We start from the raw sequence: 71,518 nt of genomic DNA on the forward strand, positions 1-71,518 counted from the left end.
TGGGTTGATTTCAACACTTAGAAATTTCTAAGTGTAAACTTCAGTTTTCAGTTTCTTGAACCCGACTTTGGCATGATTTTACTCTCTGTCCTTTGCGAATTAGGTCTTGATCATTTTAGATAAATTACAGATGGTACTTAGAGCTACAACTCTTGTGTAGATGGTATGAGCTAATACTTCACGGTTTAGTAGAAAGAACGTTGTCAAATGGCGTCGTCAGGCTCTGATCGCGGGTCTGATGATCGTCTTCGTCAGGCCGAGTGGCCGACCGCCGTCAGGCCAAGTGCGCCAAGTGGAGTCCGTACGCCGTCGCAGCCCCCGCAGGTCAGACCGTCGCTGCCACGACATCGCCACGCGCCCCGCAGCTGGCCTATTTGGTTCGCCCGCGTTCCTTCGCATCGTCAGTCCCCTCCGAGCCGAGCGCGCGCCTCCGCCTTTACCGTCGTGAGCACCGACGAGCTCCCGCGTAAGCACCACCGTACCTCGCCTCGCTCCGTCACTTTAGCAACTCTGCTGAGACCTCCACTAGCTGCTCGCCACCCCTGCGCAGTCCAACGACCTCAGGTGAGGCCGTTTTCGGTGTTTCCGCGCCGTCGTAACCTCGCCGGAGTTGGAGCTCACCGTGGCTAGCACGGCACAGCTCCTCTCTTCCTTCCCTACCTCTCGTTTTGTCTTCTCCGTCGCGCACTGTTACTCGGGTGATGGTGTAACCGTCCTCGCCGGCTCCGTCTGGCCGGAACGCGGCCGCGCACCGCCGTGCGCCATGGCCGAGCCGCCGAGCTCCGTGGCTGGGGTGCTTAGGGGTCAGTAGGAAGCAAGGTTAGGGTACCAATCGACGCGGTTCTTCACGTAGGTCACGTTGGTGCCGTCGGTTTCTCCGGGGAGATCACCGTCGGCGAGCTCGATCGTCGCCGCGCCGACGTGTGCCGTCTCCCCTGTTTTGTGTCATTGACACGGGGGTCCCGCGTGTCAGTCGCCGAGCCGAAGAGAGCCAGGCGTGGGCTGCGCCGTGTCGTGGGCCGTCGGGTCCCTTCGGGCCGGCCCAGCATTTCTTAAGTGAATTGTTTTCCATTTATTATTTGTTATTTGAAATCAAAAATGGTTTGAAAAATGTTTGGATGATCAAACTTGCTCCAAATTTGTTGAAACAAAATTTGCTAGGTTCTTTATCACCAGATCTACTAGGGAAAATTATTGCATGTCATTTTTGGGATACTTTTCTGTAGAACTTTATTTAATCATGAATATTGCTGATAACTTGAAAAATATGTAGAAAAATCTATAGGCTTCAGAAAAATATGATTTCAAGTTTGTTAATCTTCTTGTGTCATGTACTTCTTAGGAAAAATATGTTTCATACATGTGCTGTGGGAAAATTTAGAGGTGTAGTTCAAGCTCCTTTTATAACTGATTTTTGTTATTTTTGCTAGAGAGCAAACTTTGTATAAAACATGCATGTGATAATTTTTGTACAGTCATTATATGCTATGAAGAATCTAGGAAAAATACTCAATCTGTTGTTTGACACTTTTCATAGTACAAAGTATTTTCATGCTCATTTTTATGCCATAGCTTGTCATTTTTGTGTAGGATAGTTTACTTATCCAAATGCCATGAAATTTTTATGGTAGTCTGATTAGGGTAGTAGTATGCTGCTGTAATTTTCTCAGATTTTTAGGAGCATCAGAAATATAGGTTGCTGTTCAAACCTATTATTAATTAGGGTTTAAGCAAGTGTTGCTTTAAGTGTGATTAAGAAGTTAGTAAAGCTTTGGTGTATCTTTGAAGCATTTCATAAGATAGGTTAACTTAACATATTAGTAGTAGAAGAGAATGCAGTAGATGACATGTGCTTATGGTATAGTTCTTGGATGATGTTGACTACCTTGTATTTCAACATATCCATTGCATTCATCTCCTTCGATGCACCGTTTGCATAATCACTTGCGCGCATTGCATCATACAGGATCGCAAACCGAGAACCCAGTCGTCATACCCGAGGAGCCCGAGGAGCAGTTCGAGGTGCAGCCGCAGGAAGTGCCAGAAGCCGACGAGGAGGGCGTTGAGGAACTTCCGGAGTGCCCCGATCACCGCCCGAGCTCCTTCGAGAGAGGCAAGCCCCGGAGCATTTTTCTCCCGGTTTGCAATGATTTAATTAAAATGCTTTACTTTAATTGATGCATTACGTTCAGGAGTTGTTTGCAACCGTTGCTGCATTACACCTTGCTTACCTTTGTTATACTATATCCTTGTTACCCTGGTATCCGCAGTCGAGTCAATGCTTAGCTGGCTTAGACCGGTAGAAGTCGGGTGATTTCCTGTCACCTGCGAGCTATAGGTGGTTACCTGGATCTGCTTGGATGACTATGAAGTCATGGTATAACTAAGTGTTAAATGAAGTTGAGACCAGACGGAGACTTGCAGTGTTTTGGACTGTAGTGTTTTCCGTCTATGTTGATTAAGGACCGGCCGTTGTTGGGCCTCGAGTCATGTTGAACGCATGCCTTACATTTAGCTGGCCGGATAAAGTACCTTCCGACCGTGAAGCTGGGAGATTTTTCGGGCCGAGTAAATTGCCCGCAGCGCACTATGCCGAAGCAGGTGTGGTAGGAAACGGGGGCGGGATGATAAGGCCAAAGTGCAGTCGGTCGGCCCCCGGGTACATGTGGTTCCTGGCAAACTCGAGGTTCCTGGAAAGTTGACTCGGTGATCAATATCTCACTTTAGCGGGTGAGTGAGATTTGTGTAAGGAACAAATCACCAGCTGGTTAGGAATCGATTCGAATCGCCATCGCTCCTGGATAGTGAGCACTTGACTTGAGTTACTTCATCGTAGTAAATGTTATGGAACACTTGGACAGTTATAATGAATATGACAGTATGGAAGTTGCTTAATGATCATTGGTTATCATTATCTGCTTAATCACATGTTTACTCTAGTATAGGTGTAAATCTAGTTGACAGGTTAATAATAATTAACTTGGCAATAATGCTTTTAGAAAGGTTCCTGGAAATGCTAAAAATGTTTCTTTTTGCAAATGAGTCAGCTACCCTACTATAAAGCCTTCATAATCCTTGGTGTCATTTATTTTCGGTTATGTCGGGTAAGTCTGGCTGAGTACCTTCTCGTACTCAGGGTTTTATTCCCACTTGTTGCAGATGGGCAGATGTACTATGGCTACTGTATCAACTGCCTGTATCCTGCGATGGGTGATGCTTAGGACCATGGGCATGGTCATTCCTTATGTCTCGTCTAATGCTTTTGTTGGAGATGATCATCAGCTGGCACTATATTTGAACTCCGTGTGAGTGTGCGTGGTTTTAAACAAATGACTTCCGCTACTTTTATTCGAACTTGTTTTGTAATAACTATGTTTAAACTCTGATGTATCTGTTATGCAAACTTTTATGTAATATGTGATTGGTGACCGCTAAACTTATTACGATCATGGCTGGGACACGAATTGGTTTGAAATCCTTCGTGATTTCACGGACTACCGGGTTATACGGGCTTAAGTTGGCTAAATCGTCCGCTCTAGTGGATGATTTTCTTACTTAATTTCGTATAATTGGTCGGTTCTGTTACACAAACCCGATCCACCAACCACATCACCATCCAACCATCACATCACATAACAAGGCATATATGTAATTATGATGGAAGTAAATGCAAGCAAGCATGTAGGCAATATATAAGTGCGAGTGCGAAGCTGGGTAGTCAGGGTGAAGAGGTTTCAATCAAGGCAATCAAGGCTCAGGCAATGACATGCGTCACATATACTACCAAATGAATAAATATAAAGCGCTAGCATTTCTACATGCAATGCCTAATAGGATTCTCTAAGATAAGGTGCTGCCATGACACCTGCGATGTCGAGGAAGAAGTGGTACGCATCTCCAGAAGTCAAGGTCGTCCACCTTCGGGTTCCATCACCTCCAAGTGCGTCATCGGATCCATCCTAGTTGGAGTCGTCGCTACGCAACAAAAATGTCAAGAACGGCCACCAATAAGAAGCAATAAAGCCGCAACAAAAACTAACTCAAAGGACTCAAGAACCGTACTAGGAGGTAGAGCAGGGTTTAGAAAATTAAGAAACTGGTTTCATAATTTTTGGAGCTAGGGTGAATTTTATATGAATTTTTGAAGCTGGAAGATTTTCTGAGGACAGAAAAAGGTAGAAAGGGCAAGGATCTGTTGAGGTTCCTTCAGCTGGGCTCGGGGCTAGCTTTGTGGGCTTCAGGTGACCGGACCTGGATGGAGGCCGAGGCTAGGCCTACTTTCCCTAGCGGGCCTTCTCGGTCTGTTAAGTGGGAGAGGGAAAAGGCGACTGGGCCCGCTGTACGTGGGCTGGAACCGGCCTTTGGGATCCAAGCCCCACACAACAGAGAAAGGCAGAGGATGGACGGGGACTTGGCGATGGAATTCGCCGCGCTGAGCGTGACCGCCGAGCGTCACGCCGCGCGCGTGCCCGCCGCGTGCCGTACGCGGGTGGAGGCGGAGAGGTCAAGGTGCTCGTCGAAAAGCAGAGGCTTGAGGGCGTGGTTGTGCGTGGAAGGAGGCCGCTATGCTTTGTGTCTGTGCGGTTCAAGATCCTGAGTCCAGCTGCTTAGGCTGTAGACGACAGCCGTGTGGGCTGTGACTGCGAGGCCATGTCGAGGCAGTGTCACGTCGACGCTAGAGGCAGGGTCGTCGACTTGGGTAGCTGTGTTTAGGCGGTGGCATGGCAGGGGCAAGTACACTGCCATGCGTGTGCGCCGCGACAACGAAGAGCCAGGGCACAGGGTCCGTGCAAGGCCACACGCCTGTGCGGGCTTTGGCAAGGCAGAGACCGGCTGCTACCGTGCTGTGCGTGTGTGGTGGGCTGGCGGCGGCGAGCACGGCCGGCTGGTGCTCACGACCGTGCCCTTGCGGGCAGTGTTCGTGCGATGGCAAGGCAGAGCGAAGGCCGTGGCGTGTGCGGTGGCGCCAGGTCGCGGGGTGCGCGCAAGGCGGAGCTCAAGCATGGTGTGGTGGCAGTGGCACTCAGCTGCTCCTGTGTGTGCTGAGGTCGCACTCCAAGCTCTAGGATGGGGAAAGAAGACGAGGAGGGGCACACATCGGGTGTTCGACGAAACGCCCGAAAGGGCTCAGCGGACGATGCAGGGTCACGACAGGGTCCGCCGACAGCGCAGCGCCGAGGCAAGGCGGGGCCTTGACCGGTGATTGCAGTGGTTGGTGTGTGCAGCCAGCATGGTGTTCAAGCGCGAGGCCATGACTGTGGACGGCCTGCGGTGGCAGTGATGCGGTAGCGGCTCGAAGGCCAGGCAGACAGGCATCAAGGCAACGAACTAAGCCTGGGCTTTGGGAGTTGTCGTGCTCACCGACGGGCTTGAGGGAGGCAGATCGCCTGGTGCAGGAAGGGCCCGAGGCCGGCAGAACGTGTGCACTGGCATGGTGAATGTCGTGGCTCCGTTCTTGACGCCGCTCGACGTGGTGTCCTCACGTGGCGATGTTCGAAGGTGGCTGCGGCTTGAGCGAGTCAGCGGCGCGAAGGCCTGTCAGGCATGGTGGTCACCAAAATGGCTTGTCCAGGGGGAGGGCTCACCGGCGGCTTGATGTGGCGTCGGCGCAGGTTAGGCTCGGGGCCGGGGTGCGCAGCGTGCTCCAGATGTGACGAGGGGGGGTCCCAAGAGGTCGTTCGTGCGCACGAGGTGGTGGCTTGAGCCGGTGTGGGACGCGGTCCAGAGAGCTAAGGCGAAAGGTGGGAGTTTTAGGGGCGACGGGGGCTTACCGGCAGTAGCTGGGACGGCGGGTAGGCAGCTGCGTTGTCGCGGTCGGCGCGACGGTGGGGTGCTGGCGTCGAGGCAAGGCGTCTGCTGCGACGAGGCTTGGCGCAGTGCAGATGCCTGACGTCGTGGTTGTGGGCCGGCTCGGCATTGCGGTCGTGGCGAGGCCGCGGCGCGTGGGCCCTGTCCGGCGTCGACGAGGCGGAGCTCGGTGGCGAGGGGCTCGCCGTGGCCGCTCTGGTGACGACGCGAGGCGCTGCGGCGGTGCCTCACAGTGGCGACGCCGGCGCCCTCGCGGCGGCGCCTGCAGGGCGGCGCACTGTGATGGTACCGTACTGGCTCTACTGCGCTGGCAAGGGCGGGGAACGGAGGCGTGGCGGCGGACCGTGATGCTGCCGTTCTAGCTTTACTGTGCTGGCAAGGGAGGGGAACGGAGGCGTTGCGGCGGACTGAGGGGGATGGGTAGGCGAGGCCAGCCGAGAGGGTTCTTTATAGGGTGCTCTAGGGTTCCGCAAGGGGCGGAGCGTCCTACGGGCGGCGGCGATCTTCGGCGTCCGCGCCACCGGACGTGTGGCGATCATCCGCTGCACGGTCAGGTGAGGAGGCCGGGAAGGTTCCAGAAGGGGAGCCAGGCTGGGCACAGGGCGGTAGGGTTTGGGCGCTTGTCCACGATTTGCGGCGCAGGGCGCGGCTCGAGCGGGCCCGTGCTTTCGTCATGGGGCTCGGCGCTGGCGGACGGAAATCAGGGGACGGGGAACGGAAAGGAGGGTAGCGCGATTCTTCGTGAGGAAGGAGACGGTGCGGTCGGACGGGAGGGAAAGGCGTCCTCGGCTTCTCCCTATCGGGGCTGATGCGCGGGTCCCAGGGACAGGGTCATGCAGGGGCATCCGAGGGGGCGGCAGCTGCGCGTGTAGCGCACGTGAGCGGGGCGGTTGCGTCCTGCTGCTAGCGGATTAAGCCCGCGGTGGGTTGGGCCGCTCGGCTGGGAAATCCAGGGACAGGCCTGGGCTTGCGGGGAGATGGGAAGGTGAGGGGGGCTGGGCCTGGCGGAAGGAGAAAGGCCGAGGCAGGTCCAGGAGGGAGAGATGAGGGAGTGCGGGCTGAGCCTTATTGGGAGCAGAGGGAAAGGGGGCCTGCTTCAGATGGTTAGGCCAAAGGCCGGGAATTAAAGGAGATAGGGTTCTTCCTATTTTGCTCAAGTGTTTTTTTTTTAGGAAAAAGAGCTAGGGGCTACCTCCAAGCACAACAAGAGGAGAAAACCCAAACACACATGCATCTTACACTAAATGTGATGCATCACTTATTTGTAAGCCATCTTTGAAGAAGATGAGAGAGAGGGTTTTTGTTTCAGGAATAATAAATCATGTGTGAGGGTTGCATGTTGAATTCAACCAAGGTTTTTAATTTATCTCCAAAATATTTTATTTGAAAACTCTTCTTGCCATGTTCTTGACTTGGTCTGGCCAACTTCACGGCAAGTGGTTCATTGTAAAAAGTTTTGATGTCTTGATTTTGAATTTGGATTTGGAAAGGAGAACATTTGACTTTGATTTGACCTGTCAACTACATGCGACACACATCAGGCAAAAATTTTAAAAAGTTGGGATTTTTCTATTATACAGAATCACGAAATGTCACAATGACTAGATGAGCAACTTAAAATCTGTAAATAGTTTCCAGAAAGTTCAAAAAACAAACACTCTTGGTGGATTTGAGCCCGTGACTACTACTCAGCCACTACATCTCTCTACCTCTACACAACACACTTATTTGTAATTATATATAGGATGCTATCGTTTTATTTTAACATTTCATAGTCATGTATTAATATTTTTGCTAGTAAATAAGCTCAAATGAAAAAAAATCAACTAGTTTTAAATCTTATAAAGCACTACAACTTTGGTAGGATGTGTCTCCATAGAAGATTTTTTGAAAAATTCAAATAAATAAATAAATCCCAAACTATGTGAGTTTAAAACAAATATTTGAGATAATAAAAAACTTATCGATAGCAAATATATAGATCTGATCGGCCAACACAACATTGGTATAAACTATGTGACCATTCAAGGTCATTTAAAAATTCTAAATTTTGAATTTCAAAATCTATGAACTTAGAACATATATTTGGGACTCTAAATTTAAATAAAAAACTTTTCAACTACAAAGTTGTAGATTATATTTGAGAAATACAAGTTTGGTATAGACCTTGTCAACATTTGAGGTTGTTTGAAAAAATTAAATTTCAAAATTAGTAAACTTAAAATAATATTTTCAAAAACAGTTTCAAATAAAAAACTTATTAGCTACGAAGTTGTAGATCGCGTCGTGACCTGCAAATTTGGTTTCAAGTTTGTCTTCACCCAAGTTCATATGGAAAAGTTATAAATTATTTTTGGGTGTAACTATTATACAGACAGGCATTTTAAGATGCCCACCTCTGAAAATAGATTTTTAGAGAAGGACGCTTAGAATGCCCGTCTCTGTTAATAACGATTTCTAGAGATGGACATCTTAAGGTGTCCACCTCTAAAAATCAATTTACATAGGTGGGCGTCTGTAAATGATTTCAGACTGTGAGCTGCATTTGGGAAGGTAACAATATTAAAACATGCCTATTGGATGTTGAGGAAGGAAGTATAGCATGACACTCATAATTTTTTTGGCTTCTACATGCAAGAAAAAATATGTAGTACTTCGGAAGAGTAGATGGCCATATATACATATATATTTATGTGTGTGTGAGGGCATTCATGCCGAGAAGAACTAGCAGAGGAGACCCACATTTTAGCACATCCTGTTCGTGAATATGTGTTCGTCAGTAGCAAACAAGTGAGATGGTGGTGCAAACTGAAATGATAGAGACATGATACACTAGAGTGGTCATTGTTCCATGGACTAGAGCCTATCACACTTCACTAGCATCTAAGGCATGCATGGAAGGCTTGCCCGCATCTAAGTGAATCAGATCGATCAGTCCTCCAAATTGCATTAGCTATGTATGGCAACCACCAAATTCATGTCCTCATCATGTTGTTGTAGTTGTACATAGGGTTAGACAGTTAGTGTAATTGACGAGTGAGGTGTAAACGAGAAGTGGTTCAGTATCATCAGTGCAATAAAAGTTTGGACTTGATGAATTGGGGAAAACGACGATCTTGGTGTCACCCTGTTAGGTTCGGTGTTCAGTTTGTATCTGAATACATGTCTCGATCCTTGTTCCTTCAAATCTCCAATCATCAGCACGGAAGTGAGATTGAAATTATCACAGTAATATGTGTTTCTTGCCAGTAGCATGACATAAGGAGTGAGATGTTAATGAAGGTAAAATAATAGAGACATTATATGTGTAGTAAGAGTGCCCATTATTGTTAGATGGATTGTGGCCCACATCTAGTTGAATTAGACCACAAACCTCCAGATGTGTTAGCTATCCATTGCAACAACCAGCTATTAGGATGTCCTGTAATTTTGTTAATTTACTGCCTAGCTTGTATACACGCTCATGGCATCATCATATACATGTGCCACACCGTGATGAATCATATCATATTGTGTTTTATACCAAAACTATCTCAGAATGGTATCATGAGTGGTTCTCCATCCAGAATCCTCACTTCTGCTTGGTAGCTACTGTCGTATCAGAGGGACTAAACCCTAAAAGATATTGTGAAAAACAATGACCAAGAAATACCATAAAGTAAAACCATTTCTAAAGAAAACATACACACCCCCTTGCCCTCAAACCGTGCCTCGAGTGTCTAGTCCAACCTTTATCCGCTCGACCCTCCCTGTCCACCCTGCTCCGATCCACGCTTGCAACACAGCCACCACACGGGGCACCTGCCCCATGCTTGCAACGCACGGGCACCTGCTGGTGTTGAAGAAAGGGACGAGGGGATTTGTGTGGCTAAAGACATTGATGCTTCATGGAGTGGGCAACACTGGGAAGTCGCAAGTCACAGGCCATACCCTTCTTCCGTTATGATAGAGCTTACCAAAAACTTGTACTTTAATGATCTCCGGTAGGAGTGAGAGGACAAAGGCAAGGACAATATCGTTAGTTATCACACTTTCCCTCTCATAAAATCAGATAATTGGTTATTATACTCAGTGTTGTGTGATACAGCAAATAACCACAATTTTATTATGGTATCTGAAAAAAATTATAGTGTTTGCTGTGTGGAATGATCAATACCATGCGTGTTTATTCAATATCATACTACTCCATACAATTTTTTTCCAACAATGAATAGTCTTCATGTTTATAATTGTGTGAGAGAGATAGAAAACCTATTTAAACTATAGCCAATTAAAAATTGTTCCAGCATTGATGCATTTGGAAGCATGTGCATGCCCTAACTGATGATGTGGAAGGAAGTATATAGCAAGCTACTCATGATTTTTGCAGCTGCTGCAGGAACGCAAAACACATGTTTGTACTTGGGTACAACACAAAACTCAAGATTTCAGACCAATGAACATGCAAATAGGAGTCACGTTTCAGTTCGTAAACAACTCCCACTGAGGTTAACTGATTCATTTGAGAAGATGAATGTTTTTTTCTGGGTAGGTAGCTCAATAATTTTTTGTTTTGTTTTGGTTTTTTCATTTTGCAAGAAGTGTATAACTAAATAGTTAGATTGAAATCATTCTAAACATACTGATGTCCCTTACCTACTTCACAAAGATAACTTAGATGTTGGTGAAAGCTGAAATTACACATACGTCTTGTTGGTTGGAGTACCAAAGTTTAGTGACCTCCTGCTGCTGTAAACAAAGAGTAATCTAATCATATATATGTTCAATTCTGAAGCCTTTCTCGCTCACATACTGATGACCAAGGCATCGAAATGCACAATGCCTCATTAGCCATGATTAAGTTGTATGAATAGTGTACTGTTTTGAGGAAATCTTCATTTAATCAGTGGGACCATCTCAGAAAGACACAATTGTTCAATCAACAATGTTATGGTATTGCAAACTACTTTATCTATTATCTTATTTTAGTATTTGGCCAACAAATGAAGTCTTCCTACTAATTCTCAACACCAAGAAATTACCACAATAATTGGAGAAAATATCCCTCTACATGCATGTTGATAAATTATCCACCACTGCCATTATGAAAAAAATAACATAGAAATACCTTTAGATCTGTTTCTCTCTTACCAACAAGCACCATTGTTAAATATAGCTTCATTGTGTCGCTAAGGATTGAATCTTCGCGTTCGAAAGAAAAAAATGATTGAAGCTTTGTCATGTAGTAAAAGGAGATTCAAAGAGTTCAAAAAAATCAACACAGAAAAGTTTCAATAGATAATACCCTATTATAATTTCAACTAAACAGCTAAAGAAAGTCTAATCAATAGAACTAATGGTAAAACTTTGACATCAGGCACACAAAAAGAATGTCAACAATGTTATTAAGGTGCTTTTTGACCGAGCTCTGGTCAGCTCCAACTCCTTACTGTAGCAATGAGTCATTTTAAAAAAATAATAAACTAGGAGCCAGTAAAGCCATTAACTTTTTTTTTGCTAAACTGGCTCCATCTCATACAAACATTATAGCGTGCCATCTTGGGCCTAATATGCAAAGCTTGATGTATAATTGAATTGTACAAGTGGTTAAGAGCGATCCTACTAAGCTTTAGGCCTACATATAGCTTGAGATTAAGGCATTAACCAACTAATAAATAAAAATATAGTGTGCAAGTTACTAATGGTGGAATGGCTATTTCTAGTAACAATGAACACTAATGATGCCACTGACATTAGAAACATGTATAAGAGCAACCTTAGTTACATAATAATCAAATTATATACTAACCGTTCAATTACGCATGTCACCTTGCTAGTATGTATCCATAAAAACTGAGGTTTTGGACATTTATTCTACTTGGTGTCGCACCTGTGGACGGAATAGTTATGAATATTTTAGTTGTAGAGATAAAATTTTGGGAATTGGGACAGTCCCAGTTGAATCTTCATATATCATCCAATTTTCAAAACCCAAAAAGATTTTTTTTGTTTGTTTGTTCCAAGCTTCTCCTGTTTCTCAGGCCTTCTTCCTTCTCGCGCCGAGCTTCCAAGATCCGATTCTCTCTCCTTCCCGTTACTGTCTCTCCCCTTTATTCTCCTCTGCCTCCACATCTCCTTCATGGGTGGTTTTGCACATCGGAACCCAGCACCCTGCATGTGTATTATAGTGGCAAGGGCCATAGTGTTGGTTTGTGACCTATGCACGCTGAGATTCGGGGCCACAAATGTTGGCCGTTGGCGCTTCGAGGAGTGGGTAACCCTGGGAAGTCGCTAGCGATAAGCCGTAGCCACCTGTGATGAGAGCGATAAATCCATACCCATCTTTTGTTATGACAGAGCTTACCAACAACCTACACTTTAATGATTTCCTACAGGAGTGAGAGGACTAAAACAAGAAAAAAAAATTGTTAGGGCCTGTTTGGCAGAGCTGCTCCTCCAGAAACAGCTCTGGCTCTGACTTCTCTAAAAAAATGGCTTCTCTAGAGGAGCCGAAATGCTTTTAGAAAATGTTTGGCAAAACACCTCTGCTTATTGTTTGATTTGGTTGTACACATGAGAAATTAAAATGTAGGTAATTGACAATATTACATCAATTACTCATAATTTAATATTTATCATGATTAAAGTAAACCGTATTTGAATTATTTTTAAGACAAAAAATAAGGCTAAACCAGTTCGGTTTTGGGCAGGCCCATACGGCCTGCAGCTGCAAACCTCCTACTCCCTTCCCTGAACACCACACGCCGCCGCCGCGCTGCTCGTTAGCAAGTAGCTTATAATTTCGTTGTGCAATGTCTACGCGTAACTTGACGTGTCTGAAAACTATCTTATAATTTCTGAGTTGAAACTGCCCTAACAATACATCATCTTACCATTCTCCTTGTATAGCGAAACAGCACGCACACAATATAGTGTGCTCTATTGATCTAATTTAAGCACCAGCTTTTCACTTAATTAATGACCTTCATTCACCAGGCTTTCCTCTCTTCACACACGTTTTGGAACTACTCAGCATCCAAGTTGGGCAACAGTACACGTACTTATATTACTCAATCTGCCCAAGGCAGGACACAAAAGCTGCTAGCATCCATTTGTTGTGTCATTTGTGTGACCTCTCTAGCTTTTTGTAGTTGCAGCCGCAGGGGAGCCCGGGCAGGCGTCCAGGGTCGCCGGGCTCTCGGTCCACTCCTGTTTGCTCGATATATATCCCACATCAAATATTTTCGAAAGATAAATATTCTTCATGTCTATTATGTGTGAGAAATATAGAAAACCTACTTTAACTATAGGCAATTAAAAATTGTTCCAGGCTGCATTTGGAAGCATGCACGCTGCTACATGATTTTTGCATGCTACTCATGATTTTTGCAGCTGAGCTACATGAACGCAATGCAAAACACATGTTTGTACTTGGGTAGAACCCAAAACTCATGATTTCAGACCAACGAACTTGCAAATAAGAGTCATATTTCAGTTGGTAAATAACTCCCGCTGAGGTTAACTGATTCATTTGAGAAGATGCATGTACGCATGTTTTTGTAAGTAGGTAAATATTGTTTTTTTCCTTTTACGAGAAGTGTATAGCTGAATAGTTAGATTAAGATCATCCTTAGCTACTTCACAAAGATGGACTCAGATGTTGGTGGAAGCTGAAATTATGTATACATTTCCGGGTTGGAGTTCCAGAGTTTAGTGGCCATCTGCTCCTATAAACAAATAGTAGGCAAATCAGGTGTTCAATTGTGCGTAATCATCATATTGTTTTGAGCAATATATATAACTTGAGTTCAATTCTAGAGCACATATGCATGAGCAAGCCACGAAAATGCACAAGGGCTCATTAGTTATGAATACACATTATTATATATTACTGGTCCATCTCAGAAAGACAGTTGTTCAATGAACAGTTTATTATGGTATTGGAAACTACTTTATTTATACTAGTCTTTGTATTATGCTAACAAATGGAGTCTCTATTAGAGGATCTCAAATAATCTTTATTAAACTCACTCTCTAAATCCTCATTTGGAGAGCCTCTTGAATAAAATTCGTCTCCATATTTTTGCACTATTCGTCTCTATATCTTGTGCATACTTTAGAGAGCTAGCCTTGCTCTCCTTATTTAGCTAGCGAGAAACTTAGAATAGAGGATGTCAATATTTAGATATCTAATTGAAGAAGCTGCTAGAGGATTTTTTTCATTAAAACCTCTATTTCTATCAGTACAAAAGGATATAAAGAGACTCTTGGAGTTGATTTTAATTTTCGACAACTAAAAATTACCACATTAATTGTAGAGGATGTTTGACAACTTTTTGTTTTTATAGGAAACTATTTTACCAAAGAGGGCACTTTTCCTATTTCTAAAAAAGTAGGGAGTTGTTTTAAAAAAATAGGGAATACTATTTTTAGTGATAATAAATGCTAATGAAGCCACTGACTTTAGAATAGGACATGTGAGTAAAAACATGTAGAAGAGTGCAACCTTAGTTGCATAAAAATCGAATGTGGGCATGTCGCCTTGCTAGTTATGTATCCATGAAAATTGAAGTTTTGGACAGTTTATTCTACTATACAAAATTTTGAAATTGGGACAGTTCCAGTTGAATGTTCATATATCACCTAATTTTGAAAACAAAAAAAAAGTGTTTTTTGTTTGTTTGTTCCAAGATACTCCTGTTTCTCAGGCCCTCTTCCCTCTCGCCGTCTCGCGGGCTGCTTCCAAGATCCGGTTCTCTCTCGTTCTCGTTACTCTCTGTCTCTGCCCTTCTCTGCCTCCACATCTCCTCCTATCAGATCTCAGCTGATGCATGGACAGCATAGATTTACCACTTCGTTGATTAATTGAACGAAACCAAGCTTCAACGACGCAACCAAGGTTCCACTACGTTCAACTCCGATTGATCTATTCGTACATTTGTACATTAATCAGAATTTGTCGGTAAAAGTCGAGTTTTTTATCCGTGTTCCAATTATTGTTCTTGATGATGGCAGATCGGTTGATCGCATCGTCAAGGGGGGGCGAGGTTGGCAATGGCGAACAAGGTCAGCTCGGGGGCGCGGAGCCCGCTGAGCCTGGTGGTGGCCATGGCGGTGTGCTGCTTCTTCTACGTGTTGGGCGCGTGGCAGCGCAGCGGCTACGGCAAGGGCGACCGCATCGCCGCCGCGGTGAGCCGGCAGACGGCCTGCGGTGACGGGTCCGACGGTGCCGCCGCCGCCGCGGTGCTCAGCTTCGAGACGCACCACGGCGGCGCGGCGGCAATCAACGCGTCGCCGCCGTCGTTCGCGCCGTGTGGGGCGGCGCTGGCAGACCACACGCCGTGCCACAACCAGGACCGCGCCATGAAGTTCCCGCGCAAGAACATGGTGTACCGGGAGCGGCACTGCCCCGCCGACGGCGAGCGGCTGCGGTGCCTGGTGCCGGCCCCGCCCGGGTACGTGACGCCGTTCCCGTGGCCCCAGAGCCGCGACTACGTGCCCTTCGCCAACGCGCCGTACAAGAGCCTCACCGTCGAGAAGGCCGTCCAGAACTGGGTCCAGTACGAGGGCGCCGTGTTCCGCTTCCCCGGCGGCGGCACGCAGTTCCCGCAGGGCGCCGACAAGTACATCGACCAGATCGGATCCGTCGTCCCCTTCGCCGGCGGCCACGTCCGCACCGTCCTCGACACCGGATGCGGCGTAAGCACCTGCCATGGCCATGACCTTATCGACGCCCACGTATTGTTCCCCTGATCGGTCACCTCGACGTCTGTTCATCCGTGCATGCAGGTGGCGAGCCTGGGCGCGTACCTGGACGCCCGCGGCGTGATCGCCATGTCCTTCGCGCCGCGCGACTCGCACGAGGCGCAGGTTCAGTTCGCCCTGGAGCGCGGCGTGCCGGCCTTCATCGGCGTTCTGGGCTCCGTCAAGCTCCCGTTCCCGCCGCGCTCCTTCGACATGGCGCACTGCTCCCGGTGCCTCATCCCCTGGGGCGGCAACGGTGAGTGACGTCGCCTCCTCCTCGCACGGCCGGGATGGCCATGGCCCTCGGATGCACAAGAACTCTGACGCGTTGCGTTCGTGCAGACGGGATGTACATGATGGAGATCGACCGCGTGCTCCGGCCGGGCGGCTACTGGGTGCTCTCCGGCCCGCCGATCAACTGGAAGACGAACCACAAGGCCTGGGAGCGCACGGAGGCGGATCTCTCCGCCGAGCAGCAGCGGATCGAGGAGTACGCCGCCATGCTCTGCTGGGAGAAGGTCACCGAGATCCGCGAGATCGGCATCTGGCGGAAGCAGCTCGACCCCTCGGCGGCTTGCCCCGCCAGGCCGCCGGTCCGTACATGCGACGACGCCAACCCCGACGACGTCTGGTAAAATTTCCACTTTTACCAGAAATCAAACGGAGATGGCTTCTGAGTTCTGACAGTTAGATTTGACTTCTCGATTCGATTCTTGTTCAGGTACAAGAACATGGAGACCTGCATCACGCCACCGGCCACTGCGGGCGCCGGCGAGCTGCAGCCGTTCCCGGCGCGGCTAACTGCCGTGCCACCGCGGATATCAGCTGGTGCCGTGCCGGGCTTCATGACGGAGTCGTACGAGGAGGAGAACCGGCGGTGGGAGCGGCACGTGGCGGCGTACAAGAAGGTGAACTACAAGCTGAACAGCGAGCGGTACCGGAACATCATGGACATGAACGCCGGCGTGGGTGGGTTCGCGGCGGCGATCTTCTCGCCCAAGTCGTGGGTCATGAACGTCGTGCCGACGGCGGCCGAGCTCTCCACCCTCGGCGTGGTGTACGAGAGAGGGCTCATCGGCATGTACCACGACTGGTAGGTTCAGATCACAGTGCAGCAAGAATGTATGATGCAAAAGTTATTTTTTCTATTAAATTCTTGCTCTACTTCCTCTTCAGGTGTGAGGCATTCTCAACTTACCCAAGAACATACGACCTCATACATGCCAATGGCATCTTCACTCTCTACAAGGACAGGTGAATCAAAACCTGTTCATCTTTCTTTGTAATAATAAGAAAATGTTGTGAAAATAAAATTTTGTTCATCATTTCACCTATATTGCTTATATGTAATACCATTCCGAATGGTGAAAATTCTGGTGTGTGTGACTGATAATATGGTCTCTGAAACTTGGTGCAGGTGCAAAATGGAGGACATCCTGCTGGAAATGGACCGGATTCTGCGCCCAGAGGGTACCGTGATCATCCGAGACGATGTCGAGATCCTGCTGAAGGTGCAGAGGACAGTGAAGGGGATGCGGTGGAAGACGCTGCTGGCGAACCATGAGGACAGCCCAAATATACCTGAGAAGGTGCTCTTTGCTGTCAAGCGGTACTGGACCGCCGGTGGCGAGGGCTCAGAGGAGGAGAAGAAGACAGACAGCTCTTCAGTAGCTGGCAAGGATTCAGAGGAATAAATGGTGGGTAAGACGAGGGTGCACAATTTGGCGGTGGAGGTGGACGGGTGACTACTTTCAGTTTCTGTCGACTTTTCAGAATGTTTGGTAGAAGAATTGAGAATTTTTGTTTAGAGCGTAGAAGATGTAGAGTTTCAGATGCTTTGGATTTTGCAATTTTGCAGTAATGTTGTATCAATGCGATTGGATCAGATGTGGCTATTGTAGTCTATTTCTTTTTTATCAATCCAATGAGATTTTCATGTTGATCTCATAGATGTGATTGATGGAATTCTGATAGGTTTTAGGGTGCTGCCTTGAGACCTGCAGGATTACATCTTTCACGCCACATGGTAGTATCCGGTTCTCTTCTTAACTTGTTTCATTGACGTCACATAGTAGGAAAAGTTTGAATGCCTAATATAGTTGATAGCAACCTTATGCTATCAACTATATTGTTGATGCGGCACAGTTTATTAACTTCGGTGTGAAATCCAGTTCCTCCCATTCAGATGTACTATCTATGGAACCATAGATATTTTAGAAAATGCAAAAAAGGAAAGTAGAAAATTCAAAGGAAGTTCAAGTTCAAGTCATCTGTTTGAACACACTTCACATGTAAACTCTTCCTACTATTGTAACTTATCTTTCTCACACTGAGAATTTTTCCCTGTCCATGTTAGATCTAAGCATCATATTCTTTTAAAGGTCATATCTTTTCCATGTTTTGTTGCTTACAATATAGCTTTTTTCTTCAGATAATGAAGGATTGAAGGCACCATCATCAAAAGTGTAACCAAGGGACAATCAATTTTTTCAATAGGAGATTATGTGATAACTCATTTTGCACCAAGGGGTACAGCATAATAGTGGACCGACATGATGGCACAATATAATGTAAAGATCGACAGATAGCTTGAGATGACAATAGTTACTTGCAAATTAATAGATAACTAAGGTAGCTGTTGGCATGAGGTGATTCATGATAAATCTCTACATCTCTTTGTAGTGCAGCTGCTGCAGTCCTACATCAGCAGGATGATACACATTATCATCTTTATGAAATTTGAGTACAGCTCCGACGATCGGATACTGCGTAGTTCTCTTCTTCCTGGGCTTAGCTTTCCCCAGAATCTGCAAATATGGCAGATCAAGTGGCATAACTTGTTACATGACATATCATTAATGACAATAATACTATGTGGAAGTAGGGTCAAAAGTTTGAATGCCTAATATGATGAAGAGAATAGACCATTGAATGCTGACCATCTTAAATTTTGCTGTGACGCCTTGCTGGCCAGTGTGGTCCTATTTTGTGACATGTACTCCCTCGGTTCTTGAGAAGCCAAAGTTTCCATCTTGTCCGCCTGTCAATGAACAATCATAGCAATCAAGTAAACTGCCTCTAGATTTTCTCTAACCCATGATGGAAAGAATACAGATGAGGTTCGTTATCTCATCTGTTTCGACTTAGCACGTCAACGCTACATGCAAAAATGGAATGCAAATTATGTAAATGTAATGCATCAAGGACCGTTTCAGCGATGCCACTTATCGTTGAGTTGGTTTCCTCTGCTTCTTTCCTTGTTGCATTTAGGTCTTCATTGGCAGCATCTTTCTTCTCAAGCAGTGATGAGACCTTCTTGGACGTACCATCCTGTGCCATATCCATGTACTAAGTGACCAAAAACTAGTATTGTTTTGAATGTAGGGCTTGTTGCTTTGCAAAAACTGTAGGATTGGTTTGGCCTATTTATAGGCCAAATGGCTCTTGAAAGCGTTACCTTGCTTGAAGTATATATTTTGCGTGAAAAAAAAAACCATGGTACCTTTCATTACTTGTGGCTGCCCCTAATAACGTCATCAGTTTCTTCAGTTCCTATTTTGTCTTCCGGAGCCTTGTTGCTTCTTAAGCACACTGAAATAACTGACACCGAGCTGGTTTCCAGTTTGCTTTCTTGTCTGTTGGTTAATCTTGTTTTTGTGAATAAGAGTTGCTTTATATGATGTGGGTGTCTCTAATAACATCATTCTCTACTTCTAATCAGCCAAGAGTTTCAACATAGTTTTTATTAGAAAATTGCCTGCACCATTGTTTGTGGAGAAGTGTATGACTTGTTTCCGGCCAACTTTTGTTCTTTTTTTTTGGGAGGGGGGGGGGGGGGGGGGGGGGGCACTACCGGAAGCGGCTTCTTTGCCGAGTGCCTGAGGCACTCGGCAAAGGCCGATATACACTCAGCAAAGCCTTTGCCGAGTGTTACACTCGGCAAAGGGCGCTCTCGGTAAACAATTTATCGGCAAAGACCTCTTTGCCGAGTGCACTTTATCGGACACTAGGCAAAGGCTTTGCCGAGTGCCAATCCGACACTCGGCAAAGAAAAGTGGCCGTGATGGCGGCTTTGCCGAGTGTCAAGGTCAAGCACTCGGCAAAGGTACCCGATTTGCCGAGCGCCGTTGACTTAGACACTCGGCAAAGGTGGTCACTTTGCCGAGTGTCGCCGATAAGACACTCGGCAAAGTGGCGACCTTTGCCGAGTGCCTGGACCGTGGCACTCGGCAAACCTGTGATGTTTGCCGAGTGCAATGGCCATTGCACTCGGCAAAGCATGTTCCCAGATAGTTCCCAGATGGTCACTTTGCCGAGTGTCATTGCCATTGCACTCGGCAAAGTGACTGAAAATAGCCTTTTTATTTGTTTTTTACATCTCATCCAAACAAACAGAAGATATATATAACAAACATCACCAACATTACATATATATCATCAACTTCACATATATATCACCAACACCACATATATATCACAAACGTCACATATATATCACAAACGTCACATGTCTCACAATATATCACAAATAAGTTCACAAGCAATCCAAGTGCTCCATCATCGTCAACCACAATTGCAAATAGAAGTATCATTAACAACCATAAGTATCATCACTGATTTGGTGAAGGATTCGCTAAAGCATGAGGATCGTTCGATGCCGCCGATTGATTCTGCACAAAGGAGAAGAGATTGCATGTGTGAGACAAGATAAATATATACCATACATGAATAAAACTTTCATACTCCACTAGGTTTGACCGTAAGCATGAACATACAAACTAAAACATTTATACTCACAGGAGTAGAATAGGGAGGAGGTGGAGGTGGAGGTGGAGCGAATAGCGAAGGTGGCGGAGCTACACCCGTAGCGGCGCTAAGAGTTTGCATGTACTGAAGAATCTCCGCCATCCTCCGCTGCTCGGCCTCCCGCTCGGCCTCCACCCTCTCCATCTTCGCCTGCATCTGCTCCCGTGTCCTCCTCTCTTGTTCCAGCTGGGCCTACAATATATTCACCCCAATGTTACAATAATGCAAAGGAAATGTATGAAAAAAACCAATGAACGATGAATAAACCAGGAATAACCTCGAGTGCCTCCACCCGGTGGTGTGAAGTGTCCTGCCGAAGTCGTATGGCCGGGCTCCTGCTCGTGTTGCTTGCTTGAATCTGGGAGAGACTGGGAGTAGCGGCCGAGTCGATTGTGTCATCGCCAATCCAGTACTGCCCATGCTTCTTGCCTCCTCCCACCCTCATGACGACTTCTCCATCAAGGTCCTCGGTGCTCGGATCGTACTCTGACCCATAGACCTCCCTCACCATCGATGTGTCTCACTGAGGTGGTTGTGGACGGTCGCATTGCTGTACGCCTCGGGCCCGTCCTCCGGGTTGTAGTCGACGTCGGACATCGCCTTGCCCTTGTGGGCCATAGCAAATGCCTTGAAGATGGAGCAAGGCTGGCCACCATGTGACGCCGACTGCGAGAAAAATGCAAGATGATTAGAAATCATGCAGAATTGAGTGTTAGAATAAATAAATGAATTTGCGTACCCATGTTTCTGCGTATCCGCTAAGGCTACGGCTGCCTTGATGGTGTGCTACACCTAGCATCATCAAACGCCGCTCCTGGCACAAGTTGTGCGTCTCCTCCCACTCGCGTGAGCACCACCTGTCCACCATCTGTTCCCAGCACTAGGGATGCGCGGCGCACCAATAAGGAATCATCTATAGGCCATCAAGTACATGACATATCAGAAGATGAAATTAAGCCTACTTAATCTCAAAAGGAATCAGTGTTAATGTTCTATATTTACCTGCAGGTGCTGGTCCCGGGTCAGCGTCATGGATCTTGCATCCCTTTTGGTGACCTTCGTTCCAAGGATGGTCCCGTGGTAAGTTACGACGGTCTGGATACGCGCCTCGTAATGCATGTCCACGACGAGTTTTTTGCAGCATTTGGTAGCCACCACATCCGCCCTAGCCTCATGTCCATCCTGGCATCTAAAGAAATCCTGCATACAAACACGATGTATCCATTCATTATTTCATGAATGTATTGAGCAATGTAGTGCGAGGAAGACTTACCCATAGCTCTTGCTTCACCCGCTCCGCCTTGTTGTTGAATACCCTACGGGCCCGATCTGCAGCATCGGGGGCGGCGGTGTAGTGGTCAAACGAGTAGGCCGGCCCCGTCACTTCGGCGTACTCAACCAGGCCAGGGAAGTGCTCCTTGCACAGAAGACCGAGGATGCCATTGACTTGGCGTATGTGACTACCTCCACTCACCACAATCGTACAGTTCCTGCCCAAGTGATTAAGAAAAAATATTAATTTCTATTTTAATTTTCAACATATCATATAAAGTAGTGATAACATCTAAAGTTACTTACTTTTCCCCCTCGGGTCGAATTAGCGGGCGTCTCTCACGAGGTATCGGTCACCGAGGGAGGCTCGTGGGACCTCACAAGTAGACGCTCGACGAACTAGAGGAAGCGAAACCCCCCGCTGTCGCCTTGTCCTCGTTGTCCTCCTGCGCCTCCTCGTCGTCCTCCTGTGCCTCCTCGGCGTCCTCCTAGGGCACCTGCTCCTCCTCCTCCTCCTCACGCGATGGGGCAGCAGGCGATGACTCCCTCCTGCGGCTGCTCCTCCTCCTACTCTCCCCCGGTGCAGCGGTCCTTGTCCTTCGGTACAAGGACGTTAGCTTCCTCATCCCACCACCCACCATCTTTGTTCAATCACCTGCAATTAAAAAGAGTAAACCAATAAGCACAGATAAACAAGAAGTACTTAGAAATAGATGCAAAATAAACAAAACATAATTACAAAATAACATAATATTACATGTATTAGAAATAATCTTCATGATCGGGATTAGCTGGATCATAAGTCTCATCATCACTATCAATCATGTCGAAATAATCAACTCTATCTGAATGAGCAATGTTGTCATTGTCATTGTCTAAATGTAATCGCTCAAGCATTTGTAAGTCCTTCACATTTTGCACCTCATCTCCAGCATCCTCTTCAATAACTGTTTCATTGTCTACTTCCATTCCGATCGTTTCGGTTAAGTCTATCTCAAACCTCCCTTCTAGTCCCTCTTCTTGAAAGAACTCTCCGTCATATGTCTTTAGGTCTAAGTTATAATCTTCATCATTTGGGACAGGCATTTTACCGTGTGGCGATACCCCATGCACAATATCCTAGCCCTTAAGATGCCTTATGGTTTGACACGCATATGGGAGATAATAAACCTGCGTGACCTGTTGGGCCACAATATAGACATCGTCTCCTAGTAAGACAGAATCATGTCGAATTTTGACTAGCCCAAGATTAGAATATGTCCGTCTCGTTACTTCAGGATCAAACCAATGGCATTTGAATATGACGGGATTAAAAGGTTTGGAACCATGAAACTTGAGTTCGTATATTTCTTCAATTCTTCCATAATACTCGACCTCATCAACGCCGGGCGTAAAAACTCCGGAACTTGTGGTTCTTCGATTGGGCCGACTCTGCTCGTAGCTTGTTGTGCGAAAGCGATATCCATTCACGTCATAACCAGAAAATGACCTGACCCTATAGACAAAGCCATCGGCAACCTATCTCAACTCGGCACATATAGACGCATGCCTCTAGCCCTGCAAGCTCAAGCAGGATACATCATTGTATTATTTGCACGTACGTTAACTTGGAATGTCAAACTAAGTATGAGCTAAATTGGACGGTACCTTCCGTTTGAACCAAGAAATGAAATCAGGCATTCCATTTCCCGCACCCTGTCTAAGAAGGGTATCTACCTACTGTGGGGTTGGATGCAGAATAGTGATGGCGTATTTAACAAGTTCATTGAGAACTTACTGCATGTACGGCGCCACTTCATCAAGGTTGGTCAACACGTATAGCTTGATATGGCGCCACTCTTCATGATTCAAGGTCTTGGGGGTCGATGCACTTGCGCTTCCGAGTTGCCCTCGGAAAAGGCTGAGGTTCGATTCATTTTTGCCAGCATTGTAACGAGGGGGTAGATTATGCACGCTAGGGAGGTTGTCACCATAGTATGTTGTTGTGAAGTTCGCCACCTCCTCCAGAATGTATGCCTCTACAATGGAAGCCTGATTTTGCATTTATTTCTACATTTCTTTCAAAGAACCTTTAGACACCTCTCGATTGGATAGCACCAACGGCCCTGCACGGGCCCCCCATTCGTGCCTCATACGGGAGGTGCAAAATCAAATGCTGCATCGGATTGAAGAAGCCGGGTGGAAAGATCTTCTCCAACTTACAGAGCAACACATGTGCCATTCTTTCCAAGTCAGCAATCACGGTCTGAGATAACTCCTTGGCACAAAGCTGGCAAAAGAAATAGCTTAACTCTGCCAGCACTAGCCAGACATGCTCAGGGACGTAGCCTCGAACCATCGCCGGAAGAAGCCACTCAATCCATATGTGGTAGTCATGACTCTTCATCCCTAAGACTCGCATAGTAGATAAGTTCACTCCCCTCCTCAGATTAGCTACATACCCATCAGGGAACATTAATGTCTGCATTCATTCTAGTACTTCCCTCCTTTGGGGCTTGCTCAAGACAAAATCGGCCTTAGGCCTTCTCCATGTCTTGCCGCGACTAGGAGGCTTCATATGTTGGTTTGGTCTATCGCATAATGTTGCCAGATCCAATCTAGCCTTAACGTTGTCCTTTGACTTGTCAGGAATATCCATGATTGTTGCCCAAAGTGCCTCGGTGACATTTTTTTAGTGTGCATTACATCAATATTGTGTGGAAGGAGAAGGTCATCAAAATAGGAGAGCCAAGTCAAGCCCGACTTATGAGTCCACATATGTTGCTCTCCATATCCCACAAAACCACCTTCTGGATTGACCACAAGACCATCTATCTGTTCATGAACCACGGCACCAGTCATTATTGGTGGTGCAGGGTCTGTCACTACGACACCTTTCGTAAAGTTCTTGATGTCTCGTCTGAATGCATGGTCAAGAGGGAGGAATTGCCGATGTTTGTCGAATGATGAATACTTACCACCCTTCTGCAACCAAATGAACCTCAGACCTTCCTTGCATAATGGACATGGAAACTTCCCGTGAACACACCAGGCGTAGAATATCCCATACGCCAGGAAGTCATGCAGGGAGTAGTGGTACCAAACATGCATTTTGAAGTTTTTCTTTGTAGCTCGGTCGCATGTCCATACCCCTTCCTCCCAAGCACAGACCAATTCATCAATCACAGGCTCCATGAACACACCCATATTATTCCCGGGTGTCCATGAATTATCAACGACAAGAATACATTCTGTAGTTGAAAGCATACGCCGGGGGGGTAGATTGAGGGGGATAATGAACACGGGCCAACATGTGTATGGGGCAGCCATCATTCCATAAGGATTGAACCTATCTGTTGCCAGTGCAACATGTACATTATGAGCCTCTTTAGCTTTCTCATGATGAATGCCATCAAAGTGGGTCCATGCTTCACCATCAGATGCATGTACCATCCTGTCAGGATTGTATCGTTTGCCATTTTTGTGCCATGTCATCTGTTTCGTGGATTCCTCGGTCATGTATAGCCGTTGGATCCTCGGTATGAATGGAAGGTACCATAGGATTGTCACAGGAATGTCAAGCTGCCTCTTCTAGCCATCACCAGAATCTACCTCCAGGAACCTAGAGGATTTACACTTTGGACAGTACTTTGCTTCCACGTATTCTTTCTTAAATAGGACGCACCCCTTCGGGCAAGCATGTATCTGCTCATACAGCATCTTAAGTGCACGAAGGAGTTTCTGTGACTCGTGCATGCTCTTTGGTAGAAGGTGACCCTCCGGAAGCAGGCTGCCAATAACTGTCAACATACCATCGAAGGCGTCTCAACTCAGGCTATACTGGTACTTTAATGCCATTATGCGTCCAATGGCATCTAGTTGAGAAACCTTTGTCTAGCCATGAAGGGGTTTCTGTGCCACGGCAAACATGTCATAGAACGCCTTTGCGGTTGCCTCTGGCTCCTCCTCCGTATGTCCTTCAGCGAACTATGCCTCGTGATAGTCATTTAACATGTCTGCTACCCCGGCATCAGCATCATAATCCTCGACGCGTGGTCTCACCACCTCCTCTCTTATACGATCGGCTTCACCATGGTAGACCCACTGGGTATAGTCTGTCGTAAATCCATTCTTCTAAAGATGTTCCCCCATGACCTTCTTCGTTTGTCTTTTCCTGTTTGCACATTTGCTGCATGGACATCAAATTTTACTCGCTCCTTTAGCAGCCACGCCAAATGCCCATTCCAAGAAAGCATCAGTCTTGTCGATCCATTCATTGGTGACCTGACCCTAACTTGCGTGGCCTGTGTACATCCACTCATGGTCCTCCATCCTCTAACATATATAGCGACGAGTAATACAAACATCAATTGCATCTACACGATGTTCCTACTATCTAATAGGTGAGGATAGGTCCTAATCCCATGCGATGATGCGTATGTGGGGTTAGTTTCCATGCTCTACTCCTATCTGAGACAGAATTTTGGTAGCACCTCCCCGCTGTTCTTCAAATACACATCCTGCCAGGGAGAGTGTGTATCCGGAGAACAACAGGGAGATGATGCCGAAACTCTGTCTTGGATCGAAGCAGACCATGGAAACTAACCCCACCTACGCATCCACGGGATGTCTAAAAAACATGGACAATTCGAAATAGGTATGATTTTAGATATGGAAATATCTACATATTTCCAACCGTATCTCTTTCGAACGGGAGACGCCTAACTGGGTTACGTGATCTATGACCATGATACAGAAAGAGGGGTTATACCTAGGGTGCGGTGGAGTCAGGCTAGCGGGGCCATGGCGGGTTGGTGCAGTGGCGAGGCGACGTGGTGCAGGTAGACCCGCAGCAGTGAGGAAGGCGATCGGGGTCGCCGAGGTACTCCTGCTCCGCTCCGACGGGCTCTTCTCTACAAAAAAAACATAAAACTATCAATACAAAATTTTGGCAGCACCTCCCCTATACGGTGAGGTTTCCAAAACCTGCAAGAAAACTAACAGCACAATGGCCGACATGCACATATATATGAACGGCACGATGGCCGACATGCACAAGATTATATCCAATCACATATATATAAAAATGTCACAACCACTCCTACGACTACCACCACTGCTACTCTACCACTACTACTACCACAACTACTAGTAATACTACGATGACGACGATGGTAGGGCATACCTAGTGGGCGTCGTAGGGCGGCGGTGGAGAAGGGGCCTGGGCGCCAGTGGACAAGGCGACGGCTGGGGAAGTGCCGGGGACGGCGCGTGATGAGGACATGACACCCATGCATATGACCATGTTTGGCACATGGTATGGAGGGGTAGGAGGCCAGCAAGGGTGTCCAAGTCAAGAAGGAGGTCCGAGGCTAATTCGGTTCGAGTCCCCGAGGTGGAGGCCCAAAGCAACTCAAGTTCGAGTCTGCCTCGGCTTCCAGGACCAGTCTGCCTTAAACTGGTCACCTAGGACGCATCCGGACTCCATTTTCGATGATCCACATATGCTTGGAGAGCTAATTTGATAAGGAAGCCAATCCAAGTGGTATCATGTCAAAATCCCTTAGAATCAACATGAATCATCAAAACAATTCAGCATCCATAATCTTCCAGGGTGCTGCGACAAAGTCTTTTGGTCTGTTGGACCGTGTATCATGTTTGGGCCTATTAGGGGCGCGTCCAGGGTAGGCGATGACCCTAAGACCACTTGGATTGGCTTATTTATCAAATTAGCTTTCCAACCATATGTGGATCGTCAAAAACGGAGTCCGGATGCGTCCTGGGTGACCAGTTTAAGGCAGACTAGTCTTGGAGGCCAAGGCAGACTCAAACTTGAGTTGCTTTGGGCCTCCACCTCGGGGACTCAAACCGAATTAGCCACGGGCCTCCTTCTTGACTTGGACACCCTTGCTAGCCTCCTACCCCTCCATACCATGTGCCAAACATGGTCATATGCATGGGTGTCATGTCCTCATCAGCGCGGGCGCGGGCAGAGGTGGCGGCGGCGCGGGCACGGCTGGCGCTGGCGCGGGCGGGGGCGGCGGCGGGGCTGGCGCCTCCTTCTTCTTCCTCCTTCCTCCTTCCTCCTTCCTCCTCCTCCTCCTCCTTCTCTTCCTCCTTCTTCCTCCTCTCCTCCTCCTCTCCTCCTCCTCCTCTCTTTCTCCTCCTCCTTGGGCGGCGCGGCGCGGGGGGCGACACGGGCGGGGGCGGCGGCGGCGGCGGGGCTGGCGCAGAGGCGTGGGCGTGGGCACGGTCCAGGGCTGGCGCGGCGGCGATGGGGCGTGGGCTGGGGCGGCGCGGGCGCGGGCGGCGGTGGCGGTGCTGGCGTGGGCGTGCGTGCGGTGTGTGTGCCAGCTGGGCCGTGAGGTTAAATCCCCTCTTTGCCAAGTGCCACCGATCTGGCACTCGGCAAAGTTTTTTTTTTATTTTTTTAATTCTTTTAATTCTTTGTCTAGTGCCACCTGGCCAAGCACTCGGCAAAGAGGGTTTTTTTAATTTTTTTTTAAAAAAAATCTTTGCCGAGTGCCATAGGCCCTGACACTCGGCAAAGAGACTCCTTTGCCGAGTGTCTTCTCCTAGCACTCGGCAAAGAGGCTCCTTTGCCGAGTGTCATTTTTTGACACTCGGCAAACCATATTTTTTTCACTTTTGACCTCCAAACTTTTTCTGCAGTCCTCAGACAATACTTGGTACTCCATGTTCCAATGTGGCACATTTCTCGGACTTTTTCTATATTTCTTTAATTTATTTCATTTACTTGAATTTTCTTGGATAATTCAAATTATAACTGCTAGTCATTCGAATAATGAAAAAAAATGAATGGAAAATGATATTCATGTTATTTAGTATAATGTGAGGCCGTATCCAAGAACAGACCACCAATTTCGAACATCTTGTTCACGAAACATGACCACGAACTTGCGGTCGAGTTGTTTTTAAATTCTATGAAAAGCAAACGAAGTCCGAAAATCATGAAACTTGTCAAGATGTCAAGATATCATATGTGGAGGTTGTGATAAAAAATTGAAGAGGTTTCGCGCAAGTTGTCACATACGATGCTTGCAAACCGAAGTCGGCCTCTTCACGAAATCGATTTCATGAAGATTTTATAAAAACCGCTCTAGATGTGGATGACATAAAAACCGCTTGTAACTAGGGTGGGGAGCACTATAGCTCACAAACCGCCATCATGTTACCTCTGGTTCTCTTATTGAAGATTGTGAAAGGGCTATATAAGAAGACCTTAAAGAAGGTGGGGAAAGAACGTTTGTATGAGGAGTCACTGAGCAAAGGTGGTCTTTGCTACAATTTGCGCTTGACTTGTCCATGCCAGCGAACCTTGCCAACGTAGCGAAAAAGACATAAGCAAAGCAGTATATAACAAAGAAATAACATCACATCAAGACCTAGATCTATTTTCTCTCTCCTCCATGGAAAACTAGATCTAGATCTAGATCTAGAGCACTGCCCAAAATGTTGAAAAAGAGAGGAGAGTAAGGATTGGGGAGCGGGTAGCAACCTCCTACGGTGTCCTCCTGTTGGGTAAAATAATCACACAAACATTGAACTTGAACACAAGTGTAAAGTTGTATTCATTTTCTCCTCGTACTGTACATGTCAGAGGGGGTATTTATAGAGGTACTAGTCTTCGTAAATGACATTTATACCCCCTCTCGTTAATATTACAACCCTTTTGAACTACAAGAGCAAAATCATCATTTTATCTTCAATAGTTGATTCTTCTGGCTCTTTCATCAGACTTGAAATTGACTTTGCTCTCATCTTTGCTTGACATGTGAAGTCTCTACGACTTCGCATCTTCTCTTTATCACAGAATGGAATTTAGTCCCTGACTTCACATCTTCATTTCATCAGAGTGAAGTCTAGATGTAATATTCGCCTTATTTATTCTATAAACAAATTTATTGTGAAAGTTTTTCAATTCCAAAGTTTTGGGACAAAGGTTTCTAACGAAGTCAAATGCCCAACCGTTTTTCAATTCCAAAGTTTTGGGACAAAGTTTTCTAACAAAGTCAAATCCCCAACACCTCCTTTAAGAAATCCAAGGTCAAAACTTCTGCCTCTAAAAAATAGTTAATTTTCAGGGTTTTGGAGCTCAAAACCCGTCAAAAATGGAGAAGTCGTGAGGAATAAGGTGGGGGCGACTAGGTGTTGCATTTATAGCCTCAAGATTCATGGATGCTGGCATTGTAAGGATGACCGCCTCCGTTAATCACCTATTAACGGAGGCGGTTGCCTTACAACAACCGCCTCTGTTAATGTGTTAACTGAGGCGGGCGGCATAAGGCGTCCACCTCGGTTAATCCAAGATTAACTGAGGCAGTCGGCTAAACGGTGCGTGCCTCAATTAATCCATTAACGGAGGCAGTTGTCGTAAGGCAACCACTTTCGTTAATCTAGAATTAATGTAGGCGGACGCCTAATTCTACCCGCCTTCGTTAATCCTTAAATGAGGCGGTCGCTCCACCGGCGGCCCTGCCACCGATTAACGGAGGCGGCCCCCCAGCCCGCTTGCCTCGGTTAATAAAATTACATCGCCTCGCCAAATCTTTTTTGTAGTAGTGTCATATGCACCTCAAATTTTGTCACCATCATACATTTACCACAAGTTAAAGAATTGTGAGGTTTGAGAAAAAATCATAAAAGGTTTACTATTTTTTTGTTTAATTGAATTTCCTTGGAAAAACAATTACTATCAGGTCAAAAAAAAAGCTTGCAGCGGTACCATAGGATCAATGACGAGTAAGAGTTCCCAATAGTTGAGCATCACTACTGGGTAGTAGGGACTTGGTAGCAATAGTTGAGCATCATTACCGGGTAGCAGAGACCCAGTAGTAATAGTTGGAGACAATTCCCTGTGTACCATTAAAAAAGATCGCAATACCTTGTGTGTCCTTGGAAAAGTTCAGCGGTCTTCAGCGCCACTACTCTAACTTTTTCGTGTCCTCCATGCCACTTCCGTCAGTTTAGGCTCTAACGCCGTCAAACTGCAGGTGTGAAAAGACGAAAATACCCTTAAGTCTAAATATATTATTAATTTTTTTGAGCATCTTAACGGCTTCAAATGAAAAAACTCAAAACTAGAAAGTTGTAGATCTCGTCGAGATCTATAATTTTCATATAAAAATTATTTTCATTTAATTCTGCAAAAAAATAATATGATTTTTCTAAGATATATTAATCATATCAAATCATATAATTTTTTTGTGAAATTAAATGAAAATAATTTTTATATGAAAATTATAGATCTCGACGAGATCTACAACTTTCTAGTTTTGAGTTTTTTTCATTTGAAGCCGTTAAGATGCTCAAAAAAATTAATAACATATTTAGACTTAAGGGTATTTTCGTCTTTTCACACCTGCAGTTTGACGGCGTTAGAGCCCAAACTGACGGAAGTGGCACGGAGGACACGAAAAAGTTAGAGTAGTGGCGCTGAAGACCGCTGAATTTTTCAGGGGCACACAGGGCATTGCGATCTTTTTTAATGGCACACAGGGAAGTTGAGCATCACTATCGGCTGCTATTCTAACCCGACGGTGAATGGGTTTCCAATATAACCAACATGCACGACCCTCCAAAATTTCACTTCTCCATCTCCCCACTTTTGCCTTTGAGGAACGCAGCCGGCCCCAAGCGCCCTCTCACTGTCGACACCGAGGAATGCCATGCCCTGAGCACCTCCATCTTTGACCTAGGACCGTCGTGCCCTGAGCACCACTGTTTTCTCTCCAAGGACCGCTGCCTCATGTCCACATGCCCCCATGACCTCATGCTCGGCGCACAAGTGACGTCACCACTGTGACTAAGGAATGATGCTCACTGTCCACCCCATGGAATGCCACCACCACTGGTCCCCTTGCACCTAGACCACCGGTGAGATCCTACTCGTCTTCCTCTACCTTACTAGATTGATTAAGATGGATGCATTTTGGATGTGAAATAGTTCAGATTTGGGAAGTACAAGAGGAAGGAGACGACATCGATTTTGGGACAGAAGTGCTTCTTGTATCTCTGTATGCTGACGTAGCTTAGTTGTTTGATCAAATGCCCATTAAAACCTAGTTGAATTGACTCTGTTTCCTCCCTCTCTTCTCTCCATTTGGTGTATAATCTATTCAAACTTTGTTAGTTGAAATTTTTAACTTATCAATCCTCTATAAACTTACTTAAGCACTAAGGTCAAACTCTCAATTATTGAAAAAATTAAGAGCTATCAGCTATGCCTCAACCCGCTTGATGACAACGAAGGAAATGCAATGCATCCACTGGACAATCTTATACTCTTATAAAGCAAAACCCCACTGGCTATTTATCTCAACATGCAAGTTGTCCAACTAGGCAATGCACTATCACATAAAAATAAAATCCACTAGCACATGGAACTATAATGTCCACGTCATCAAGACACACAAGCATTTTATTGTCCACGTCATCATACCACACAATCCAATAATCCGCAATTCCCGCATCAACGCGCGGGGTATGCTCACACTCCTTGCAAGCTGTACATGCCCCAACAGTGTTTCCCTCTCAAGGTGACACTCGGCTTTGCTTGGCCTATCCAAGAAGAGCATCACCTGCACGTTAGTGTCTTAGTGATATACCACGATTGTACATCAGTGTCAGCATTGACAATATTCTAAAGAAAAGGTCAACGAAGATATAAGTGCTTGACTATCCACCAGAGGAAGACACTGAAACTTGGTGGAAACAAGGGTACTACGAAGTTCAAGTTCGCCCATACATACATACATGTGGCTGTACGAAAATAAAGTTAAGCAAGATGTCAAAATGAACCAGTCCTATCTCCCATAAAAAACCCGCACAACAATCCTGCCAAGGTAGCTCACACTGCATGGGGTAACCCCAATCGGCCCCATCGGGGAAAAACAGTTTTCATGACAATATTTAACATCAAGAAACCAACATGGCTTATTACGAAGGCATCCAACGCACACAACACACTGCATGAAGATCATGATAATAAGGAAGTTTGAAAAGGGAGAAGGTTGACAACTTGATATTGAAAAGGAAGAAGAGATTTTTGTGGGTATTTATATGTAGGCTGATGTGAGTTGTAGGGTAGGTTTTGGTGTAAAATATATTTGGAGGGAAAGTAGGAGTGTCACGACTTGTCTCCGTTCGCTAACAATTACATCCTTTTCTTGAGGTCTTGTCAACTGTGATTTTCCTTTAGTATTGCTTCTCCATCTTTATGTAATTGTGCTGTAAGGTTCCTTCGGCCACATCCTCCTGGTCCTCTCAATATATTCTATAATATGCGGTGTCTAGCATTGACAAGTGGAGGTCCGGTGGTAGGGTGTGTGGAATTAGTGTGGAAAAATGCGAGACTTGCCATATGTGAGTGACTGAGTGGTGGCTCGCAAAACAATTTTTTCTATTTCTTGGTACAGTTCAATATTTTTTTGTGATTTTGAAAATCAAATTGTGGAGGAGGATGGATATCCAATTTCAGAGAAGGTTGACTTGGTAAAACCGTCCCATATATTTATTTTCAGGTTTTAAAACCATTGCCGTAAATATCTCATGTTTGTAATTGATGGCGTATTAAAAACTATTCTTGAAATTAATTTTGACTGTGTAAAAAAAATCTTTTGCTCTGTACTGTAAGATGCATGCACCCCGTGCAATCCAAGTCATGGAGAAGCGCACAGCGCTACAGCATCATCGCAGATTCGACAACTTCACATGCACACACCGAGTTAACTTTACCCCTGATCTGGGCAAATTTCTCGGTTGATGCCGATGTGCTGAAATCATATCACGTACGTACGTCTAACAACAGGGGCCACACCCTGTATGTTGTCCGCAAGGCGTACAGGGCAGTTGCAGTGGACCTGCGATCTTCAACTTGCCAACCAACAGCCTTGAAAAGTCAAATGATAAGGACTGGTGTGCTAGCTGCATTTCGTTTTGCATCACCAAAAATGAAATAAAAAAGGATAGATGCATGCATCTGTCGCCAAGAGACTACTTAGAAAGTTCTGATCCGTACGTATGTGACAACAACATCTCTAACTTCGAGGCCACGTGCGTGATGCATAGGGGTTGAAATAAAAGAAACCCAGCCTCAGCCATATCTCTCCAACTCCCAACTGATATCAGCATCGTAGACTCGAAAAATTGTGTCTCCTTTTCCTACCCTTCCATCCGCAGGTTAGTCGATCCAACTGCAGCTCTTGCTTATTATTACAATTAATTTTCCTTTGCATCTTGAAAAAGATTATGTGACCTTGCTTGCTTCTTTAATTCATCTGCAAGTTTTTTTTTTTACTTCGTTTTCTGTTGGTCTATCTTACTTCTGTGTTGTAATCATATCCCCTCTCTCGTGATCTCTGTCTCTTTTACGATCTCCTGTCCCTGCTAGCTAGCTAGAACAATTCAAGAAACTAAGACAGGCTTCTTTTGTCTAGCCAATCTACAAAACGTGGGCAAGCTTTTGCTCCGATATGATATGGGAGTATCAAATTAAACTGAGTCACCTTATTTGTTCCGAAAAGGAAGATGATGAAGATAAGGTGCATAGCTGCGCACCTTCTTGAATAATTCTGGTGCCCTCCATACCGGCCGTCCCCCCTCTTCTCGGCTATCCTCCTCTGGTCTCACTCGACCATGCAACTTGTAGATCATCAAAACAGCAGCGACAGATGAACCATGACTTCTCTCTCTCCACTACATTCTATTTAGATAACAAAAGTAGTTTTGACATCATCACTGACCAAATCTAAAAATGAAACGCCATCTAATGGCCGCCAAGGAAGTCCTACAAGACCTATACAAGAGTTTTGGCTTCATTTCTTAAAAAACAACAACATCATTTCTTGATAGGATAATGCCCACAAACAGCATCCGCCCCAATCAATAGCTTGCATAACCAATCAGCATATGCTAATTTTCCATGTTTTAGAATATGTGTTATATGATTACATGATACTTGTTGCAAGCATGCATATAGTCCCATGTATCTTTCTAGGTTGTTCCATATTTATTTTTGTTGCACCTGTACTTGATGAATGTTGTACTGATCTAACATCATTTCTAGAAATTAAATTTCATAAGAGGGTGCCCTTCATAAGAGAGTTGTTTCTCTAAGAAGAAAATTTGTCAAGAGAATGCTTTCTTGGTCATCTTTTCTATGGCTCTTGAGTTCATAAAATTGATTGACTTTGATACACTAGTCTTTGTATGTGACAATAATATAGAGCGACAAATAATCTTTCATTATATTCCTTGTCTAATAAAAGAAACATAAATATTTGATCTTGTTCTTGAATGGTACCATAGATAAGGAATGGATACTCAAGCTAATGAGCCCAGTACTCTACAAGACTTGCTATTGGACGATATCATAGGAGATCCAATTAGCCTTAAGCTATCCGTATTGGAAACCATCACAAAAAACTTTTCTGAGGAGCAGATTATTGGAAGTGGTGCATATGGGACAGTTTACAAGGTATGCAAAATATTATTCTAAAAAAAGGTATGTAAAATATCTATTACTATATATAATTCTTGACTTTGTAAGTGTGTTGAAGCATCTCAAAACTTATCATATCTAGTTTAACTAATTAATGAAGAAGTCCATGTTACTCATTTCAAGAACGAATCCAATCCATGAATCTAATAATAAATATTTTTAATTTTTATTTGAGTTATTCAAGACAATTTTTCATAGGTAAATATGGTAGTTGTAGCCTATAAGCTACGTCCAGCAGCCCTTTTCGAGTTTATTCTTGTAGATGGGACTGATTTGACTATCTACTTCATAAAATAAAATGCTTGGCATTTTAACTTTCAAATATATGTTTAAAATTCACCAAATTTATATCATTCTTCAATTTTTTTAAAGACAAACCTACAATTGTCATGACATTTATGTTCCCAAACTATATGTTTTGAGAGTTTTGGATGGTCAAAGTTTTCACAAGTTTGACCAGATCATGTACAAAATGTCAAGTAGTTATAACTTGAATGAGTACATCACCACTGGGCCTTTTCTATGTTAGGTATTGGCAACTGTCTTAAATATTTGAATTGTAAATTCAGCTCTAGTTTATTTAAAGCCAATATAATCTATTCTTACAGGGAAACCACCAAATTAAATGACCAATTCTTTCAGCATTCATAGCTAGATTATTTCTTTTTTCTAGCCATGGTACGTACGTTTTGTACTATGATTTAGACAGATGGCCGTGGAATTATTACTACATAATAATTTGGTAGGGTGGTTGAACATACACAGGGAGTGCTTGGAGATGGTTTTGTTGCAGTCAAGAAGTTATACTCACATCATGTAATCGAGGACACACCATTTCAACGCGAGGTTGATTGTCTGATGAGGATTAGACACCACAATATAGTCTGGTTTGTTGGATACTGTGCTGAAACACGTGTGGAGGTGGTGCGGCAAGGAGGGAAAAATATTTTTGCTGAAGCAAAAGAAAAGTTGCTTTGCTTCGAGTATTTGCATAATGGAAGCCTTCGCAGCTATGTCACTGGTATGATTGTGGAACGATAAACTTATATGTGATCTACATGCTCGGAATGGATTTTTTTTCCTAAGTACTCCATCCAATCCAAAATACTTGGCGCACTTTTGATTTATCATGGTCCAAAATATATTTAGGCATTACTTTCTACTGGAATAAGTTTTATTATTTACTATGTTTATGAGATTCCGTATGTACTTTTAAACACAAATATACACGTATCATATTATGATTTAAATGCTTTTTAGACTAGATATCTTAAAACATTTTGGTGGTCAAAGTCACAAGTCTCTGACTAGATTTTGTGCAAAATGTATTTTGCCATGAGCTGTACCAAAACCATAAGTACATATTCACAAAAAAAAAACCATACGTATATATATTGGTAAGTAGGGCATATTCAAGAGCTATTATTCCCTAAAACTCTACAAATAAAATGGAAAAAGTCTTCTACCATACCAAACAATGTGGTTCATTCTATTCACATGAAATTATTTGACTAATCGGTTTTGCCTACACCAGTGCACAAATATGTGACTTTTGCACACCAGATCGACATTGGAGCTGGAAAACACTGTAGAGATTCCATGCATATAATGCATTATATGCTTAAACATTACTGATGCAATATTCTACTCCATCCATTCCAAACTATAATACGTTCTGGCTTTTCTAGATACACTGCTATAAATATGTATAGACATAGTGTATATCTCAATGCATAGCAAAAACTATGTATCTAAAAAAGCCAAAACGTCTTATAATTTGCAATAGAGGGAATATTTCTTATTAATGTGTTTCTATTGAATTTATTTAAATACACTTTTTGGATTTGTAATCTTAAGATGTTTCGGAAATTCATGCAATAATCTGTCAAATTTTAACAAAGAATTCACAGGTATGAAGATTAGAGCATTAATCATATCATTGTGCAAAATTGGAAGAAAAGATATTTTGTACATTGAAGAAAAACAAATTCATAATGGCCTTCTCCTTTTCTCCAGTGTCCTGATTGTAAGTCATGTGTTCCATGTAAAATCGTTTACTCCAGTGTCTAGTAAATAAAAACCTCTATGTGGTATGCTGGAGACAAATTTCCAGAAATAAGTTGAGTTGCGCTCTCATCATTGGAGTAGCATACACATATATGGTACCAATCTAGCGAGCCACCTTCTGGCTACCATTATTTATATATAGAGTTAAGTCCTTATAATGTGCATGTAGACAAATTATATTTAATTTGTATTGCATATGTTGTGCTAAATAACAAGGTTGTGGCAATGAGACAAGTTTGGTACATTACTGTGAAGTTTCCAATATAAAAAAATTTATGTACTTCATTTATTGATGATCTGAGGATTTGTCATTCCTTTACTGTCGTTGATGTAATTGAGTGATATTCATTTTTACTTATACAGATGAACCTTGTGGGCTCCAGTGGCAAGTTTGTTACAAAATAATAAAAGGAATTTGTCTGGGTTTGCAATATCTGCATGAGATGAACATAATTCATCTAGATCTGAAACCAGATAATATATTGCTTGATGATGACATGATGCCAAAAATTGCTGATTTTGGTTTGTCAAGGTTCTTGGATGAAGGAAAAAGCCGAACAATCACTCAAGAAATACTCGGAACACGGTGAGCCAGGCACATAATTTCCCTAAGAGATTCACATTTAATCAGAGATACTATCTGTCCATTTGTTTCTTTCTCTCTGGTGTCATCTCTGTTTTGGGCCCCTGTCATGACTTTGTTGGTGTTCATCCATGCAGGGGATACATAGCACCTGAGTACTTAGACAATGGAGTGATCACAGTCAAGGCAGACATATACAGCTTGGGTGTGATGATCAGACATATGGTGATGGGACGTAATAATCAGGGAGCTACGACTGACGATGTATATTGATGGAGAAATATATATACTACTCCGTCTATTCCAAATTATAAGCCATTATGGCTTTTTTTGACACATAGCTTTTACTATGTATCTTGACATAATATATATATATATAGGTGCATAGAAAAATCTATATATCTAGAAAAGCCAAAAATATTTGTAACTTGGAATGGGGGAGTACTAATTAACCACCCCTTTACACACACACATAGTTTTGACACCATTGTAATATTGTTTTCAACGTTTTCCTAATGATACATATATGTTGCTAACCAGGTACTGAAAAGCTGGGCAATTAGGATGGAACAGGAACCATCAGAGATGAGGCGGACGCCATTGGAAATAGACTACTACCGGCAAATAGAAGCGTGCATGGAGATATCAGAGAGCTGCATAAAGTTTGAACCAGATAATAGACCGCCAACCATTGCGGATATCCTCCGTCGGCTTGTGAAAACAGAGGCAAAGGACCAGTCTGTCGTGACAGGTACTCCAGCGCTAGGACGGGTACGTACCTGCAATTATATGTATGCATCCTTTCGATCAGTTCACTAAAACACTTGATTTGCGTGAGCCCATTGTCAGTGTTTCTAATGAACTGCGTTCACCAATCAATACATCCAAAAGCTTGAATGACGTGATGAATAAAAGGGAGTGCGTGGACTAAAAGTTACACTACTGATCTTTAGTGTGGCCAAAGAACATTGTTTCCTTGTGTGCCAGTAGATTCAAAATAGAGGTTTCTATGACCACAATGACCACGCACAGGATTGAAGTACCCAATGTTAGAACTAACTTGGGCGCAAAGTGTGAAACAAATCTGTTCTTAGCCTAGAACATGATCGCTAACATCAATTGAAAGTGAAAACTGAGTAGATGAACATACCAGAGCTATGTGATGCAATGTATGCCTCTGTGATGGCGTACATGTACGAACCTTCACCAATCTAAGTAGAATCGCGCTTTCAATCCCACCATATCCTGGACTGACCGGTTGTACATATGTTAGATTAAAGTACTAGTCGGATTTAGGGGCTAAACCCCCTACCTCTTATCTATAGGCTTTGTGGGACTAGAGAGGATTCCTCAATGACTTAGGGCTCCTTCGGTTGCTAGGGGCAGAAAAATGCATGTGGGTTTCTATGCCAAAAGGATTGGCCCCAACGCACATGACCACACCCCCCCCCCCCCCACCACCACCACTTCCTTCCAGGTGATAGAAACCCTGTTGGGGACAAATTCACAAGGACTGCTCGGAAGGCACAGGGTTGCTGCTGATCACATTAAACTAGGTTAAACAGATTGAGCAGTCATAGGTTAATCTAAATAAACTCATGTGCCTATGTCATTGGACTCAGTTGTTGGCTGTGGCTGAGGTCATATTCCAACACCCAAATCCTTCTTTAGTGCTTTAGTGGAGAACCAAACATTTTGGTTATATATGTTGAAACGATTTTGTGTTCCTTTTGTTGCAGATAAGCTCCCTCGCCAAATTGATGGAGGGCCTGCGGTTGATGGCATCCCAACATCCATCCTCTGGCGGCGATGGGAGTACTAAGGCGTTGGTATCCGGGCCACCTCTGCTGGCATCGCCCAACAGATCAGGGGACCCAAGCCCTGACCTTGATAAGGTAGATTAACTTTTTTCCCTGTTTCTAGATGCTTAATAATGAATGTCACAGCCATCACCGATAGAACACGTAATTAATTAACTGCCAGAATTTATCTTGTTTTACGAATGCAGATTTCTTGGTTGGATAGAAAAAAGAGTGCCAAGTGCTACATGCTATCATCGAGATTATTACATATTGAACATGTAGATATAGGCGGCTACTGGAAGTGGATCAACCGCTCGGATTCCAGGTTTCATTTGCATTGCACACCTATATATAACAATGACGTGCCAACAGTAGAGGTAAAGTTAAATGTAAGAGACCATATACATGCATGCGAACTAACATACTGCATTTTGATCTGTTTCTCTGTTGACGAAAAAAGATTTGCTGAGTGTGCCGAGCTCATAAAGGTCTACTTCTTGGCGGTGATTGGGGAGATTTTAACCACGGAACTGTCCCCGGGCACGACCTACGCGGTCTACCTCGTGTACAAGCTGGCCAGCGACGCTGCTGGCCTGAACGGCGTCCAGACGTCGTCGGTCAGGCTCTACGGCGAGAGAACTGTCACCACCAGCAGCGTCAGTGTGGATCCTGCGGCGCGTACCGCCGCCGCCGGCATGGTTCGGCCTGTGGCCAGACAGGACGGCTGGATGGAGCTGAAGCTGGCCGAGTTCGCCCCTGATGACAAGCTGCTGCTCAACGAGAAGGCTGTCATAGTGGACTTCCGCGAGGAGAACATTCGCGTGCTGAAGAGCGGACTCATTGTCGAAGGTATGGAGTTCAGGCCCAGGGATTGAAGCTCCCGCCGCCCACTGTGTGTCAAACTGTGATTGGACATTAGACTTCGCGAGATCGAACACATTTTGTCCATGTTATTAAGGTGGATGCATGACTGCTAATATAATAATGTGGCCTCCTATTAAGGTGGATGTAAGTCTTCAATAATATACTAGCGTGATGATATTATTTGGGCAATAATATATGTAACTCCTATTACCGTACTGTCATTTGAGACTTATTTGGATAACTACATTATGTTAAGTGTTGCTTGCATGTTTGTTTTCATGTGTAGGTGCTGGTTTGTGATAACCTTCAACTATAAGAGGCCTTTCATATTGTGGGTGAAGGCCACCATAAGGGCTGTTGGGCTACCCAAGCTCCTTCTCTTTAGTGGGCTTGTTCTTGTTCTTCTTTAGGGATACTGAGCTAGGTTTCCGGATGAGAAGGGGTATGGTGTTTACTGACAAACTTCAGCAATTTCTTCTCTATAAAACTAAAAAGCAGGTAGCGCTTTCTCATCCGAACCTTGGTTTTACCATGCTCCCTGAGTAGATGTGGGCACCCAATTACACCAAACTGGTCCGTTCTATTCTACGATTTTTCCTTTAATTCGATCATCTGCAATACGAACCGATAAGTTACAAAAGATTATCAAAACAGTGCAAATTATCAAAACTGACCAATTCCAGCCCAGTTTCACATAAGCAAGAATCACGGAAGCAGTTTTTTTTGTCCTTAAGGGCGCATGCCATCCTGCTGTGCACCCTTAGATGTAAACTGAGATGAGTGCACAGCGGGAGGGCATGCGCCCTTAAAGGCAAAGTTTACTTTCCCCAAGAATCACATTCTTACATCATGGTTAATTCAATTCTTGACCAAAATCATCACCACACATCATACAAATCTGACAAAAATCAATAGAGAAGCCAAATAAATAAATCATAGCATTAGATATATGATACAAATAGAACAACAAAAACGAATCTAATGTTCGCAGCAGAAACGGGATCTTTTTCTGGCAGTCCAGCACCCCATGTATGACGGCATCTAACGATGCCGTGGGGATCCCCGTGGGTCACCTATGTCCATACGGACCATACCTGCTAATTACCCACAACCAATTATTATGTATCTAGAATTAAAAAGAGTAGTACTCAATAGGTATAGATAACCCAATGTGTAAAAGAGCTTTGATCAACTGTCACGCCTCCTTGCTAAAAGATCTTCAGTTCCAGCTCCACCGTTCATCTGAATCCTTGGCTGTCGTGAGGCCTTGAATTTCTCAAGCCGATTATGTTGAGCTCCAGCTTCTGCAGCTCGTGCTGGTGCTGGTGCCTCCTCTGTCTTTGCCTACCCGGGTCATCAAGAAACACGAACTCCAGTTGCAGCTAGTGCTTCTGTCTTTGCCTGCCGGGTTGCATAATCTTGGAACTGGTACAGACCGGAGGGCAATGGACAGCATGTCCTGATCCTTCTCCCTCTGGGACTGGGACCCTTCGAACGTGGGCATGCTCCGAACGGTGTACGTGTTTGGTGCGTGGTTGGGCCATTCATGTTGCATCTCCTAGAACATGTCTCCGGCGCTGCGAGGTGGTCCCTGTTGCCTGCAAGTGCATAGTCGCATAGACATTAGTGTTCTAGAACATGGGTTTGCAACTGGCCCGACATCTGCCAGGCGGCGGCTCTCCCCTCAAACACGTGCTCACTGACCATCGTATGCGTTGAGCATCTAGATTGTTAGGGTTTCATCTTTCACGTCACATGGTAGTATCCGGTTCCCTTCTTAACTTGTTTTTGGAGGAAATATTATGAATAGTATGGCACAAATGTGTATGTGATTCATGTGTGTATTTTTTGGTGGCCAGCTTGTCACATTAATCACAACCGGATTGAGATTGCTCATTCATTGTATAAAGACTTGTGATGTTTAATGTATTGATGTAACTCTTTTACTAGTTACTATAGTATACTTGGCCAAATGGGCCACGACACTAAAAAGCACAGCCCAGGCACGGCCCGGCTAGGCTCCTGTCATGCCCGTGCCTAGCACGGCCCGGTCATAGTGCCATGCCTAGGCCACAAGTTCGCCCGTAGTACCGGCCCAGGCACGGCACGGTTAATAGGCCGGCACTATGCTGGCCCGGTATATGCCAGTCCTTGGATGTTCTAAGGTGAACCTAAGCCGTTGGATGTTCCTAGCCATATATAAAATTCCAACCCTAAATCCTCTCTCAGTGTCAATCTTCTCTCCCTTCCCAAATTCCCATCTCCTCCTCTCGCACAGGCAGAGCTCGCAGCGGAGGCGCCAGGGTGGCCAGGCCGTGCGTGCGCGTCGCGTGCGGCAGAGGCTGCGCGGCATGGCCTTGCGCAGACGCGCGGGCTCGACGGAGGCGGTGCCGGCGCGCGGCCTTGCACGGCAGCTGTGGTGGCGCCATGGCCCCGACCTCCTGTGACGACGACGGCACGGCACATGGCTCCAGTCTCCTATGCGACGACGATGGAGTGGCGCGCGGCTTCAAGTTGGCATGGGGCGGCTGAAAGCTCTAGTTTGGTTTTGGTGAATTGATGAAACCCTAAGTGCTAACCTAGTTTATCAAGTGATCATGAGATAGGTAGCACATTCCAAGTGATGAAACAAATGAAGATCATGATATGATGATGGCGATGCCATGGTGATGATCAAGTGCTTGGACTTGAAAAGAAGAAAGAGAAAAACAAAAGGCTCAAAGCAAAGGCATAAATGGTAGGAGCCATTTTGTTTTGGTGATCAAGACACTTAGTGAGTGTGATCACATTTAGGATCGATAGCCATACTATTAAGAGGGGTGAAACTCGTATCAAAATGCGGTTATCAAAGTGCCACTAGATGCTCTAACTCATTGCATATGCATTTAGGATCTAGTGGAGTGCTAACACCCTTGAAAATATTTGTGAAAATATGCTAACACACATGTGCACAAGGTGATACACTTGGTGGTTAGCACATTTGAGCAAGGGTAAGAAACTTCACCGGCGGACAGTCCGACGGTGCCACCGGCGCTCTATACCGAAAAGACGGAGGTCACTGTAAGTGACCGGACGCTGGTCTTGGTAGGACCGGCGTGTTCAGTCAGTAGAAGTGTGAAGACACTGGCGTCAGTCTTTGACCGGACGCTGACGGGGTGCGTCCGGTCCTACTGACGTGGCAGCGTACAAAAGGAGACGCCGAGTGACCGGACGCTGGGTGAGTCCGGTCGAGCATGACCGGACGCGTCCGGTCATGAAAAATCATTTCTGGATGCTTACTGGAAATGACCGAACGCTGAGTCTAGCGTCCGGTCACTTCGCAGCAGCGCGTCCGGTCATCACTTGACCGTTGGGATCGGGTGCTCAGTATTTGAAGAAAGGGGACACGTGGTGTGCATCGCGCAACCGGACGCTGAGGTCCAGCGTCCGGTCATTCTGACCGGCACGTCCGGTCACCCCTTGTTGTGTCCAGTGAAGGGGTACAACGGTTCTATTTCGTGGGCCTTCTATTAAAGCCCCATGGCCGGCTCAAGCTCACTCTCTTGGCCATTTGCATTGACATAGCAACCTTGTGAGCTTAGCCAAAGCTCTCACACTCATCTCCTTCATTGATTCATCATCTTTGTGAGATTGGGAGAGAATCCAAGTGCATTTTTTGAGTGTTTACATCTAGAGACACTTGGTGTTCGTGTTTTGCTGCAGGATTCGCTTGTTACTCTTGGTGGTTGCCACCACCTAGATGGCTTGGAGCAGCGAGGATCATCGAGCGGAGGTTGGTGATTGTCTCCGGCTCTGATCATGGTGATTGTGAGGGGTTCTTGACCTTTCTCCGGCGGAGAGCCAAAAGGTACTCTAGTGGATTGCTCGTGGCTTGTGTGATCCTCATCTTGTGTTGGTTGTGCGGCACCCTATTGAGGGTTTGGCGTGTGATGCCAATTAGCGCATGAACCTCTAAGTGAGTGAATTGCCACAACGAGGACTAGCTTGTCATTAAGCAAGTGAACCTCGGTAAAAAATCATTATGTCATCATTTAATTCCGAGGTGATTGGTCTTCATTGTTATTCATTCTTGTGATTGATTGGCTCCTTCCTCGACACGGTTGTATAACCTTCTTGCTCACTCTCTTTACATTATCTCAACCTAGTTGTCAAGCTCTTTAGTGTAGCTAGTTGTGAGAGTTTGTTAGTTTGGTTAGTGTGGCTCTTTAGTTAGCTTTTGAGAGCGCACTAACTTAGTGTAGTGTCATAGCTATTGTGTGGATAGAAACTATATAAACTAGAATTGTGGTAGGTGGCTTGCTTTTTAGTAGGCTAGCGCAACACTTGCTTCGCCTCATAATTGTCTAATCAGTTTGTTAAATGTTGTTGTAGAAATTTTTTAATAGGCTATTCACCCCACCTCTAGCCATTAGGACCTTTCAGCGACACGGTGAACGGGCATGCCCATCGTCATGGCATGGCACGGCTAAGTCCTCATAGGGACGCGCCTGTGCTCGGGTTGGGCACGGCGGCACTATCAGGCACGGCACGGCTGAGCTGCCGTGCCTCGCCGTGCCTGTGCCAGTGCCGTGCTGGGCAGCCGGTTGGCCAAATATAGTTACTAGATGATACCCGCGCATTGCTACAGAAATATTGTAACATTGTATAGATTGTTGAATAACATTTAAATATTAAATTTTGAAAAAGAACGAATGAAATAAAACAAAATGAGAGGGAATGATAGAACTGGTTTATCGTATCCACGATTGGCTGGCTTGCTTGTCTCTTGGTCCTTTCAGCAACCTTCTCTTCCCTTCCTTTCGTGAGGAGAGAAACACAAAGAAAGAAAGAAAGAAAACAGGACAGCTGGCCCATGAACTCAACCCACGTACGCACACCCCTTGGTCGCACTACGCCAGATTTGCACATCACTACCGGCCTCATCACTGCCGGATTTGTGAGAACCGGCAGTGACGTACTTTCACTGCCGGTTATGAGCTTGAAAATGAAAAAATGATTGGGGCTGGGCTAAAACCGACAGTGAAGGATCACATCACTGCCGGTTTGTGGCTTGAACCGGCAGTGTTTTGGCGGGCACTCATCACTACCGGTTTAAACCAAGAGCCGACAGTGATTGGGCACTATCACTGTCGATTCTAGCCAAGAGCCGATGGTGATAAGCCTACAACACAAAAGGCTGCAGCCGTCCACTTCTTCCTCCCCTCTTCCATCCCAAGAACAGAGGCGCGCTTTTGGGCCCTTCCCTCCATTGTTGCGGCTGCTCTTCACCATGAAGCTAGTGCTTGGATTTTGAAGAATGGCTTGATCTTTTTGCTTTAAGGTTAGTAACAAACATCCACTCCTTTGATTTTGTTGCTTAATTAGCTTCGTTTTGATGGCTACATTGCTTGATTCCCATTCTAGTTCTTTCTCCATTCTAGAGAGCACTTTTCCAATTGGACATTTGTGCAAGGCTCAAATTGTGGTGAATCCATCATCCAAAAGGTTGGTGTCTATGAACACATTTAAATTCCTAGCTAATTATTCCATGGTGGTCAAGATCATCATTGTTAGTATGTGATGCTATATTTAGTTCTTAGAAGTAGAGTAGAATAGTTGTTCTTCAATATTGTGCAATAATTGTTTTTTACTACGATTTTCAATTTACAGGGCCGGGGCTACCAATTTCAATTTTTCAATAATTAGTGTACAATAATGTTTTCCAAAAATGGTACTTTCGAGCTACAATTGTTGTTCATGAAGCTCGATTTCTTATTAATTCTTTGTAATTACTGTCTCAGTATTTTTTTGTGCAGAGATGGATCGAGAGTGGATGCATCTGTCCCGAACGGACAAGCGGTACATGCATGATGTCAGCCAGTTTATCACCGATGCCAAAGCCCATGCTGGGAATGGGAACCCTGTCTTCTGCCCATGCAAAGATTGCAAGAATCATAGGAACTTTTGTCAAATTGAGTCTATACGATCACACTTGATTACCAGGGGGTTCATGCCAAACTATACGATATGGACTATGCATGGCGAGGTTGGTGTGAATGTTCTGCGGGAAAACGATGATGATGTGGACATGCCTGACGTAGCCATCCACGATGCTGACGAGGAACCCGGTGTCAACACGGAACGTATGGCCATAGTTAATAATGTATTTAGGAACACGCTAGCTGACGACACCGAGGATAACAATGGCATTTCTCAGCTACTACGTAATGTAGCTTAGTGAAAGACAGCTGAGAAAGCTAGAGAAAATGAGACAAGATGGCAAAACACCATTATATAGGAATTGTCCAATAAGCAAACTGGAAGCCGACATCATGCTGTTAGAGTTCAAATCGACAAACGGATTGAGCGATAAAGGCTTCGATCAGTTGTTAGCTATAATAAGGAAAATGCTCCCAGAAAAAAACGAGTTGCCAGAAAAGACATACTTGGCCAAGCAAATGATTTGCCCCATCGGCCTCGAGGTTGAAAAAATCCATGCGTGTTCCAATGATTGCATATTGTACCGTGGAGAAAAATACAAAGACTTGGACAAGTGCCCCAAGTGTGAAACTCCACGGTATAAGGAAGGGCCGTCAGATGAGGGTAGCAAGACCAGAGGAGGTCCCGTAAAGGTCGTTTGGTATTTCCCTATAGCTCCCCGGGTGCATAGGTTGTTTGCATGTGCAAAGTCAGCCAAGCTGTTGCGCTGGCATGGTGAAGAGCGTAAGAAAGATACAATGATGAGGCACCCCACCGATGGGCATGACTAGAGGACTATCAATACTATGTTCTATAAGGACATCGGTGGAGAGGTAAGGCACCTTTGGTTTGCTTTGAGCACAGATGGGATGAATCCTTTCGGCCAGGTTAGAAGCAATCATAGCACCTGGCTAGTGACGCTCTGTATATACAACCTTCCACCTTGGGTCTATATGAAGCGGTCGTACATCCAGATGCCACTACTGATCCAAGGGCCAAGACAGCCAGGGAATGACATCGATGTGTTTCTGGAACCAGTGATCGATGAACTAGTGGAGATGTTTGAAAAGGGTGTGCCGGATGTTTGGGACGGGTACAAAAAGGAACATGTCACGATCATGGGAGTACTTATCGCTACAATCACCGACCTACTAGGTCAAGGTTCGTTGTCCGGAGAGAAGACAAAAGGCTATACTGGATGTGTCGAGTGCTTGGACGACACCGATACGGTAAATCTGCCAAATAACTCAAAGATAGTTTATATGGGACACCGTAGGTTCCTACCTAAGGATCACCCTTACCACAGGAACATAAAAGATTTCAACGGTACTATTGAGAAACGCTTAGCTCCAAAATATCGAGACGGGCCTGCGATACTTCGAGAACTCAACAAACTGGAGGTTGTCCTTGGGAAGGGGGACAATGCAGTAGCAGCGCCTGATGGGAGCGTTTGGAAGAAAAAATTGGTTTTATGGAAACTACCTTGCTGGCCATTTTTGAGTGTATGCCACTGTCTTGATCCCATGCACATCACTAAAAACGTATGCCTTAACACTCTTAACACCTTGATGGACACCGGGGGGACATCGAAGGATTCACTAGCCACACGTCTGGACATGCAACACTTGGGAATCAGGAAGGAGCTGCATCCCGTGGAGCTAGAGAATGGCCAGTTCGAACTTCCGGTTGCGTCATGGACATTGAAGAAGGAAGAAAAGCGTGCGTTTATTTCTTTCTTCAATGAACTCAAAATCCCGACGGGCTACTGTGCGAACCCAAAGAGGCTGGTGAACATGAGAGAACTCAAGTTCAACTATGGCCCTATGAAGGCCCATGACTGTCATGTCATTATGACTCAGCTGCTCCCTGTTGCCCTGCGTGGTATCCTCCCCCCAAAGGTCCGCGCCCCAATCATAAAGCTTTGCTCGTTCTTCAACGCGATCTCAAAAAAGGTCATTGATGTGTCCATGCTAGAGTAGCTGCAGCGGGACATAGTCGAAACTCTCGTTAGGCTTGAGATACATTTCCCGCCAACTTACTTTGATATCTCATTGCATCTGCTCATTCATCTTGTTGACCAAATTAGAGCCCTTGGCCCAATGTACTTGCATCAGATGTTCCCTTTCGAAAGATTGATGAAAGTTTTCAGGAGGTATGTTAGGAACAGATTCAGGTCAGAAGGGGGCATGGTTGAAGGATGGTCAACGGAGGAGGCCACTGAGTTCTGCACATATTATCTAGACATCAAAAGGGTCGGAGTTTTAGAATCTCGTCACGAGGGAAGACTACGTGGCAAAGGAACGGTCGGGGAGAAATCTGTTATAGTAGATGACTATGTTTCTTTCAGATAGGCACAGTTCGCTGTTCTCCAGCAAGCCGAGGGTGTGATGCCATACATTGACGAGCACAGGCAATCACTGCAAACTCTGTATCTGAGCAAGTCACAGGCTTGGCTGGATAAAAAACATAAGGAGGAATTTATCAGCTGGTTGCGACGTCGCTTGCTTGGAATAAAGTTGGGTAATCAACTAGATGCCTTAGCCAAGGGACCTTCGAGTACATATCTTAAGTACCAAGGGTATGAGATCAATGGATTCACATTTTACACAAAAAAACAAGATGGAAAGAGCACATACCAAAATTGTGGTGTTCGTTTTGATGCTCACGACAAAAACGGCAACGTGCAGGCGACATACTATGGTTTCATAGAGGAGATATGGGAGCTAACCTACGGTCCGTTGAAGGCAGCTCTTTTTCGCTGCCAGTGGGTCCGGCTCGAGGAAATCAACACTGACAGCGAAGGGTTTACTACCGTTGATCTCACTAAGACCGCATACAGAGACGACCCGTTTGTCCTTGCAAGAGATGTTATGTAAGTCTTCTATGCAAGGGACAACAAGACAAAAGGAAGGCTAAAAGTAGTCCTAGAAGGGAAAAGGAAGATTGTCGGTGTCGATGGAGTGACGGACGAAGAAGACTACATGGGCTATCAGGAAATGCCTGCATTCGGGGCGAACATACCCCTACCTATCCTTCAAGAGGGTGATGAACCTGCTTACGTATGAATTGATCACAATGAGGCCCTCATTGTTGATGCACCTAAAGATAGTTAGATTATTGTTAACTATGTAATCATTATGCAGACGTTGTATCAGTAATTCACACTAAATATTTAATTTATATTTTATGCGCATCTCTACAATTTAATTATTGACTATGTAATCAAATATTAAGATGATGTTCACAAACACTATTATTTGATAATTATAGACCATTAATTTATTATCATATAATTAAATAATCAAGACACAAATTTTTATGTTATTTTAGAATATAAACTAACTGCATTATTTCTATTAATAAATAAATAAATAAAGAAAAGTAAACTAAGTGAACTCCCTATTCTAGCTCAGCGGTTAAGGCCGCGCACTCTGTACTCTGAGACCCGCGCTTGAATCCCAGGCGGGCCAAACTTTTTTATATTTTTTACAAAAGGCTACGATGGCAGACTCCAAACCGACACTGTTTTTTATATATTTTTTTTACCTAAAGTTGGCCGCAGGGCCCTTCACTGCCGGTTTTGGGTTCAAAACCGGCAGTGATATCTTCTATCACAGTCGATTGCTCAAACCGACACAGAAGGCCCAATTCACTGTCGGTTTTTAAACTAAAACCGACAGTGATGTGTAGATGCTCCTCACATGCCAACAGTGCTCCCATGACCACAACCGTTGGAACACTGCTCCCACCTACCCCGACAACTTTAGTTTAAAAATAAAAATGTACCACAACTGCTAGCCCCTATAAAATGGCCCTCGGCCAGGAGCTAGCCTCTCCATACATGTTGGTTTCAGCCAGGCCTTATCAGCCATGATACAATGTTTTCCTCTCACAACAAACCACATATATCATTATGCATCGTAGTCCACCAAAATGGTGCACACATGAGGTACTAGAAGAATGCTACTGAAGATAGAGGAACACCGAAGATTGAAGATGCCACGAGATTCACAGAGCCATCCGCTGTGGTGCGCTCTGGACTGTATGTCTAGAGAGACCTGGTGTGCTCTGGGCAATTTCCTGTCTTGGAGCGGCATTGGTTCATCGGTGTGGTGCCGAGCTGAATCTGATGTGCTCTGGAATGTACCAAGAAAAAGGCCATGTACGGCAGAGGCATGGATTCATCGATGCCACCTTGTCATCTCCAACCGGTATAGCTCGTAGACCACCTCGGTGCTGTTGTTTGACCCTAGTTGGTGCTAGAAGAATGCTACTGAGGTGGTTAAATTATAATGTGTTGATACACATTGATGGTAACATTGACCTGTACGCAAAGGTGGTTAAATTATAATGTGTTGATACACATTGATGGTAACATTGACCTGTACGCAAATAGGTCTTTGTTATCGTATATGGAATTTTAGTGTAAGGTCTTTGTTATCGTATATGTAACTTATTTCTAATTTTTTTGTAATTTTTTTATGTATTTCATTACTATCTAAATAAATATATCGTTGTTGTTAAAACTTTCCCACTGTAGTATCTAAATAAATATATCCTTTACTTATATGCACATTCACTGTCGGTTCTATTTAAAAACCGGCAGTGATAGTCACCTTCACTGTCGGTTCTATTTAAAAACCGGTAGTGATATACACCTTCACTGTCGGTTCTATTTAAAACCCAGCAGTGATGTCCATGCTCCCCTATATAAAACAAACTGCCGGCCACATACATCGATCCCACCCACCCACGAACTCTCTCAGTCTCATTTCTCACGTTTCACTCTCACTTCTCAAGACATCCACTCTCTCTCTACGTGATTTGGTCATGGCTCCTGCATTTTTCAATGGTATTGATATGTTGTCTTCTCCAATATTCTATCTATATTCATTTGATCTATATTTATATTCATGTTTCTTTGCATTCTACATTTATATATATTCTTATTCCTTGCATTCGACCTATATTTAATTATGTTGACACATTTTACTTGGAAGAATTTTTTGTGCATATATTTTAAGTTCATATTTTTTTGCATTTTATCGATCAGGTGGTATGAACAACGGACCTCCCCCACCACAAGAACCAGGTTTCCACCCTGGCGATGAGCCATTCGCTCCTAACGTGGCCATTCCACGGTTCCCTGTTCCAGCTATTGTATGAAATATTTTCCAACATCTTTTGTTTTTGTATGCTAACAAATAACTGTAATTAGTTTAATATCATTGTTGCATGCATATATATGTCGCAGACTATATCCCCAATAGATTGGCTACGAACAGCACTTAGCTGGTTCTTTATCTCGGACATCGTCGAGAACACGACATCTAATGCAAGTGGTCGGCTATGGACGTGTGAACTTAGTTTTTTCATCCCTGTGAGGGGTTCAAATCATCAGAACCATATCCACGGGACCGGAATACCGAGCTCAGACATGATAAGCGCCCAATTAACTGCCGTGCGCATTTGTTTAGAGGCACTTCGACGTATTTGCTATGATGTGCCTGATTTCTCGCACTTCAAGGCACTTGCTTTGAATGTTGGTGATATCCCCGTCCCGTAAGCAAGCGAATAGTTTGCGAGCTACAACCATGCGGATGTGGTAAAATGGTCACTTATACCTGAGTCATGGTTATTTGTTGTTTAATATTGTAACAACATTCTCTAATTTTTTTTCTTTTTCTCCATATGCAGATTGCGCTACAGGACCTTACCTATGCTGCATGTGGCTTGTGGGCCGTTCTAGACCAAGCTACGGAGCAACTCGGGTACGATTGGGAGTTCTGCAATGGAAACCTCGGCCAGCTCACTACAGAAGGACGCCAGTATTGCATAAGGATTACTAACAGGGGCAGTGGTTGTTCAGTAGGTTACATCTATGACCGACCATTCTTTCGGTATTGTGAGGCACGAGAGAGTGCACTCATACGGGCATTGGACTTCATCGATACAAGCAGATACATAATCCGTGACATCAATTACCATATATGGCTATAGAGGCATGTTAGTGTGCGTGGCCCAATCGATCCCGGCAGTGATTCTGATGGTAATTAATGTTTATATAGTAGGTTTTCAAGGTCGTAGTTTAATTGGATTCTAATTTTAATATGTATGGCTTTGTGTGTTTAATTATTGTCATGCATGTAATTCGTGTAATATTTGTTGAGCAACTAGAAATATACATTCCGGTGTCGTATTTGTCTAAAAATTTTTCTTAGGCTTACACGTGCCACGTGTGAAGTAAACACCAAGTTTGAGATTTTCCAGAGATGGTTTGCTACTTTCTGAGGTTTAATTGAATTTCTGCACGACGAGACTGTTTAATTATAGGTTGAACTGAGTCTACCCACGAAAAGATCTGGAATGGTGCTAAACTTTTACACAATCTCTAATGTGCCCTAGGGATAAGAATTTTGTGGGGGTGGATGAAAAAATCTATTGGGTCCAATATGAAATTCACCCTCTTTTGTCTCATTGGGCACAGAGAAAAATATAATAAATAAAAAAATGATCAGAAAAACCTAAGATCCTGTATGGGGTCTTAATTTGGGTGTACAAGCTTGCCAAAAAAATTTCAAGCCATTTCGACATAGGCGGTGTACACATGCTTCACGGAGGTACATGTGTTCTTTCATCGAACCATGACTATACACATAGTTATCAAGGTTTCTGTGGTTCATATGCATTCCGGTGTTATATTAGTCTCAAACTTTTTCTCAGGCTTGCACGTGCCACGTGTGAAGGAAACACCAAGTTTTGGATTTTCCGGAGATGGTTTGCTACTTTCTGAGGTTTAATTGAATTTCCGCGCGACGAGACCGTTTAATTATAGGTTGAACTGAGTCTACCCACGAAAAGATCCAGAATGGTGCCAAACTTTTACACAGGCTCTAATGTGCCCTAGGGATAAGAATTTTGTGGAGGTGGATGAAAAAATCTGTTGGGTCCAAGATGAAATTCACCCTCTTTTGTCTCATTGGGCACAGAGAAAAATATAATAAATAAAAAAATGATCAGAAAAACCTAAGATCCTATGTGGGGTCTTAATTTGAGTGTACAAGCTTGTCAAAAAAATTTCAAGTCATTTCAACATAGGCGGTGTATACATGCTTCACGGAGGTACATGTGCCCTTTCATCGAACCATGACTATAGACATAGGTTATCAAGGTTTATGTGGTTTATATGCATTCCGGTGTCGTATTGGTCTCAAACTTTTTCTCAGGCTTGCACGTGCCACGTGTGAACGAAACACCAAGTTTTGGATTTTCCGGAGATGGTTTGCTACTTTCTGAGGTTTAATTGAATTTCCACGCGACGAGACCGTTTAATTATAGGTTGAACTGAGTCTACCCACGAAAAGAACCAGAATGGTGCCAAACTTTTACACAGGCTCTAATGTGCCCTAGGGATAAGAATTTTGTGGGGGTGGATGAAAAAATCTATTGGGTCCAAGATGAAATTCACCCTCTTTTGTCTCATTGGGCACAGAGAAAAATATAATAAATAAAAAATGATCATAAAACCCTAAGATCCTGTGTGGGGTCTTAATTTGGGTGTACAAGCTTGCCAAAAAAATTTGAAGCCATTTCGACATAGGCGGTGTATACATGCTTCACGGAGGTACATGTGCCCTTTCATCGAACCATAACTATATACATAGGTTATCAAGGTTTCTGTGGTTCATATGCATTCCGGTGTCGTATTGGTCTCAAACTTTTTCTCAGGCTTGCACGTGCCACATGTGAAGGAAACACCAAGTTTTGGATTTTCCGGAGATGGTTTGCTACTTTCTGAGGTTTAATTGAATTTCCGCGCGACGAGACCATTTAATTATAGGTTGAACTGAGTCTACCCACGAAAAGATCCGGAATGGTGCCAAACTTTTACACAGGCTCTAATGTGCCCTAGGGATAAGAATTTTGTGGGGATGGATGAAAAAATCTATTGGGTCCAAGATGAAATTCACCCTCTTTTGTCTCATTGGGCATAGAGAAAAATATAATAAATAAAAAATGATCATAAAAACCTAAGATCCTGTTTGGGGTCTTAATTTGGGTGTACAAGCTTGCCAAAAAAATTTCAAGCCATTTTGACATAGGAATACATATGCTTCTATTTATTCAGTATGTAAAATAATTTTTTAATATATATAAACATCACTATCGGTTTCAATAAACCGGCAGTGATGAGAAAAAACCGACAGTGATGCTTGTTATCACTGTTGGTTGATTTTGAAAACTGGCAGTGATATATAAAAAATTAAAAAATAATTGTGCCAGCCATCGGGTTTGAGCTCGGGTCTCGAACTACAGAGTTCAGACACTTAACCGCTGCGATAGTATAGGATGTGTGTCTGGTTTATTTATTTTGTCTTTTTGACCTTTACACCGCTTAATAAATAATAAAATTATACCAAAAAATTGGGGTGCCCGGGATTCGAACACGGGCATCGGGGGCTAAGTTGCGGGGTCTTAACCGTTGTGCCAGTAGGAGGTATTCGAAAGGAGATGAAAAGATAATTTACTTATGCTATAACCGCTACACTGAAATCACTGCCGGTTTAAAGAATGGCCCGACAGTGATGTACCCCCATCACTGCCAGAACACAGACATGCTGCAACACGGTATTTCTCAGCACCAAGGTGAAGATGATCAAATAAAGGATTCGACGACACGGTTTTTTGAGCACCAGTAAATTATTACATTGTCCTAAGACATAGATTAATCACTAGTGCTACTAATTATTGCCGGTGCTGCCTGCGTCGTCGTCCCCCTGCTTCCGGTGCTCCTCTTCGCGCTTCTTTCGCTCAGCCCTGCGCCGGCGCCGTTCCGCATCCATCGCGAGACGCCACTCGGTCTCCTGCTCCTGGCGGCGGCGGCGCTCCTCCTCCTGGCAGCGGCGCTCCTCCTCCTTGGAGATCTCGACGACGCGCTTCAGGATGCAGTCGTCGGTCTCCTTCTGTGTGATGGCGCAGAGGTGCCGGTCCTCCTCCTCCTTCCGAGCCATCTCCAACAAGTTGAAGACGACCTCCTCCACCGGAAGAGGTTCCGGTTCCTCCTCCGATGCGGTCTCACGGTCTAGATCGTCCTCGAGGTTCGCCTCGAGGTCTGAATCGGACAACGGCGTCGGTGGAGGCATCGAGGGGCAACATGAGGACGACAGGTTCAGCATCGCCCATGTTGTCTTCAAGCGGCGAGGCATTGTGGTGGCCGGTGGTCGTCGAGGGCCAGAGCGAGGTGTGCGTGGGAAGGGTGTGCTTCGCTTTCTTGACGTGCGGTGGTGCAATGGCGGCCGACTGCGTGCATGGTTGCCTGGCTTATATAGGCATGTATGTGCGTGGAACTGATCACGGTGCAATAACTCCCACCCCTTGGAAGATGGAGCGCGCCTGCGTTGGGAACGCCATTGAACCGCCATTGCGCATGCGTTGGAAAGACGGAGCGCGCGCGCCTACGTTTGGGAACCGACGCGAGCAGCGTGGCCGGGGAGTAAACGCGGCGTCTCTTCGTGGGGAACTGAAGGGCCGCGACCAGTCCAAGGACGGCGTCTCTTCATGGGGACTCCTCGATAAACAGCGGCTCTTCAATCTTCATGGGAACCGCGCGACCAGCGTGGCCGGGGAGTTGAAGGGCCTACGCGCAAAGCAGGGATAGATAATCACTCAAAGGAATAAAATCCTTCAAACTCTCCAAAATCAAGTAATAGCTCAATGGTTTGTCCGCTGCTCTGGAACTTTAGGCTTCGGTTCGAATCAGGGATGCAACACAATTTTTTTGCATTTTCTTTCAATTTATATTCCTGCATCGCTGCCGGTTTAAAGAATGGCCCGGCAGTGATGTACCCATAACACTGTCGGTTCCTCGTTAGAACTGGCAGTGATGGGGGTACATCACTGCCGGTTCTAGTTAGAACCGGCAGTGATGAGATCTGGTATAAAAGGCCACCGTGGGTTGAAATTATCCAAATTTCAACCTCGCGCCAACCGTTCCCTGCGCTCCTCTTCTTTGACGCTGACGCCTGTGCACCGCCCCACACCGGAGCACCCGTCCACCGCCCCCCCGCGCCATAGTTCCCAGCCCCGCGCTCCTCTTCTTCGACGCCGAGGCCCGTGCACTGCCCCACGCCGGAGCAACCGTCCACCGCTCCCTGCGCTGCCGTTCCCAGCCCCGCGCTCCTCTTCTTCGATGCCAACGCCCGTGCACCGCCCCACGCCGGAGCACTCCCCACGCCGTCCACCGCCCGACGCCGGAGCACCACCGAGGCCTTCAGGAGCGCCCGCGGACAGCTGCTTTACCACCCACACGGTGAGTGCGTGGCTCACTGCCCACTAAGTGTTAGATGAAATGCCCGCTAAGTGTTCTGTTTGTGTAAGAGTTATATAAGAATTTCTGGCTAATTTGTCCCACAACTGCTTACTTGAATCAGTAGAGGCTTTTCATTTACCAAGTACTACAACTTATTGTTTGATATGATAATTTACTTGCCATAATTTATGTTACTGCTACTTTATTGCAATGCTAGCATATAGTTTGATCATGAATGTCTAGTCTGTAGTGCCACCGATGCTCAATGTTTTTGGATGTGAGGATGGAGTATATATATTTTAGACCTATAGAACTAATTTTTTAAAATAGTTTTAAAGATGAAGAATGTATGCAACTCTAATATTTTGATAGTCCTACTTTATTTGACTGGTCATGTTGGTTAATTACAATGACTTGCCTATTTCCTTTCTGTTGTAGATGTTTTGCTTTGACCTTTCATCTAATATTTTCTTATATATACTACAAGAAATTATTTATTTCTTGTATAAGTTTTAGTATATTTTAAAAATAATGCTATTTTCAGAGACCTGTTGTCACAGTCCTAGACCGCCAAATTACACTATAGCAATATTTGATTGTTTGGGGATTCAATTTTAGGGGGAATGTATAGCATGCTTAAAAAAGGCATCTATAGATGTTTGTTCTAGAAAAAAAGTTAAAAACAACTTTTAAAATTGGCTCGGCAGCAGCAGCAAGTATGATTACTAAACCATATTGATCTCCGAATAATAAACAGTCCAATTATTGAGGTAATTTTTTATCATGTCAAGGATAAAGAACATTAAATAGAATTAGTTTGGCCATATAACTTGAATAATAACTCTTGTTCAGTGAGTTACCATTACCACTTACCGCATGCCTAATTTACTTAAATGTATAGGCAACCATGGCATGGTATGTAGTGCATGTTGGTCACATGCCTGGGATTTATCGAACCTGGGAAGATTACTATGCTCAAGTCAATCGCTACCCTGGTAATTTGCACAAAAAATACAACACAGAAGCTGAAGCTTTGAGGGCCTACTATAGTCATCCGGCCTACCTTGCAAACCATGGGCAACCGGCCTACTATGGTCCAATGAATGCAAACCATGGCCATCCGCTGGCACTGGATATCGAAGAGAAGCCACCCGCCGGAGGTGTGAAGATTAGGAGAATTGCTCATTGGTCTTGGAAAGATGTCATGCTTTTTATTTATGGCTATGGTCATCGCTTTTCTTATTTGGAAGTTGATGTAGGCTTAGTTTCGTAGAAGAGTTGGTGGACTTTGTTGTATGTGGTCAATCAAACAATGAATTTGTTCTAGGTGAACATATGCTATTATTTGACTTTGTTGTATGTATACTTATTATTAGACTTTGCATTAAACATATTATATATATATATATATGAACATATGCTATTAGTAGTTGTCCGCGGCCAAAACTAACCACGATCGTGTCACAGCCATGACTCATCGTCGCCTGTTACCCTGTCGCCGAAGAACTGATCGGCAACAAGAAGCGGTAGATATCGCTGGGACGGGAGAGCCGCATGATCCGACAAACGGTGATGGTGTCAATCAGGTCGGTGAGAACGAGCAGCCATGGACCCCGTCCGGCCTGCTCGATCTGGGTCAAAATGACCAAGATGGCCAGGTAACTTTGGTATCATGTCACTATGTAGCCACACACGCTAATCAATTGAGAGGGTCATAGCTTACTTGGTGTCTCTAGCAGGAGCCTCCACCGGCCGAGGAGCCAGAGGGTTCGGGTAGCAGGAAGGCCAGATCCAAGCGAGGCGTGTCAAAGGTTCCTATTGGTAGGAATGCACACTGGCACGTTATGGAGTTCGATGAATTCGGGGATCCACTCTCACTGCCTATAGCTTTGACCAAATACAAGACCATCCTCGGGTTACTTGTTAGGGACTTCATCTCGATTAAGTACAGGAAGTGGATTGGGAAAGATGATGACCGGTGGAGGGTTCCCGAAAGCGAGAAGGATTACATATGGGATGTCAAGATCCTAGAGTATTTCACTTTCCCAGCCGAGTATGACAGGGAGTTAGTCAAGAAAAAAGCAAAAGAAATCATGGGAACATGCTTCAAGAATTTCAAGGGGACATTGTACAAGAATTTTGTCCTCCAAAATAAAGAGCCAGATTTCGATGGTGGACAGTTTAGCAAGCAGAAGGACTTCTGGCAGGCTTTCAAGGAATACAGGTTATCCGAGGACTACTTAGAATTGAGCAGGAAGAATAAGGAGAATTCGCAGAAAGCGACAAATCCTCATCATCTCGGCTCTCGTGGCTACGCCAAAAAGATGCCAGAATTTGAAGCAGAACTTCAAAAGATGGATCGCCTTGCTGAGGAAGACATTTAGGTTGAGACCGCCGATTGGGAGCCCAGATCGGTAATATACTGTATGGGGAGGAATGTACGGCATGTCGAGGATAGGAGCTTTAGCTCCTCAAATGTACCCATGAGCGAACTCATCCAGAGGATCTCCCAGGTAATTGAGGAGGTGAGGCAAGGGACTCGCACTTCTAATAGGGAGAAAGACGTGCTCACCCAAGCACTCGGAACCAAGGAGCACCCTGGTCACACTAGAGGAACCGATGTTGTTCCTTGGAAACTAGCATTCCCCCAAGAATCTAACACTTACTGGAGCCGCTCGAGGGGTAGAGAGGAACATGAGGCAGAGTATTTGAGGAGACTAAAAGAGATGGAAGACAGAATGGAAGCACGGATTGAGGCGACCGTTGAAGCGCGAGTCGAGCAAATTTTACTGTCCAAGGGGTCAGCAGTACCACAAAACCCTACTCCTACTGCCTTTAGCCCACAGTTTAGGGGTCGCAGCAGCTGCGGATCGACCCCGCTCGATGAAGAAGAGGCGAATGTGCCTCATCCGGTGGACGACATCACTGAACCCGTCAATGTCTGGTTGTACATTCGTCAGGAATGGACAAAGGACAAGGTGGCGCTCGGCCCGGCCTGGCCTGTGGGAGACGGGACAATTAATGGCCGCCCAATTCCACTGGGGTACGCTCACATCACCATTGACAGAATACTTGAGAAGAAGTATAACAAGATACCCATTGAGTACCCCGTAGCGGAAGACACGCCGAAACTTGGTCATAACAAGAGCTCTCAAGTGGCCTGGCGCAAGCGCTTCATTAAGCTTGACCACCAATTGTCCTCTAATGATGAGGACGACTACGAGTCTTCGCCCACCTGCGATGATAACTCACCATCTCCCAACAGAGATCACTCCCCTCCTCATCCGGAGCCATCACCCCTGAGAAGACAGAGGTCTCCTTCTATTCCTCCTCGTCCGACTCCATCTTCATCAGCCCCGAGAAAAGAGACTCCTCCTCCTCCTCCTCGTCCGACTCCATCTTCATCAGCGCCGAGAAAACAGAATTCTCGTCGTCATCCTCCTCCTCCTCCACCTCAGCCCAAAACAAGATCAAGGATATCCTCGCAGTTGCAAAAAAGGTCCTTGGATTCGGTCGCTAATGCTCCCAAAGTGGACCAACAGAAAAGAAAAAGGCCGTTCAGTGGCAGCGTTACCTCCTTGATGGAAGAAAAATTTACAGCACACGTCAAGAAGGAAGATTGTATTAGTTTCTTCAATCTCTGTGCCTCACTGCCTTCATTTATGTTGAAGTCCGAATTGAAAAGGCAAACACAGAATAAATACGCTACAACAAGAGACGAAGAAATACACAATACAGATTTAAGGAACATACAGAAGTACGCCGAAGACACCCTAGGATTAACCATCGAAGAGGCCGCGACCATCTATTATGATGTACAAGGGACGGCAACACCAGCAATGAAGTATGTAAGGGGCAATTTTTTGGTTCACGATCATGAGTATAAAAATCTGACAACATATATGCGCCATTTACATGAATATTACATGGCTCAAGCAACAGAGACGGACAACTTTGGTTTTGAAGTTATTATCCGTTCGCCACATGTTTTCAATTATCCTGAAGAAGAGAAGTTCGATGTCGAGTGGGAGTGCTTGTTCCAGCTATACCAGAAACGTGATCTCGATGTTCAACTGTTGACGCTGTGGACTATGTAAGTACCCTACACGCACGATATTATAATTAACTACTCTCTCGATACACAAATTGTTAACTTTTGAGCACTTCCCATGATATTATGTAGGTGTATAGCAAAATTTTTCATTCTAAAAAGCAAATGGGATTACATAGGCTTCTTGGACCCCATGCGAGTCAATGAGAGGACATGTCTAGGCCTCTATGGATGTGATGTGGAAGACCTGAAACAGAGATTGATTGCTGTTTTCGATGAATTCACGATGAAGAAGAAAACCCACATACTTCTAGCCTACAACTACGAGTATGTGTTCTCGGCTTTTAATTTTATGTTTCTTTTTTCATTAAGATTATTCGATAATTAGGATTCTGTGATTGCAGCAACCATTTCATCTTCATTTGTGTTAATCTTGCCAAAAATCTGCTCGAGGTGTGGGACTCGAAGAAAAAACCATTTCATCATCTGGATGCACTGATGTTAGTGCTGAATTAGTAAGCGATCCTAACAACATATTATTTTCTAATCACACATACCCGCTTTCTAATGTTTCTCCTTTTAATGTTGCTCAGTGTCTAAAGAAGCCATATCGGTGGGAAGCCGGCCCCATTCAAGGTTGTCGAAATGGAGGGGAAGTACCTATCACAGCCGGCGGGAAACAATGAATGCGGGTTTTATGTAATGTGGGCAATGCTTCGCTACATCGGCGGGATATCGGAAGAAGCCGATAAGTTGGTGTGTATAATCCCCATTTCATTTATGTCTGTTAATAATTCAACAAAATGATTTACTGTTCCTCTTTGGATATCATCTTTTTTGAACGACAGCGCAAGAAATTTAAGCACGAAAGGCTGCTAGAGATGGAGATCGTCGCACTACAATCGGAGCTGTCAAAATTCATCTTAGCCGAGGTATTGGAAAAAGATGGACTATTTTCCATTGCACAATCCATGAAGTACAAGGACCAGTATGGCCTAGAGCGGCTCGCCAGATTATTGTAAGAAGTCTGAGAACATTTCTTTTTTGTTTTGAGGGATCGAGATCTAGATATAACATTTGAACTGTAATTGTAACATTTGTAATGTTTAATATTTATGGACCTGTCGTCTACGTAGCGTATATAAAGCGAAACCCGATCCCACAAAAAAATATAAATTAAAATAAATTATAAAACAATAAAATGCGAATGGGCCATCACCGCCGGTTAGCAACAAACCGGCAGTGTTGTCGTAACCATCACTGCCGGTTAGAGCCATGAACCAACAGTGTTGGACTGCTCAACACTGCCGGCTTGAGCCATGAACCAACAATGTTCTCTTGCTCGACACTGCCGGTTTGAGCCATGAACCAACAGTGTTGGACTGCTCAACACTGCCGGCTTAAGCCATGAACCGATAGTGTTCTCTTGCTCCGCACTGCCGGTTTGAGCCATGAACCGACAATGTTGTCTTGATCAACACTGCCTACTTCAGCCATCAACCGACAGTGTTGGTTTGCTCAACACTGCCGGCTTGGGTCAAGAACCGATAGTGTTATCTTGATCAACACTGCCGGCTTGAGCCATAATCCGACAGTGTTGGCTTGATCTACACTGCCGGTTTGGGCAAGAACCGACACTCTTGAAGCAAACGTCACTGTCGGTGGGGACTACAAACCAGCAGTGTTATTCAACTAGACACTGTCAGGTGGAGCCACGAACCGACACTATTGTCTGTAGATCAGTGTCGGTTTTTAAGAACCGACAGTGATGTCAACACCACATCACTGCCGGTATGCCACTGTCGGTTCAAAATCCGGCAGTGAAGGGGGTTTTTGAACCGGCAGTGATGTCCAGATCTAGGGTAGTGTCGTCTTCGGCCTTCTCACGATGGCTTTGAGCATCTCACGGATATCTTGCCCAAAAGTTATCAATTCTCTGATCCCTACCTGATTTGGCGAGGAGGCATTCGATGCGGCAGCGGGCTCCTGCATCCGCTGGTGGGGAGGAAGGGCACCAAGGCGTCCTGTGGCGGCCGCCAGCCAGGCTCCTTCACGGTGCTCGCGCTTGGCGGGTGGACGACATCATGGATCTGGCTGCATCAGGCTCCTGGATGCATCTAAGCGGCCAACATCCTACATCCGCCTGCAGCAAGAGGCGGCGCCGACCCAGGCACTGGGTTCGCCGTGCACTGGATCCCCGTGGTATTCCCCTGCGCCCTCCTGCTCTGGCTCTTCCATCTCCTAGGAGCACTGCGACTGCGAGGTGCGTTCAAGTTTAATAGCCGCGGATGGGAAGGGGAAGTGGTGGAGACAGAGGGAATCCATGAACGGCTGTTCAGTTCGTGCACCAAAAACGGAGGGGCGTCTGCTTAGTGATTCATGGTTGTGGGCCTCTTGGATGATGTGGCTTCATGAAATCACTGACAAATCTGCTAGTGGGGGGTCTCCTATTTAGGTATAGTAGATAGTAGATTAGAAGTAGTAGCATATATAGTTCTTCATAATGAAGCACTCAAGCATGATGTCTCAAAGTACTGGAAACTTGACAGTGGAGATCACCATGAGAAAGGCCATACTATGTCACATTTAATGAGCTTACCCTGTGATGTTTTTATTTTCATGTCATACTATTCTTTCATGGTTTATATATGGTAGAATACCTTCCCTTAGAAAAATTAAAACTTATAATTATTTTTATGCCCTTCCAATTGCTGCATCTACAAGGATTTGAGGCATTCTAAGTAGCCTTGCTGACCTTACAACAACCCTAAATGCACCAGCCCCGACACGGTCCCTCTCCCATGCAGGTTATTGTAGGTTTTCTGGCAAATCCGAAGATACCAGATGGTCCAGTTTTCTTGAGCTTGTTGCGAGCTCAGCGACCTGCGATCCGCATTTTCGAGCACTTTGGTGTGTGGCCATGTTTTGCGCCAACATTATTATTCTTGGCATTGTAATCGTATTGTCATCTACAAGTACACACTCCACACATGCCTTGTGCTATCAACTAATTCATCAGTGCTGTGCATCTCATAACACACAAGTTTCATTGGCTGCAACCTTATGTGGCACAGTTAATTAACTTTGGAGTAAAATCCAGTTCCTCCCATTCAGATGTACTATCTATGGAACCATAGATATTTTAGAAAATGCAAAAAGGGAAAGTAGAAAATTCAAACGAAGTTCAAGTTCAAGTCATTTGTTTGAACACACTTGACATGTAAACTCTTCCTACTATTGTAACTTATCTTTCTCACACTGAGGATTTTTTCCTGTCCATGTTAGATCTAAGCATCATATTCTTTTAAATGTCATATCTTTTTCCATGTTTTGTTGCTTACAATATAGCTTTTTTCTTCAGATAATGAAGGCGCCATCATCAAAAGTGTAACCAATGGACAATCAATTTTTTCAAGAGAAGATTATGTGGTAACTCATTTTGCACCAAGGAGTACAGCATAATAGCGGACCGACATGATGGCACAATATAATGTAAAGACAGATAGCTTGAGATGACAATAGTTACTTGCAAATTAATAGATAACTAAGGTAGCTGTTGGCATGAGGTGATTCATGATAAATCTCTACATCTCTTTGTAGTGCAGCTGCTGCAGTCCTGCATCAGCAGGATGATACACATCATCATCTTTATGAAATTTGAGTACAGCTCCGACGATCGGATACTCCGTAGTTCTCTTCTTCCTGGGCTTAGCTTTCCCCAGAATCTGCAAATATGGCAGATCAAGTGGCATAACTTGTTACAAGACATATCATTAATGACAATAATACTATGTGGAAGTTGGGTCAAAAGTTTGAATGCCTATTATGATGAAGAGAATAGACCTTTAAATGCTGACCTTCTTAAATTTTGCTGTCACCTTGCTGGCCAGTGTGGTCCTATTTTGTGACATGTACTCCCTCGGTTCTTGAGAAGCCAAAGTTTCCATCTTGTCCGCCTGTCAATGAACAATCATAGCAATCAAGTAAACTGCCTCTAGATTTTCTCTAACCCATGCTGGAAAGAATACAAATGAGGTTCGTTATCTCATCTGTTTCGACTTAGCACGTCAACGCTACTTGCAAAAATGGAATGCAAATTATGTAAATGTAACGCATCAAGACCGTTTCAGCGATGCCACTTACCGTGGAGTTGGTTTCCTCTGCTTCTTTCCTTGTTGCATTTAGGTCTTCACTGGCAGCATCTTTCTTCTCAAGCAGTGATGAGACCTTCTTGGACGTACCATCTTGTTCCATATCCATGTACTAAGTGACCAAAAACTAGTATTGTTTTGAATGTAGGGCTTGTTGCTTTGCAAAAAGTGTAGGCTTGGTTAGGCCTATTTATAGGCCAAATGGCTCTTGAAAAGCATTACCTTTCTTGAAGTATATATTTTGCATGAAAAAAAACCGTGGTACCTATCATTACTTGTGGTTGCCCCTAATAATGTCATCAGTTTCTTCAGTTGCTATTCAGGTTTTCCGGAAGCAGTTGATACTTGATACTTTTGAATAGGAGGTTCACATGGATTTCTTCGGCCAGATCTCATCTTATAGAATCCTGTTTTCTTTAATATGGTCTTTTTTCCATAGTTTAAGGAGAAAAGGTGCACATAGTTTTCTTCTAAGCAGTTACTTTTACTGGCTGTTTTCAGTTACTCCCTTTCCTGTCCTGAATTTCTGCAACTTTGTCTTGTGAAGCGTTGTTGCTTCTTAAGACCTGAATTACTGGCACTGAGATGGTTGCCAGTTCGGTTACCTTCTCTGTTGGTTAATCTTGTTTTTGTCAATAAGGGTTGCTTTATATCATGTGGGTGTCCCTAATAACATCATTCTCTACTTCTAATCAGCCAAGAGTTTCAACATAGTTTTTATTACAAAATTTCATGTACCATTGTTTGTGGAGTAGTGTATGACTTGTTTTTCTGGCTCATTTTTGCTCTTTTTACTTTGGAACGGGGGGGGGGGGGGGGGGGGGGGGGGGGGCTGGCGAGGCCAGCTTTAGTTATTATTGTCTTGTGTCGTCAAATAAAAGGTGAAAACATGTCTGCTAGAAAAAATGCATTTGTTTGAAGGTTTCCAAGAGCAAAATTGAAGTCTCTTTCTTAAAACAGAAACACATACGATGTTTCCTGTTCTGTCAGCCAGTCTATTACAAATGTTCACTGCCTGTGTCTAGTGCCATTTCTTTCATGAACTGTCACACCCGATTTTAAGGATAAAATGGGATGTAAATCTTATGTGCGCCCAGAGATCAGTCACACATATAAGCCGACAAATTATAAATAGTATCATCACAAGTGTTTATTACATCACAAATAATAAGACATAGTTTTCACGTAAATGTAGCGGAAGTATAAAGAAAAATCTCTCGCGGAAGCTCCATATCACAGGGACGTCAACTGGTTGACCACAAGTCTAGTAATCCTCAGGAAAGTCGTCATTACCATAGCCATCTGTTACCCATCCGGGATTTTTATTTAAATAATGAAAATAAACAAGCATAAGTACGTGTCTACTCAACAAGTGTAACATGGGGTTCATGAGGCTCAAAAGGCTTGGCACATGTTTAACAGCATTCAGTTTTTAATTGTCATAATTTTAGCATAAGAGTAGCAACAAGTTGTTTCAATCCCATAGTAAACACATGACCAATGTAAACAAGAATAATGAATAGCATAAACGGATAATTCTTAGAGATCATCTATTCCATAAATGTTCCAAGGCCGCTCATGACCGTGAGCATGGCTGATATACCAGTTTTACACTCTGCAGAGGTTGTACACTTTCACTGTGAGTCGTGATTCCCATATGCCCGGGGTCATGACTCCCCAAAACACTACCAAGGTGAGCAGGTAGGGTTCACTATGAAGCCTTTTAGAGGTTCGTCTAACAAGTTAGGGCCGCTAGGTTTCTATGCCCTGTGAATGTAGGGCATCCCTTCCGACAGGCACAATAACGCGCAGCCTATACACTGACGGACAGAGGCCGCACTATATCCAACCTGAAACACACCCCTCTTGCGCCATAAAGGTAACCTCTAACAAGCTAGAAAAGGTCCTTGTACTAAGCTAAAGCCAGAGCCATGTAGCCCTCACAGCTGTATTGTAAGTCCCGGATGATCACTTACAGATAAGTCCTTAGGGAGAGGAATCTAGAGCATTTAGCAAGTAGCTAAACACTCCAGCCCCCTGTTTCCAAATTGCTAAAAAGTCATGTTTTAACATTTATTGCATATATCATTAGTCAAGTTACAAGATCATAGTTTAGTTGAGTACTAGCAAAGCTACCTAATGCATAACCCATAGGAGACAAGGTATAAGTCCAATTCTAGAAAATCCTTATCAAGGTGACACATGCAATCATGAATTAAATGTATTAAGGTGAATAGGAAACAAGGATGATCCCATGCTATACTTGCCTTGAACAAAGTGTTCATGTTGATCCTGCTCGTCAGAGTAGTACTCTTGATCACCCACGAATTGCTCACCGTCTATACTCGATAATCACAGCAACATACAAGCATCCAGAAGCAATCATGCATAACAAACAAAAGCTATAGATTAGAACAGTACACCAATCAACATAAAGTCAAGATGAAAAGTTTGTAAAACGAATCTAAAGTCAAGATGAACAGTACACTAATCATGCATAGCAAACAAAAGCTATAGATTAGAATAGTACACCAATCAACATAAAGATCACAAAAATCAGAGTTAAAACAGAGAAGTTAAGAATTAAACAAGATTTCCTTTAAAATAATAGGTTAAATCTAACCTAAAATTTAAAAGTTGAAAACATACTTAACAGTAGTATGAACATGTAGATTACACATTTAAAAACCTAACACAACTTGAACGGGCTAAATCGGAGTTAAAACGAAGATTTTATGGCTAAAACAAGATTAGTGGCAAAATTGTAAATAGATGAAACTTGATTTTAGAATTTAAATTAATAAAATTGGATTTTAAACCGAGCCAGGGACGGCGGGCATGATAAAGAAGAAGTACATGGGTTCTTTAGCAAAAGTGCAGGGACGGTGGGTTCTATACTAGAAAACTTCAGGGGCTGTTTTGCAAAATGGCCAGCCGAACCGGTATTGGCGATTATCAACCGTTGGATTAAGATCTAATGGCGCATATTAGACGGGAGGGGGAGAGAGACGCTGGCATGGTCGGCGGCGCCATGGCCGGAGGCGGGTGGCGCAAGTGATATATGGCCAACGGTCCACGAGGAAACAAACCGAGGGCACCGGGAGAAAGAGAAGAACAAGACAAACTCGACTAGGCGACTTAAAGCGCGCGTGGAGCGGACGGAAGCGGCACGCGGCTTCGGTGGATTGATCTCGGCGATGGCGGCTAGGGCTAGCGGCGGCGCTGTGAGCTCGGGACAAGGAGACGTGGCTTCAAAGCTTAGGATGGGAGTGGCACAATGCGGGCACCTAGTATTTATGGCCAGGAGCAGCTTGGGGCGCAAGGCAAGGGAGGAGGCGTTGCGGCTGCAGACTTCCGGCGGCGGCGGAGTCTGGTGGGGAAATGAGTTGAAGGAAGGAGAAGGCGGCTGATAGCTAGGGCCGGGGTGACAACGACACAGGGAAGAGAGGAAACACGGCAACACTGCTGGGCTAGCCTACCAATGCGGGCCGCGGGAGAGGTGAGGCCTGCGGGGATGGAAAAGGCCGAGCGGGGAAACGGGCCACGACGGAAGCCGAACCGAGCTAGGCTACTGTGGGAGCGAGTGCCGGGCTACTCGGGCCAAAAGAAGAGAAGGGAGAAGAAAAATAATAAAACTCCTTTTCTATTTTCTTAACACATTTTTGAATCCAATTTAAACTCAAACTCAAATTCTTTTGCAAATTTCAATCAATCCAGAGCATCACAAATAAAATATGCAGCAGCATGTATGCACAAACATGTATGTAGACCTTATATTTGGTTTTAATTTTAACAAAGTTATTATTTTTTCTAAATTTAAATGCTCACAAAATGCATAATTAAATCATTCGCTCCTATTTTAAAATCATGCAAATTTTACGATGTTACAATTCTACCCCCTTAAAATGAATCTTGTCCTCGAGATTCGGACGATGCTTACTCAAAAGTTGCGGGTATGTTTTCCTCAAATCCTCTTCTCTTTCCCAAGTAGCATCATCTTCTGTATACCGATTCCACTGAACCTTACACATCTTTATAACTCGACTCCTTGTAACCCTTTCTGCCGTCTCCAAAATTCTTACCTGGAAATTCCTCATAGGTGAGATGTTCCTTAACTGTAAGCTCCTCTAATGGTATATGCTCCACAGGTACACGCAAACACTCCTTTAATTGAGACACATGGAACACATCATGTACACCTGATAAACTCTCAGGTCATTCTAACTGATAAGCCACTTCACCATGTCTCTCTAAAATCTTGAAAGGCCCAATATACCTTGGTGCTAACTTTCCTGTCATGTTAAACCTTCTCACAGTTCTCATTGGTGATACTTTTAGGTAAACATAATCCCCTATTTCGAAAACCAATTCTCTTCTCTGAGTGTCAGCATAACTCTTCTATTGAGATTATGCCACTCTCAAGTTATCTCTAATCATCCTTACTTGCTCTTCTACGTCTCTTAAAACATCCGGTCCGAACACTTGAGTTTCTCCCATTTGATTCCAAAACAACGGGGTTCTACACTTTTGTCGATACAAAGCTTCGAAAGGTGCCATATTGAGACTCTTCTGATAACTGTTGTTATATGAGAACTCTGCATAAGGCAAACTCTTGTCCCAACTTGTACCGTACTGCAACGCACAAGCTCTCAACATGTCCTCTAAAATCTGATTAGTTCTCTCTGTTTGTCAATCTGTCTGAGGATGATATGCTGTACTAAAATTCAACTTCGTTCCCAATGAACTATGTACTTGCTGCCAAAAATGAGATGTAAATTGAGTACCTCGATCAGACACAATTTTCTTGAGAACTCCATGTAGACACACTATCTTCTCCATATATAATTGGGCCAACCTCGGTCCATTATAAGTAGTCTTGACTGGTATAAAGTGAGCAACTTTAGTTAACCAATCCACTATCACCCATATTGAATCATAACCTCCCTGAGTACGTGGTAATCCAACAATGAAATCCATACCAACTTCTTCCCACTTCAGTTCTGGTATGTTCATTGGTTGTAATAATCCTACAGGTCTTTGATGTTCAGCTTTAACTCTCTAACATGTATCACATAAAGTAACATATTCAGCCACATCCCTCTTAAGTCCATACCACCAATACTTCTCTTTTAGATCCAAATACATCTTGGTACTCTCGGGATGTATAGAGTAAGCAGACTCATGTGCCTCACGTAGAATTGCATCTCGTATAGCCTTATTCTCAGGCACACATAGTCTTTTTCCAAACCACAGAGTTCCATTATCATCCATACAGAAACCTGGTGCCTTACCAATCACTATGTTCATCGCGATTTCCTTTAACCTCTTATCCTATAACTGACCCTTGCGTATATCTAGCTCTAATGTAGGCTCTATCACCAACTCTACTGCATTAGTGATGAAACCCAAGTTTAGTTGCTTAAGTTCAGCACACAACTCACTTGACATAGGCATCACTTGCACCTCATTAGCATAACTCTTCCTGCTAAGAGCATCGACAACAACGTTCACCTTTCTAGGATGATAGTGTACTTATAGATCGTAATCCTTAATCAACTCCAACCATCGATGTTGTCTCATATTCAGATCTGTCTGAGTGAAAATGTACTTCAGACTCTTGTAATGAGTATAGATATCACTCTTATGTCCGATAAGATAGTGCCTCCATATTTTTTAGAGCATGAACCACTGCTGCTAACTCTAAATCATGAGTAGGATAGTTTAGCTCATGCTTTCTGAACTATCGGGATGCATAGGCCACTACTCTTCCTTCTTGCATAAGAACACATCCGAGACCTTGACGAGATGCATCACAATAGATAGAAAAGTTCTTGTTCAAATCTAGCAAAACCAATACTAGGGTTGTAGTCAATCTTTTCTTCAACTCCTCAAAGTTTTGGCAAAACCAATACTAGGGCTGTAGTCAATCTTTTCTTCAACTCCTCAAAGTTAGCCTGGCACTTCTCGGACCACACAAACTTAGCATTTTTCTCCAATAGAGCTGTCATAGGCTTAGCAAGTTTAGAAAACCCTTCTATGAATCTCTTGTAGTATCCAGCTAATCCCAAGAAACTACGAATCTCTCCCACATCAGTTGGTGGTTTCCAATTCAACACATCTCTCACCTTGCTTGGATCTACTGCTATTCCACCATTAGAGACAACATGGCCTAGGAAAGAAACTTCCTTCAACCAAAACTCACACTTACTTCCTTAGCGTACAACTTGTGTTCTCTGAGCTTTTGCAAGACCAACCTTAGATGTTCAACGTGCTCTTCTTCCATTTTGGAGAATACCAATATATCATCGATAAATACCACCATAAACTTATCCAAAAACTCCATGAACACCTTATTCATCAAGTACATAAAGTATGCAGGTGCATTGGTCAAACCAAAGGACATAATGGTGTACTCATACAAACCATACCTCGTAGTAAAAGTTGTCTTGGGTATGTCAGTTGCACGAATCTTCAACTGATGATAACCAGAACAAAGATCAATCTTAGAGAAAACACAAGCACCTCTCAATTGATCAAACAAGTCATCAATTCTAGGTAGCGGGTACTTGTTCTTGATAGTAACCTCATTTAGGGACCGATAATCCACACACATCCTCTGGGTA

The 71,518-nt window shown here is 44.5% G+C and overlaps 3 protein-coding genes and 2 long non-coding RNA genes across 10 annotated transcripts in view; 3 read left to right on the forward strand and 2 right to left on the reverse strand.

Annotated features, from left to right (window-relative positions):
* LOC136485342 (uncharacterized) overlaps positions 1–6,390 on the reverse strand; it is an 18,213-nt gene extending 11,823 nt beyond the window's left edge. Inside the window, exons 1-3 of one of the 2 annotated variants that reach the window (XR_010766423.1) lie at positions 5,586–6,390; positions 5,362–5,503; positions 3,866–3,975 (exon numbers count right to left, since the gene is read on the reverse strand). This is a non-coding gene — a long non-coding RNA (uncharacterized lncRNA). The remainder of the gene's footprint in view (positions 1–3,865; positions 3,976–5,361; positions 5,504–5,585) is intronic. The other variant, XR_010766422.1, reaches the window with a different exon arrangement.
* An 8,135-nt stretch (positions 6,391–14,525) lies between these two features.
* On the forward strand, positions 14,526–17,485 carry LOC136485343 (probable methyltransferase PMT2). Its single transcript, XM_066482254.1, has 7 exons — positions 14,526–14,686; positions 14,803–15,486; positions 15,577–15,787; positions 15,874–16,162; positions 16,253–16,624; positions 16,708–16,785; positions 16,949–17,485. Exons 2-7 carry the CDS (start codon positions 14,842–14,844, stop codon positions 17,223–17,225), a joined length of 1,872 nt encoding a protein of 623 aa, XP_066338351.1. The 5' UTR covers positions 14,526–14,686; positions 14,803–14,841; the 3' UTR covers positions 17,226–17,485.
* A 16,206-nt stretch (positions 17,486–33,691) lies between these two features.
* LOC136485345 (cysteine-rich receptor-like protein kinase 25) lies at positions 33,692–40,672 on the forward strand. 5 transcript variants are annotated; one of them, XM_066482258.1, is made up of 9 exons: positions 33,692–33,789; positions 34,918–35,086; positions 35,876–36,131; positions 37,541–37,763; positions 37,898–38,024; positions 38,301–38,531; positions 39,500–39,655; positions 39,769–39,887; positions 40,023–40,672. In XM_066482258.1, the coding sequence occupies exons 2-9, from the start codon at positions 34,925–34,927 to the stop codon at positions 40,435–40,437; spliced, it is 1,689 nt and encodes a 562-aa protein (XP_066338355.1). In that variant the 5' UTR covers positions 33,692–33,789; positions 34,918–34,924; the 3' UTR covers positions 40,438–40,672. The 5 variants fall into 5 exon arrangements, with proteins under 5 accessions (XP_066338355.1, XP_066338352.1, XP_066338353.1 ...); XM_066482255.1 differs by having other exon boundaries at positions 39,769–40,672; XM_066482256.1 differs by lacking the exon at positions 33,692–33,789 and having other exon boundaries at positions 34,933–35,113; positions 35,857–36,131; positions 39,769–40,672.
* A 4,943-nt stretch (positions 40,673–45,615) lies between these two features.
* On the forward strand, positions 45,616–46,494 carry LOC136486057 (uncharacterized). Its single transcript, XR_010766648.1, has 3 exons — positions 45,616–45,746; positions 45,847–45,910; positions 46,222–46,494. It is a non-coding gene; the product is annotated as an uncharacterized lncRNA (long non-coding RNA).
* Positions 46,495–64,328: 17,834 nt separating this feature from the next.
* On the reverse strand, positions 64,329–65,004 carry LOC136487417 (uncharacterized). Its single transcript, XM_066484570.1, has 3 exons — positions 64,888–65,004; positions 64,602–64,700; positions 64,329–64,469 (listed from the first exon to the last, which is right to left on the reverse strand). Exons 1-3 carry the CDS (start codon positions 65,002–65,004, stop codon positions 64,329–64,331), a joined length of 357 nt encoding a protein of 118 aa, XP_066340667.1.
* Positions 65,005–71,518: the final 6,514 nt, after the last annotated feature.

Source organism: Miscanthus floridulus, chromosome 10, assembly GCF_019320115.1.
Source record: "Miscanthus floridulus cultivar M001 chromosome 10, ASM1932011v1, whole genome shotgun sequence".
NCBI lineage: Eukaryota > Viridiplantae > Streptophyta > Magnoliopsida > Poales > Poaceae > Miscanthus > Miscanthus floridulus.

Coding starts and splice junctions, on each gene's coding strand:
- LOC136485343 (XM_066482254.1), top strand. CDS start 14,842: ATGGCGAACAAGGTCAGCTCGGGGGCGCGGAGCCCGCTGAGCCTGGTG. Junction 15,487..15,576: donor TCCTCGACACCGGATGCGGC/GTAAGCACCTGC, acceptor CCGTGCATGCAG/GTGGCGAGCCTGGGCGCGTA. Junction 16,625..16,707: donor ATCGGCATGTACCACGACTG/GTAGGTTCAGAT, acceptor CTTCCTCTTCAG/GTGTGAGGCATTCTCAACTT.
- LOC136485345 (XM_066482255.1), top strand. CDS start 34,925: ATGGATACTCAAGCTAATGAGCCCAGTACTCTACAAGACTTGCTATTG. Junction 38,532..39,499: donor GTACTCCAGCGCTAGGACGG/GTACGTACCTGC, acceptor CTTTTGTTGCAG/ATAAGCTCCCTCGCCAAATT. Junction 39,656..39,768: donor CAAGCCCTGACCTTGATAAG/GTAGATTAACTT, acceptor TTACGAATGCAG/ATTTCTTGGTTGGATAGAAA.
- LOC136487417 (XM_066484570.1), bottom strand. CDS start 65,004: ATGGATATGGAACAAGATGGTACGTCCAAGAAGGTCTCATCACTGCTT. Junction 64,701..64,887: donor CAGAGGAAACCAACTCCACG/GTAAGTGGCATC, acceptor GTTCATTGACAG/GCGGACAAGATGGAAACTTT. Junction 64,470..64,601: donor TGACAGCAAAATTTAAGAAG/GTCAGCATTTAA, acceptor CCATATTTGCAG/ATTCTGGGGAAAGCTAAGCC.